General features: G+C 39.0%; 1 protein-coding gene across 1 annotated transcript; it reads right to left on the bottom strand.

Annotated features, from left to right (window-relative positions):
• Positions 1 to 45,990: 45,990 nt before the first annotated feature.
• Positions 45,991 to 66,365, bottom strand: hs3st3b1a (heparan sulfate (glucosamine) 3-O-sulfotransferase 3B1a). The gene is made up of 2 exons (XM_017705946.1): positions 65,780 to 66,365; positions 45,991 to 48,173 (listed from the first exon to the last, which is right to left on the bottom strand). Exons 1-2 carry the CDS (start codon positions 66,214 to 66,216, stop codon positions 47,555 to 47,557), a joined length of 1,056 nt encoding a protein of 351 aa, XP_017561435.1. The 5' UTR covers positions 66,217 to 66,365; the 3' UTR covers positions 45,991 to 47,554.
• Between the last annotated feature and the right edge of the window lie 4,714 nt (positions 66,366 to 71,079).

Below are 71,079 nucleotides of genomic sequence, written 5' to 3'. Positions count from 1 at the left end.
TCAAAGCTGTTTAGATTTAGCTAGTTTGGCCTTTTTAGTTTACTCCATTAGGTTCTAAATCACATCTTAAGAGTCCTATACCATACTGTAGTCTTGACTAAGGTTATTCAGTAAATGAAGCCACAGGTCTTAAACTTTAGCTAACTTCTCTGAAACTTAGCTAACCACCGTGTGGTGCATTACATGGTACTGCTGCCCCCATCAGGTGAAAGGAAAAACTACAATGTACAACTCTTAAACAAAAGCCACAGGCCATTTAAAATCTGTGGGCTAAGACAAACATGTCTTGGCTGATGGACTGCGTCTGGGGTAAGTGATCAGTCTTGTTAATTCGATTTTTCACCCAAATGTTCTAATGAACATGCAGGTGTAGGTTGTGTTTTGATGCTGGGTGTTTGTGAAACTAAGCAAATCTCTCAACAATTTGGTTTGATCACGATTCTTTAAGAAGTGATTTCAAATTTCAGCAGTATTTGATTACATTAAAATGCACAAAAAGTGGCTGGGTAAGTATTTACACAGTAGTGGAATAGATATAAAAAGTACATATAGATAAAACCAATGTAGTATGTTTTTTTTGTGAGGATTTCTACATTTGAAAACCTAAGTGCATACTATACTGAAGGCTGTTACAGCTGAATATAATCGATTATTACATTTCAGAGTTGAATTGCCACTTTTGAATTGATGCATTAGAATGCACAGATGCATTTTACACCACTATTATGAGGATATAGGAAGGTATAACGGATGGATCGAGAGGGTTACAAATTCAGTGTGCACTTTATAAGCAACCACGAGATGGCAGCAGACTCTTAAAACCTTGTCAGTAGGCCTGCTAATACCATCCGTCTCATCTGGATAATACATATTCTGCATATTTGTATGGTAAAAATAATAAAATACCAATTGGCTCATATTTGCTTATTCACTGCAAGACACAGTAGATAGGCATGCTTTTATTGCAGAGGAGATTTTCTGAATATGGTGAATATTGATGACAGTAAGCCTCTCAGAATTATTACATACAAAGTGTACAAAGTACAAAGTTAATGTGGCAAAATGAATGGATTAGAGGAGAATGACCACTAATCTAGTGGATTAGTGGAGAATGAATTATTCAGTTTGGATTAGGCCAACTCTGAAATCTGCCATATAGATATGTGAAGCAAAAGATTCAATCCCAAAGGTTTACATTTAGCCAGTGATACTAAGAAAAAATAACTTTTGCAGCAGAAGTTAAGTCCATAGCTATTTGGCTGTCATATGTTTATTTAACATATTTGAAATAAAGCAGTTGACTGTTGAGTGTTCAGTCCACTGTGCTGGACTGTCCCTCAAGACACCAGTAAATTGATGGGAATTGCTTGTATTATTCAGAATCAGAATCTTTTTTAATTTACCAAGTACAAGATGTACAATACATTTCTCTTGGTACAGCTGTCTCTAGGAAAATATGTAAAAAATGATAAAAAACAAAACCCCAAAGTTTTGAAGTGTACTGTTATAGAGTACAGCTATACAGTTGTTTGAACATCCACTGTTAAATTACCTGTTTTGTTGTGAAAATAAGTTAACAACAACAGTAGGGTAAAGTCACCGCTGTCTCTGTCTCTGCTGTGGGTTTCCCTGAGTGTAATTTACTATCTAAGAAACATTTGTAGCATTTGCTGTGCAGCTTAAGTGTCCTGGTGGGTGAGTTAAATTATGAAAGCTATAAAAAAAATAATGCTACATGGTTTTCCACAGGTGCCTTTAGCTGAAGTCCAGAGTGATTCAGCAATAACACCAGAAAACACATCATTTTTTAAATAAAGCATGTGGTCTTTACACGTTTAGGCCCAATCATATTTCACATTTTACCCCTACCCCTTGTTTTCAAGTGTCATCTTGGAACTTGGAGCTGGATACAAGTGGTAGTGGTTGAAATCCTCCTCTATGAAATGGGACTCTCAAATAAAGAAGAACCTTGCTTCATTAACAGGCAGTGTGCAGTGGAGGGTAAAATGTATCAAGTTTGCTCCTGGTCTTTAGTTAAATTTAGGGCATTGTAGACAAGAGCAAAAGAGGAGGGGATATGACAATTATTTATTATCGCCCACACCTAATTCTTCAGTAATTTGAAGCTGAAGTCAGATATTCGACAGCTTCATGTTTGGATTTTCCCATTCCACTGTAAACAGTACAGCAGTTCTGATGCCTGAGGTGCCAAAATGTAACTTCATTTAAGGTGGAACGAGAAATTTAATTAGATAGGGATTGAGACACCAGCATGCTACTAGTGACTTTATTATGGCTGATATGGTGCTGCTTGTATTGCTCGATGCACTGACCTAAACAAGCAGGAAATTCAGAATGAAATTAAGCATTTCGTTAAGCATTTATTATTTATTTATTTAAGGAGAGTGGACATTTTTATGTATATTACAATACATAATGCTGCTTGCAATGTTCTGATAGGGGCTGGTTTCCCAGCCTACTATTAAGCCTAGTTTTGGTCTACACAGTATTGTGAATGGAGATTATTTGTCTAAAGTAAAATATAGACCAGAACCAGGCTCAGTCCTTTTCCAGGAGCTGACCAAACAAGCTGCATCCCTAATACAGATGAAAGTGCAGTTGCCTAATGCTTGGCAGTGGGTGCTGTCACTTTTACCTCCATAAAATTTACCCCCAGGAGTTATGAGGAGTGCACAGATGCTGGCTGTAGTAAAATGAATCAGCATGTGGAATTGGAGCTTTATGTATGTTACAGAAAAAAATGTATTTTGCTTGTTTAAAGGCCATTTGTGACAAATTAAAAATAAAATGAATTTTTGAATTTATTATATCTTATTCATTTTTTCATATCAAAACAAATGAAAAATTACAATGAGACACCAAGTTGTTAAAGAAGTGGAATAGATTAAAAAGCATTGTAGGCATTAAAGGATTAAATTAGTGTACAACACGCTCATACAGAGTTAAGAGAGAAAGATTTACACCTATTTACAAATAAAGCAGGATTCGGCAGGTGTTTGACCCAATATGTTGAATACCCAACATATTGTACATTTGCCACCATCAACAGCTTTTGTCACAAAAGGTGCAACAAGTCAATAAACAGATCAAAATAGCATTACTCACGTATCTCAACTAAAGGAATTCCAACTTCCTCTATACACTTCAACACGTCCTAACCCAGAATGTGTATAATTACAGCTCCAACTCCAAGCCTGTACTTCTAACATATTGGAAATGTCAAGAAAACTCAGGGGGCCCATAATGGCCTCACAGCTCCATTTCAAATGTGGTTAACCTTAAGGGTTATTTATCACTGCTGGGGTCATGAGGGGACAGGCAGTATTTACTACAGGACATAGAGCCCCTCGTCTGGGGATGGGATGGGGCAGGGGTGGAGAGGATATTGTTCTGATCTTGTGTACTCAGCCCTCCACCTCTGCTTAATGGAACATCCACCATATGAGCTACTTTGGCTCCATTCATCTATGTGATTATTTAGGCAGCACTTGTAAGGAGAATATGTTTCAGGTTCAGAGCACCAAGTGTGGGTCTGCTGTTCCTGCCCACCTTGTACCATGCTTCAGCTGATGAAGACCCCAGAAACAAACATCTCCAGCTGGCCAGGGGACCCTCCCCTTGCCTTTCTCCTTTTAGATGGGCTGTCCTTTTCATCCCGGGTGTTCGTTTCCAAGGAACAAAGGCAGGGCCTTTAGATGGGAGTAAATGATAGAGAAAATGGGGAAGCTGGGGATATTCAGGCCCGATTTCATCACGGCCATAAATCTACTCGAAATCAAAGCTTAGCCCCCGCCCAGGCCCCTCCCCAGCCTCTTTGTATTGCTAATACACATTAGGGTGCGGCTGGCTGCTCACTTTGACTGCTTGAGTGAGGAGACCTGGCCCAGGCTGCAGATGCACAACCCGGAGACGCTTATGACCTTTGACTCTGACAGCTTAAAACTACTGCTAACTTGAGAGCGTAGACCTCTTGAGCACACAGGAATCCCCCTGCTTAACTTCCCACATTAAGGGAGCTTCTAGACACAGATACTGTGTGTTAGCACAGAAAAATGACTAAAGTTGTGTTCATGCAGGCTACATTTAATCTAACGCTTTGTTCACTTATGCTGTATTCTACAACTAAGCTGTGGTCACATAGACTGTGTCCTACAACTAGTCTGTGGTCACGTAGGTTGTATTCTACCTCTAGGCTGTGGTGACAGACTGTATTCTGCAACTAGACTGTGGTGACATAGACTGTATTCTACAACTAGGCAGTGTTCACATAGGCTGTAATCTACAATTAGGCTGTGGTCAGATGTGTTTTACAACTAAGGCGGTGCACACATAGTCTGTGTCCTACATGCTCATGTAGGCTGTGCGTTAACCCTATGGCTATGTTGATGTAGGCTATGTTCTACAACTAAGCCTGTGTTTATTTATTTATTTAAATTCACAATTCACTGTTCATTTGTCTGTTGTTGTTAGACTGTATTGGTAGCATGTTGGCATTGACTAAAGTGATGAGTGTGTTTACACCAAAGGCAGATTTGGATCATTTAAAAATGAGTTGGAATCATCAAGTCAGAAAGATTAGAACTGGGCCAAAAAAATCAGAATTGAGCAACTGTGGTGTGACTGTAGCCTTAGCGACAGACAGAGAGCAGAGGACGTGTGAAGAATGTCCTGATCTTGGAGTTTTTCCCTCCTCAGAAGCACATGTTTGAGTGCAAATGGTGACCCAGTAACACACTGCTCCCCGCTAGGATATGCATGCGTATGAGCTACTTTTGAAGCGTGGAGAAGAGGGTTTTTCAAGACCTCTAAATAACCCATCTAACATGCTCGGTTCCCTTTTCTTCTCCATGACCTCTTCCCCTCTTGGTTCAGCTCTCAAGTCAGCCAAGCTGGAGGAGCACAAAGGCATCCTCTACACTCAGCTAAAGTGGGTGATCATTGTGAAGTTGATGTTCTGGCATGCTTTAACTTTATGACTTTTTCAAAGCTGGCTTAAGCCGTGTGTTGCAGAACAGGCTGGAAGTTTAGCATCAGCTGCAACAAGTCATTCTGGCTGACGGAGTGAAGCGAACTGTTTTGGCATCTTTGGGGATTAGTCTAAAGCTCTAGAAATGCACTTGTTCTCAAACTAATTTTAAACTTTGTAGCACTGTGGCTGTCATCACAGGGTTACTGAGCAGGTACGTGTGAATCTCGCGCATGTTTTCTTCCCTGTCAACACTTAAACTGTCACACCTCTCTCTGCCTGTCTCTCTGTCAGGTGATTCTTCTGTACTTCTTCCTGCAGGGGAAAAACAAAAGTTTTGACATTTTATGTGATGCATCTAGGAGTGTAAAAGTGTGAATCCAAATCAGAAATTGATTGAAACAAATGTTCGAGTTTGACTTGCAGAAGAAAAGAGAAGCCATGATTTGGACTTTGTCTGCCCTTTGTCAAATGCAGGAGTGTAGCTACAATTTGAACACATCCAGTTCTATGTGCACTACATTTGTTCCTTTGAGGAGTCAGTAGCATAGTGTCGCATGTGTCAGGTTCTGTTTTTGCAAACTGGTATAGAGCTGGGGTGTCAAATAGGGTTCCTTACAGGCCACAGCTCTGCAGAAAATTAACGTTTTCCTTCTTCTGACACTTGATGCATCATTGAGAGTGGTTGGTATGAAATGCTCCATTTTAGAGAAACTTAAGCTCATCTAGTTTAACTCTGCAATATAGCATGATCTCAGGGCCAGACATGTTCTCCTAACAAGAATGCATGTCATATGCAAACAAAATAAAAACAAAAAAACAAAACATAAACATCTGGGGACAACTTACCAAACTTTTGTTGCTGGACTGTGCCACAAGGAAATGCTCCCTCTGAAACCTGCCCAAAAATTCCTCTAATCTGTCCGGAGTACAACACATGCAAAACGCTGTCGTAAGCCTTGCAGTAGATCATGTTTCTTTTTACCACATTTCTTTTTGTCCACACACATGTGAATGCTGATTGTGTAAAGTAATGTTGAATTTATGTGGTAATGACTGGCTTCTTCTTCACTGGATAATGCTGACAAGCGCACTATCACACTCCCCTATCCCCGGTTTGAGCTCTGCCTTCACAATGAATTGGATTGGTTTAGAAACTTCACAGTCAATTTGAACTTATCCTAATAAGGCTACAGACTTACCCATATGCAGCCCAAAATTTCTTATGGTTGTTTCCAGACTTTGTTGACACAAAATCACTTCTGGCCCATGGGACTAGATGCATGAGTTGCACTTCAATGTTCTGTGACATAAAGCTTCTTCTTTAGTAAGTGTGAGTGATTGTATTAATCCAGACTAAACAATCAAACCGAGGGATGACACTGAAATCAAAATTGAAAATTGTTACAACCCTGCACACCACTCAATGTGTGAGCTCTGTGATGAACTCCATAGCTGCCTCTAATCTTCAAGCTGTGGCCAGCGGAGACTTCGGTACTGTGTCATAACCCTGTGCATTTGGGCCAAATTACAGATCTCTGGTGCTCTTTCATTTTCCTTCACTCTGCTGTTAGAATGAGCCTGCATTGCAACCCCAGTGGCTCAGAAGAAATGTATTAGCAATGCTATTTACCACATATTTGGATGCGCAAGTGAGGATTCAGTTGAGGATGCCATAATAAGTTTAGCATTTCAAGCCCAAAGTTGCTCTCCGTCTTGGCCTCATTCTTTTACATGAGATATACTTACTTTAGCACACTCCCAGGTATGATTACGTATATGCATAATTATATGTGTCCTGGTACTGTTTGGACAAGCGCTGCAGAATGTGCAGTAATTAGACTGTCAGAAGGAAGGAAGGTAATGGTCAGGGTGATGGCTTCTCTGCTTTATGCTCAGGGAGTGGAGCAGAATGTTATTATGACCATCCTTCACAAGGTTAAACCAGTTCAATTTGCTCCCACTCGGACAGACGCCTGATTAAATAAAGGCGAGCTAAGAAAGGCCAGCTCAGGTTCAGCCAGAGCTTTCTGCTAGTTTAACCCTGCTGACCTCAGTTGGACCTTTCACAGTGTTAGTGCTGAGATGGCTTAGGTGTGTGTGTGTGTGTGTGTGTCTGTGGTTAAGTAGGTTTGTTTGTTTAGACCCTCTGGACCCTCTGTTTTAGTGACTAATGAACGATCAGGAGTCCGATAGATCTGACTGAACCTGAGATAAATGAAGAATAGCATTACACCCTGGGCAAACATTTTAGCTCCAAGACTGATGAGTGCTTTGAAGAGAGCAGCTCAGACATATCAGCTCACAGACCAGAGGTTTCAGGTAAAGCACACAGATATGAATGGAGGGATACTTCCTCTGAAGAACGCCAGTCTCAGCATGAGAGACATTCCCTCAGGAGAGCTCTGTTTTGCCCCACCATGTATTTTCAACTATACATGCACAGAATCTTAAGCAAAAATGCATGATTATTGGTTCAAATGCAGTCTTAAGTGTTGTTTCTTTTATTTGATTTGATTGATGTGTACAGTACTGTACAAAATAATAGACCACGCTTTATTTATTTATTATTAATCTTTTAAGCAATTAAATACAAGTTATTCATTTTCCATTATCAGGAAAAAGCAGAAACCATATTTAACAGACAATTACACACAAGCCTCAACAACTACAGAATATCATTTTTAGTTTGTCCACTCTTTGTCTTATATTACAGCTTTCTTTCTTTCCAGGAGACTTTCACTTCTTTTTTTTTTTCAACAAGTTTTTTCCCACAGGTCCAAAGTTCAGTCCTAGAAGTTGGTTGCACTTTCTGATTTTCATGATCCAAGTAGTCCCAAACACATTCAGTGGTGTTGAGGTCTGGGCTCCGGGGCAAAGTCCATTGTTCTGAGAACACTAGCAGATTTTTTGCTAGATTCGTGTGGATGAATGGACAGAAAACCTGCAGACTTTTTAGATTTTAGCTTCTGAAGGTGAACGTTTTAAGTACTGCGTATGTGATGGTGACAGTTTTGGTGGTCTACCAGATCATGCAGGTTGTTAAGAGCTACATTTCCTTTATCCTTTATTAATTTGTTCTCAAAACTCCTGTTTTGAAACTCCAGTTTTTTCTTTTATTTTCCTTATGCAAGGGGATCATCTTCTATCTAATCTCCTCAGGAATATCTCTTGAAGAATGAATAACTTGTACTCAGTGTTCGTTTTGACTGGAAAGTAAATAAATGTCTCTCAGTTGTGATGAAAATGGACTTGCCATTGTTAGCTTATTTTAAATGATTATAATTATGCTGTAGTATTTATAAGAGCACATAATCACCAGAGTCTCATTAGACCTGATCTACTCATAAAGTGGGGTTCATCCATGAGGGAGATTTCCAAAGGCAGACTTTGGAAAAACAATCCATGAGGGACAACTCTTAATGATCTGAAATGAGAACAGTTTCTTTTATTTTATGGTGTGACACTGTTTCGGATATTCTGGTGTTCACTAAATTGCTGTGTGTCTGCTTTGCGTGAGTGGCACCTCTGAAAGAAAGAGGAAAAGGAGTTTAAATCTCATGGCACAAATAAAATGTACTTTGCATTTAATGTTTCTTTGCTTTTGTTTGGACCTATTACATTACACTGTCTCACTAGCTTGTTTTAAATGATAATTATACACTTAAGTCTCACTCTCACATACTGTTACAAAGGGTCTTGATGATGTACTTTCCTGCTATTATGCGACTTATTGTACTTCCTTTTCTTTTAGCAGGGCAAGTAGATTTTGGTAATAGGACTGAGCACAACAATTGTATTTTTATTGTTAATTACAACAACAAAAATAATAAATATAAATATCCTACTTGTAAAATAAAAAATGTATGTAAGACAAAAAAATAATGCTCTTTTATTGGAATGAAATAATAGGGCCATCCCCCACCAGCACTATGTCCCCTTGGCTATTAGTGTCATCTCTTCTTAGACAGATTGAGCCTGTATCAGTCTTATCTTGCCATCGTCTGTGTGTGTTTCCCCTTGGATGAGCTGTTTCCTCAGCTATAAACACAAGAAAAAGCACACAGCCACCAGAGTCTGATTAGATCTGATCTAGCCATGCTTTTATTTCCCACAGACATCCCCCCATCCTGCCAGCCTGCAGGTTAATTGCCTTGCAGTCAGCTTCTAATCACTCATGGCTGGGAGTCGGAGGCCTGTAGCTGAAACCTGTTTTTGTCAACTGAGCAGGATCTTTGATGTAATTTCTTACAGTTTGTCCCACTATCCATTTAATGAATACACTCCATCTGCCATGTCTGTAGCATATAGCTGATTACCAGTGACAGTAATTTTGTCCTGTTTCCTTGTGCTGAGAAATTAATAGTAAACCACAAAGGCATTGCAGTAAGGACATGTCACTGCAAACACATTTTCACTGTTGTTGACTAAATAGCAATGTGCTTTACCAATAGCTTTGGCAGACCACTTCTAATATATATGAATGTAACATAAATAGAACAGTCTTTTAAAAGTCCATTCAAAATAGCGTAAATACATGATGTATGTGGTGATGGTGAGGCCATGCACCATGATTGGTCTTCCCACTCCTTTGTCTGTGAGCCTTCCAATGAAAGTAGGTTGTTTGGCTTCTAGAAAAAAATGCCATACACACACAAGCATGCACTGACTTTTGTATCTTGCAGTATCTGAGCTCAGGACTGTCTTTCTCTCTAACCTATTGGTAACTAGCAAAGATACTTTCTCTAGATAGACAAAGCACTTCTTGTAAGTCGCTCTGGATAAGAGCATCTGCTAAATGCTGTAAATGTAAATGTAAGCATGTCAGAGAATGTTCTCACATTAAACAATGTTTTGGCATCATAGGCAATGTTATTCAGCTGTTTAAGTCCTCGGTTCAGAGTGAAGCAATATTGACTTTTCTTTCTGTAAAAAAAACAAGTTTACCCACAAAGCTTTAATATTTAAAGAAATCAAAAGGAAAATCTCTCTCTCTCTCTTTCTCTCACCATTGCTGGTTTCACTGGACGTCGTTTGATGAAAATCGGAAACTGTGTATGCTCAGTGAAAACCACGTGATTTTCAGGTTTCAGGTTATTATTGTTATTATTATTGTTAAATTATTGTTATTGCCTTCCAGTGAAGCTTATTTTGCGAACTCATTTAGCTATAACAAAATTGGTTTGTTTTTTTTATCTTTAGAAACCAACGTGGTGTGGTGGGTAGCGCTGTCGCCTCACAGCGAGGAGGGCCTTGGTTCGATTCCCCGGCTGGGTGATCAGGGTCCTCTATGTGTAGAGTTTGCATGTTCTCCCCATGTCTGCGTGGGTTTCCTCCAGGTTCTCCGGTTTCCTCCCACAGTCCAAAGACATGCAGTCAGGCCAATTGGACATGCTACATTACCCCTGAGTGTGTGACTGACTGTCTGTGTCTGTCTGTCTGCCCTGCGATGGACTGGCGACCTGTCCAGGGTGTATCCTGCCTTCCGCCAGAAGACTGCTGGGATAGGCTCCAGCACCCCCCCCCGTGACCCTGATGGATAAGTGACTTAGAAAATGGATGGATGGATAGAACACAACTTGAGCAAATCAGACAAAAGTGATTAACTACACTTAAAATGTAACTAACCGTGATTACAGTGGTTGTTTGACCCCTTTAATGTACACTGATATGCAATATCCTTTTTGAGGTTTGTGAGGAAGTTGAAACAAACAAGCTGCACCACCAAAACAGTAGTGCTACATTTAAAAAAGACTTTTTTTATTTGAAGGTAGCAAAACTATTCAAGAGGAAACAGGAGAGAAAATCAACAATTGGCGCAGTTTCTGCAATTACTGTATAAAACTCTATTTTGAAGTCTTTCTATGATGAGACAATTGTTCTGTATTCTAGAGGCACTAATGATACACACATTATACCCTGTAATGTGATATACTTTTATCATGACAAATATCTCACCATACTGCCCACCACAACTAAAGGGGAATTCCAAATTCCAAAATATCCACATGCTTTAGTGGTTGAGATGACAACAGAGTCATTCAGAGTATTTTAAAGTGATGTGAACTGGTTCATTATGGAGAAACATACAGACTCAGAAATTTTATTTACCATCCACACCACCAGTGAACCTGCATGTGGGTATCTGAGTTTTTATATGTATTGTTGATGACTGTAAAATAGTGGTTAACCTGAAAAAAAAAAGTTTTTTGGTTCTATTTTGCTTTAGAACACCATTCACCAAGAACATATTGCAAAAAGTTGATAAAAATATGACCAAAACTTTATGACAAAACTACTGTAAAACAGGCAGGAGGATGAGTATTCCTAACCATTTTATGTAGTAACTTGCTGTGAGGGAGCTTTTAGAGGCATTAAACACTTCAGACATCTGGTTCCTGTCACTACCACTGTGAACAGTTCTGATTCAGTACGTTTCTCTATAATGAAGCAGTTTCACACCAAACCACTCTGAATGACTTTGTTTGCATCGTAACCTTTAAATCATGTGGGAATTTAGAAAAATCTGCAGAATTCCCCTTTAACTGGATTATTGAATTGAGAAGTTAATTTGTAAAAAATGATAAACAAAAAACAAGCTGGAGGAGTTATTCTTAACACACAGCACTCGGAACCCGAAATATACTTTGTGACAAACGTCATGATTGCATATTAATGACTGCTTTTGTTACGGCTATTAGCATTTTACCTGCTTGTTTTATGTTAAAGAGTGTTACGTTTTGCACTTAAAATAAGCCTTTATTCAATATGAGGCTTCATTTTGGAAGTTAGCTGTACTTTGTTGAGTTATTTTACTTAATCAAAACAAGCCAACTGCCTGTTTTTGTAAATAAACTCTTCATATGCAGAGATACATAAAAACTCTTAGTATGGTTAACATGGAAATGTACATGTTGTTAAAGACTACAGGTGGATTTTATGCTGTACTTTCCACCTGGAACAAGCCACAGTTACCTTGGTAAAACTCTAGTAAAACTGAAAAGGCAAACAAATGATGAAGTGGAGAGGAAAGAGAAGAGGCGGGGATTAAAGAGGGGTTAGAAGGTAAACAACATTAAAGTTCAAGCACAGTAGAGAGCATGATAAACCCGCCCAACCCCCACAACCCCAAAACATTGTAGCAGAAATGTTTTTTTGCATCATTTCTCAATTTAATTGCCTATCTATACCTGAATTCCCTCATGTGGACTCTGAGACAGACATGCAGTGCAAATCCCTCAGCGTTGTTATATAAGGAGCTAGCATGATGCAACTCCCCTGTTGTTAATGATGACACCGTCCTACTGTTTTATGTTTGTATGAGTGGCCTGTTTTGTAAGCTCTGGCCATGGTTTGATGGATTTACAGACACATATTTAGACGAATGTACACATTTAGTCATGTCTCCTATTCTTCTCTGTCAACTGGCTCAGGGTGAATCTCATTATGAAGAATTCTCGGGCGTCTAGACCAGAGCCCTGCAGCTGAAGTGGGGTTCATCCATGAAGGAGACTTTGGAAAAAAGGATCCACGAGGGAACAACTCTTAATGAGTTGAAATTAGAACAATTTCTTTCGTCTTTAAGTGTGACATGGTTTCCGATACTGTTGTGTTCAGTCAGTTGGTAAGGGAGACCCAGACACAGCCTAACATGTTTAGTTTTTCACTAAATATTTATATATTTTTTATTATTTTTAAGCATGATAAATCATTTTTAACCTACACAACTCTGCTACTAATGAGTGTGTAAACTTTGTTTCAAACACACACCATTACAGAATCATTCAACTGAAAATGGTATAAGTAGAAATGTCACAATTTACCCATCAGTGGGGTCAGCTGTAACAGTTGTGTAAGTTAAGCTTGACAAATGTAATATTGTTGTCACGATTGGCCCCTCCCAATCCTGTCCATGTGTTCCTGTTGTGTTTTGGTCTAGTCCACGTGCTTTTTGTTTTGATCCCCTGTCCGGCCCCTTGTTTTTATGACTCTGCCCCTGATTATTCCCTGATTAGTCCTGTTATCCCTTGTTAGCCTTCTTATATTTAGCCCTGTGTTGTCCCCTGTGTTGTTGCAGGTCTTTGTTTGTTGATGTATGTACTGTTTGAAGTTTTACGTTTTGGCATTTTTTGGATTCTGTGTTTCTGTTCGTCATGTCTGACTTTCGATCTCTCCGTGTTTCTCATCTGTCCCTGGACTGTCATGACCATGACCCTGGATTTGCCCTTAATAAAAGTTACTTATCTCCGTATAGGCGTCCGCCTCCTCACTCCGCATTACAATTGTATATTACATGACATATATGTAATGTGTTTGATGAATCTGGAAATAAAGGAATTAAAAATTAAGAAGTACTTCTGCTTCTACTGGTCTGCACCTGTACCTGGCAAATTTGGTGTTGACTGAAAACTATTTTCTTTTTGAATCCAAATACAGGGTAGAGCCATGGGTACTAACTTTGCAAATCTTTAAAGGGGGCATTTTGAAAAAAAGTTTATTTTATAAAGATCTTCCTTTCCAGGAATATATACTCTGGGGAAGACACATTGATGATACATTGATTACAGGAGTTTGTGGGTTATTTGAATTCTCTCATTGAGACAATCAAAATTTCATCTAATTTCATTAAGGAATAAATTCATTTTATGGTTTGTTATGTTCTTTAAGAAAGGAAACAAACTACTACTCTACTACTATTTATGGAAGTTAACATATGGAAATACTCTCTGTAAGTACATCCCGTCTTGCCCTTCCTCGTCTTTCCTTGTTTCTGTCTGTGTCTGCCTTTGTTTATCTGTCCTCGTGTGTCTTGTTGTTGTTTTCGTCTGTGTTTCCTCTATGGTCCCACCTCCTAGTCATTTGTCCCACCTGTCTTTAGTCTGTAGCCTCATCCTCTTATCAGTCCCAGGGGTTTATGGTTTGTTCCATGTGTATTTAAACCTTGGTCGTGTGCTTTGTGTTTTACTGGTGTTTTGTTCTTACAGGCCCTGTTTTTTTGTTATTTCTTGTTTGTTTACCAGTTTACTTTATGTCCCTTTGTCCTTTTTTCTGCCTAAATATTGTCATTAGTGTTCCTTATGTGTGTAGTCATTTTTGTAGATTAATTTCCTTTAGTGGTTTCAATAAATCAAAGGACTTCCACATGCATCCTGCCTCTTAGGCTCTCCCAATGTCACCCTCTCCTACACTGTCTTAAAAAAAGGCTTTCCTTTTAGTCAGTTGTGTCATGTGAACAGAATTTGTGATTGTGATGTAGAGTATAAAAAGCATGTGCATGAAATGATTTATCATTTTTAAGTCATGACATTATCCACAGTCGTGGTTGGATTGTGCTAAATGCAGATTGGATTCATTGAGATTTCAAGGCTTAAAAAGTCTTTTTTGTTACTTTTCCCCTGACATATGGCCTTGAAAGTAAACAGATTAAATCAGTTATTCAGCAGCATCGGCATATTTTAAAAGCAGATTCTAAATGTTTGCAAGGTTTTATCAAGCCTCCTCTTTTTTCTTTTAGGGTAGCATGTAATCTAAAAGACAGATTGGCATATGCTGACTGTCATCTTAAGAAAAAACCCAACATTTCCAGCTGCTCCATGTTGTTTTCCTTGCCTTCAGCGTGCTGCATGCGATGATCTGGTGAAAACCAGTTCTTTTTACACGTCCAAAAAGAAAAAGGTAAAAGATATTTCCTTAATAGTCATATTTCATACAATTCTAAGAATGATGTTTTCTTTATTGTGTCACTGCTCAGTTGGACAGATATATCAAACCACTTGAAACCAGATGATCAGAATACAACAGCTGTATCAGCAGGAAAGACCTCAACTCACCAGTGGCTAGACGCTTTATAGAGTCTTATCTCAATGCTCAAGATTTTAGATGTATTGGTATAGAAAAAGCTAGACAATGGTGGTTCGATAATCCTGAGAAAGTGATATGACATGCCCTGAGTATTTTAGGGTGTATGTGTGTGCACTGATTTTGAATGACATTGAGGATGGCATGTCCAATGTAAAAAAAAAAAAGATTTAAGCAGCTATAATGTCTTGCTTATTGCTGAGTGCAGGCCCCCATGTTCAATAAAATTGTTGTATTTTTTGGAGATCCAATGTACCATTAAGCATGTACAAAGAGGGTGAGGTGGAAACATCTCTTTTTATTATACAAATGCAACCATATTGATGACATTCATGGTGAATATCATTGCCATAAAAAGGTGTGTCTCAGCACTTGCAGATAACACTGCTGTGGAAATGGCCAAAAGCAGCTGTTCCCAGACTTTGTCCTGTAATATCCCTGTCCTGCATCTTTTTGTGTTTTTCTTGCTCCAGTCCACCTGACTTAACTCATTAAATACAGTAGTGTGCAAAAGTCAGACATCACCCTGTCTTTACCTAATGTCCAGTCAAAATGCACAAGCTATTCATTTGTCAGGAGATATTTCAGAGGAGATTAGATATAAAAAAATCTATTTGCATAAGGGAACTCAAAGGTATATATATGAAAAAACAATTAAAAAACATTTAAAAGATATCAAGAGCATTAAACCTGTCACGATCAGATAAGGAGTGCTTAAAGCTTTCATCTCTGAGAGATAGAAGGAAATCAAGATCCACTCTTGCTTTAGATCTGGAAAAATCCACGGCTGTTTCTGTCGATCTTTCCACTGTGAGAAGACAACGATATGAATCTGAAAGGATGTGCAGAGCTAGGCCTACATAAAAAAACCTGTGTTTCATTTTACCATGCATTAGGCTGTGGGCAGTGCTCCCCTTCACAGCTCTCTTTGAGTTGCTCCTTCAAACGAAAGAAGAAGGGGTATAAAAAGAGTTTGCGTCCTGTGGCATAAATGAAACTCGCTGTGCATTTAGTATCTTGGGAGGAGAAGATGGTCTTTGAATCACAGAGAAAAGCCTGCTTATTTTTCTTGGAAAGCCTTGAACACTGAGTGCTCCTTTCAGGGATGGGCTGCAGCTATGAATAATGAAGAACAGTTCAAAGCCTCTTTCGTTACTGAGCCCATCACTTCTTACACTGCATGCACGATAAAGCAATCGCTAATATGCTCATTTAACTCCGGAGCTGCTAACTTTCTTCAGCTTGTTCAAACTAGCTTTCATCAGTCGTAAGATCAGTGCAACAGCCCAGGTCTGAACAAGACTTTCGCGCTATTATGTTTTGCCAGGCCAAAGTTGCTACCTGAGTTGCGGTTTACCACAGAGAAAAAAACATTTTCTGACACTTATTCATCATTCTTACAAGAAAACAGGCTTCGCCTAACTGTGCAGAAAGAGGGAAGGTAAAAAAGAGCCTCGCCCCCTCGCTGAAGAAGCTACAACGCTGTCACGCAGCACAGGACTTGCTTGCATTGCCCACGGCTAGCCCAGGTATCATGACAGCAGTGAGATTCTGATAAGCTCCACTTTCTATGTTTGTTTGCCCACAGTGTTGCACAACAGCAATTCACAAGGTTTCTTGGCAGCTTAATTCAAACATTGTCAGCTGTTTAGAAGCAGACAAGAACTTTCTCACTGTTGCAAAATGGTTTTTGTTCATAGCATGAAACAACGTGCTAATGTTCCCATGGAAGTGATAATTTGAAGATTTATTTGTAAAAGTAAGTCTTTCTCAATCTAAAAATGAATAGATGTACAGTGAATAGTATGCACAGTTGCACTGGAGGTATACATTACCAAGCAAAAGTCAGAGACCATTCATCATTTGCTTGATTTCCAGCCAAAACAGCCATTAAACAGAAGTTATTCAGTTTTAGGAGATTAGATATAAGATAATCCACATGCATAAGGAATGAGAAGCTTAAAGGAAACTAAGTGAAAAAACAGGAGTTAAAAAATTGTAAAGTTACAACTGGTAAGACCTGGTAGACCACCAAAGGTGTGACCATACTTTAAGCTTTAATCTAACAACCCGCACTCTTTCCAGCTTCAGATGTGAAAATCAACTGCATATGATGAGTTCATTTGCAAAAATACTCGTAAAACCTCAGTTTTAACATCATAAGTCATGTTTTTGATTATACATTCCAGGTAATACCAATCAAACTGCAGATGGGTTGTTTTGATTAAGTAAAAATAACTCAACAAAACTTGAATTTAGTTTTTTGGCAAAAGCAGATAGCTCCAATGGTCATTCATGTTTCAGAGTTAAACAGAGCCATGTAATGGATACAGGTTTCTTTTAAGTGCAATATTCAGCATTCTTTAACAAAAAACAAGTAGGTAAAGTGCTGAAAATTACAAAACAACAAAAATAATATTAAACATCTACAAGGCCTTACCTTCAAAAATTCTAAGGCTGAATCTCAAATGGATCACTGTTCTCCATACACACTTCAAACTAATTTTGACTTCTACACCCAAATTTTGCACTTCATGTTCATTATGGAATTGCACACACATGGCTGAATCCAAAGTGGTTCTTTATTAAACACACTGTGTAGGGAGAAGGGAGCCATTTGAGATTCTGCCTGAAATAGTTTGTGGCAACGTTGCATCACCTGACCTGAATACTGCTAACAGCTTTTGTGATAAAACATGTTTAGGGTTCAGAATGCGCTGTGTGATAAGAATAATTCACAACAGTCAGCTAGTTTTTAAGGTTGGCGTTTATCATTTTTTGCAAATGGACAATTCATATGGAAAATTAAACATGTTGAGTTCAAATAACAGTTAAAAAGTTTCCAATAATTTATAATTACAGTACTATATGGACTTTTGCGGTACCTCGGCCAGCTGTTCATTTCTTGCTGTTTGGTAACTGTTTCTTTTCCATTTTTTGAGAAAGAAAGAGTTCTAGAAGCAGTTCAAAGGCCATATCTACTATGAAGAAGCTGGCATCAATGTCACCATCAGACTATGTGCTAATGAGCCATTTGACCTATGACCCTGTCACAGTGGCCTCTGAGTGGCTGGCATAGCTGAGCATGAGGCTCGAAACAGAGCTGCACTGAGGAATGGATTCTTCTCTTTCATCCTGATGTCAGAGAGATATTTAACACTTTTGACAACAGTTTAACCTTCTTGCCTGGATACGCTTGCTACTATGTGGTGGTATTCCACCAGTGTTCCAGTATTCCAGTATTCCTCTTGTACTGATATCTACTGAATTCGCTGTGCTATGTGTCAACGTATATGTTTGTGTGTATATATATATATATATATATATATATATATATATATATATATATACACACACACACAAACATATATATATATGTGTGTGTGTGTATAGTTGTATGTATATATATATATATAAAATTCAGAGTGGTTTGAATGCCCCATTCTAGAGAAATTATCCAAGTCAGAACAGTTCACAGTGGTGGTAATAGGAACCAGACATCTGAAGAACCTAATGCCTCTAAAACCACTCATTATGTTTTTCTAACTTACCTCTATTTTACTATTGTCAGCATACAAATGAAAACTCAGAAGACATAAGTTCACTGGATATTCTGAACTGTAAGAAAATCCTATCACTACCACTGTAAAGAAAATTTCTCTGTGATGCACAGTTTCACACCAAAACACTCTGAATGACTTTGTTTACACCTAATTGTATTGTTTTTTGCCGCCATTTCACAGAACCAATAAATCACCAGAGCCTGTACATTACAGTGATTTTACCTTTAGCCTGCTTTCACAAAGGTATTTTGGTATCAATCAAAACTGTTTGATGGACTGTGCTCTGACATAACCGTACATCAGCCAATGGGAGATGATGTCAAGCAAGATAGAGGAAAAACTAATCGGTGCAGTCATCTCCCAGCTAGAGCTCTACCATTCACTAAAGATCTATAACTGCCCAACGCAGTGGACCTCGTCTTTAGATTTACACAACAGCAAGCAGCAGTTTTTGTTTATGAGCATAAATGTTCGAATGAGTTTTCTTTATTCATGATGAACCTCCAGCCACAAACACACCTACATCAAAATACATATAAATTCTGTTTCTTTTAAGGATATGATAGGAAACAATAGGAAAGTGTCTTAGTGAAAGTGACCTTCTCGACACAGCCAGACAAAACCAAGAGCCGGAGCAGAAGTGGCTCTTTGGTACCAGGGGAAAATGGCTGACTGGAATCCTTCACCATCACTCCTCCCCAAAGACAAGCTTTATCTTCCTTGTGAACTTGGCTTTATTCACGATTTACAGTCATGGCCCCCTTCAAGTTTGCAGCCATAACTGATGGATGTTGGCAGCCTTGACCTTTGCTTTGGCGGGTGCTCAAAAAGGAAGCTTCCAGAGCTTCCTCTTCAGGCCATCCTCAGCTTGACCAAACTGCTGCTCACTCACAAGAATGAAGAGAGTGATTCACTACTGCCTCCATTTCTCCCAGCTGTAGACCTACTATCCAACACCATGCATGCAGTAATAAGAAGTTATCTTTAAAGGAAAAGACCACAGACACTAACCACTGTGTTGGGGTCATTTTCCAGCATCATTAGTCTGGATTTGTTTGCTTTGTGGAATGAATCAAACTGCCCGTCTGAGAGATCAAGGCGCTGTGTTCACACTCCATCGCTTTTCTCCCTATCAGCCTGCATGCTTCACCTGCAGGGTCAAAGTCTGTTTCCTTCTGTCCCAGGTTCACAGTTCATGTGTGCTGACTGTTTTTGAAGATAAGAGTCTTAAAGCAGACAAACAAACCCCTAAGTCTTGGTATGGACTGCACTGAATGAAAAAACCCACCTCCACCTCTTTGTAGTATGGAACATGTTTTTTTTTTTTTTTTTTTTTTTTGCATGTACTATGGTTATGCATTTGATGATGTGGGTGGAGCTGTGGGTGGTCTTACCTAATCTGTCCTGCCTAATTTCTTTCTCTGTAACAGTTTGCTCCTGCTGCATACAAAGTGCTCTTCCATGCCCTTAGGGCAAGAGGCAATGACATAACTAGAATAATATAGACCCCAGTGCAAAAATGTGAATCAGTAATTGAAAAAATGTATTTCTTTGTTTACTCACTGTTGCTGTGTCGTAGTGGAGTTGGTGCTCTAATGGTTAAAGTTTATTATTAATTTATCATGGCTACTGATTCATGGGTTGGTGGGGCTAATTGTTACAGGCCAACTCCTTGTCTGCAGTAGTTATGCTGTTACAGCACTTGGAAGGAGTCTTGTTCTCCACATAATGTGATCTGAAGTGAACACCAAATGCACTAAAGTTAAAGAAACTGTTTGGCCAAAAATTTAAAACCAAATAAGATTTACACATTTTTTCTCTTACCCCAGATACAAACAGTCAAGACACGTTTGATGGCCAAATTTAACACGGGTGTCACGGCTGGCTCCACCCACTACTCCATGTGCCCCTTTGTTTTGATCTTCCATGTGCATTTGTTTTGGTTTTCTAGTCCTGCCCCCTTGCTTCATGACTCCACCCCTGATTGTTTCCACCTGTGTTGTTCCACCTGTGTGATTGTTTGCATCTGTCCCTCGTTACCCTTAGGGCTTAAATACATGTGTTTTCCCCTGTCTGGTTGCTGGTCTTTGTTATCTGCTGTGGTGTTTGTACTGTTCTGGTTGTACTGTTTGTATGTTGGATTCTGGTTTGTCTGTCATGTCTGCCCCTCGATCAATCCGTGTTGGCTCTATGACCCTGGACCATCTTGACTATGACCCTGGATTTGCCCATAATAAATCTCGCTTATCTCCACATATGCGTCCACCTCCTCGCTCCCCGTTACAACTGGAGCTATGAAGCTAATGTTGCTAGCAAATTCTAAAAGTCAATAGTCACCCAAATTCTTTATGTAAATTTACCACAAACTATGAAAAAGAACGAAAATACACAGTGTATCTGAACACTGGGGGCACACATTTTATACTGTACATGTTGTGCCGAACTATGACTCCCCTTTGCCCACATACGTGTCTTAATATTTTATAACTGTTCATCGATATTCGGACCAAATATATATGTTTATGAATAGAAACAACAGAAATGTACACCACAAATGTAGTCTAGCATCCACATGCCTGCGTGAAAGGTGTAGATGCAAAGGGAAGTCAGATTCTGTCATAATGTGGCACAGCAGGTTAAAATGGCTGTCCATATTCAGCTAAATGGTGAAGCTATCTTCATTTTTACAGCTCACTGTAAGTCACACTGTGCCTTTAGCAAAGTGTGCACAGCATAAATTAAGACATGGATATGATTTGAGCAGGGTGAGAGAAGTTGTAAGCAGGTATTATTGGGAAAAAATATTGGGTGACTACTGACTTCTAGTGTCTGTTAGCAATGTTAGCCTTGTTGCTCGTTGCAGCACTAGACTAGCAAAGCAAAATACGGACACCATGTCTTGGCTGATCAACTACATCTGGTGTAAATAGAAAATTGCGCAAATTTGATTTGTTGCTGAACCATTCCATTAATATCATAGTCAGAAATGTCTCTCACACTCTCACACTCACACACAACTCTCTTCTTAGCTGCTAGTTTACTGAGAGTCCCACAGAACATTTCAAGCACTTGCTCCCCATTTTGACAGTTTAACTGTTTTTCAGTGAGCAGATGGACTGACAACTTTGTCAGCTCCAGTGACTACTTGCAAAAGGTTCCGGTCTTGGAAGCAGCTAATTGAAGAAATTAGCATCAGCAGTGGGGTTCCAAAATAGCAGTGAAATCTTTTAATTAACTCATTTGAATAACTCTTTGGCCCCAAATGGCATCACATCAGAAGCTCTTCAGTATCAGCAGTGATACAAGGATGCTACTCAAGGGCACATCTCGATGTTACCCTCTGTCCCTCATTTTCCTTGGGTACGGCTCGTCCCATAAATCATATTAGATCATAAAATGGTGGCCTTGATTCTCACAAATACACGCCCGCAGTACACTCAGAACATATGTAAGCTGATGACCCTATAAAAATCTGAGCTTACCCCTTAAGCAGCACTTTTTCACAAACACACAAACAAGAGAATCATGAAGCAACACTATAAATCTTCCTGTAAAACTGTAGCTTTATGCTGAAAGCACAAATAAGCATATCCAGGCATGCTCTAAACCACTGACAAAAGATCTGTTAAAATCTTTTTTTTTAAATGATTAGTGTGTGTGCTCCAGGTCAGACCGTTCTAATGGTTCAGACCCCCAGCAGCTGCTGCCCACAGCCTGTACTGTGGTCTGAGGTTGCTAGAAATGGAAAGGACTACAAGCACTGCTAGTACAATATTTCAATAAAATTATCCCAGTAACATTTTATTGCAAGTTATTTTCAGGTTCAGCTTCTAAATAGCTGCATTCTTTTTCAACTTTTCTTTATTTTGTCATATATGAATAACAACAGCACTTTATTAAATCTAAAAGTGTAGGTTATATGTTCTACTGCAAGTACCTGTTAGCTAGCTAATCAACATAACATTAGGTAGCATTCATGATAAGGTAGTGTGTTAGCTCAGGTAGCTGAAATAATCTTTGAACCCATCTTAGCCTTGGATCTTCTGTCTCTGAGGTGAATATTAACATAAAGAAGCTCAAAGTTACTACTATGAACGCATTTAAACTAATTTTGATATTCGAGTATCCATAAGTTAATAAAATGGCTACTTCTTTATCTTCAGACAAGCTAACAAGCTAAAAGAACTATCAAGCGTCACATTGAATACTGCTAAGAACTCACTGTCTTCTACACAAGGTATGTTCTTCTCAGAGGACAATGTGCTAAGATGTATTTCTCTGAAAAAAGATATTTTCATTATTTCGGTACCTAGCTAACATCAGCTAGAATAGCTAGCCTAATTAGCGATACAGCCATAGCGCTCATGTTCAGACAGTTGTGTTTCAAAGTGTCAAAGTATTTGCAAACATGAGGAAAACAGTCACACTTCACAGAATTGTTAGGATGTATATCTTCTTGGTCTTCCTATGATTAAATGTGACAAATACCTGAATAATATTTTCAGTATTCAAATACTGTTACCTCAGATGGTTAACTTAGAGTGCTTAAGTACCCACACACATCCCAAGTTAACTACTCAAGGAGGTTTCCACTTTTTCAAGGAGTTTTTCAAGCAGGCTAGGTAACTGCCTTCATTATCTTTTTCAGATGAACTCTTAAAGTGACCTATCAGTTCAGTAGTTGTAGTCTGCTCCTACTTTTTTCAGTACTCTGAGAACTGAGAGGAGTTGAAGCTTTTGTCTTGATTTTTTTTGCTGCATTGCAGATGCTCCTGTTGCAGTTTAACACATCCTGTTCAAAAAAGGCTTCCTGATCACTTACTGATGCTGCACAGTCTACAGACTTTTCTCTCTCTACCACTTGGCATCCAGTCTCACAAGCTGTCATTTTGTGGTTGGAGAAACTTGACCCTGTCCCCTTCATCCAGCTCTAAGCTCAGACCCCACATAGCCTTTGCACTGCGCTCCAGGGCCATGCTCGTATTTCTACTGTGTGTCGAGATCCCAGGGAGCCCACGTGTTCCAAGCTCAGCAAGAGATGTGAACTCACAGAGAAGAGTTATGAACGTGCTCCAAGCCTTAAGCATCTCGTATGTTATTAAACGTGACAAATGGATGGTTGTCATGGGGTCGACTCCATAAACTAGCCACTTACAAAATGCCTACTCTTACAAAACGCTGCACCAAAACATCTCATCTGTCTTGATATTGACGCTTTGCAGCTCGAACCACTTGAGTTGCGTAAGATATTTTACAATTTTTGGAAGGTTCTGGTTGCTCAGTAAACTCTGGGTTAAAGCAACAGTTTAATGAAAAATCAGTGCACTCAATATTTCTCTTACTACTGCTACTATTGTTTTTAGCCATGTGATCTGTTTGTCCATTTTGTAGATGCCATGCAAGGTCAGAAACTACATAAACAAGATGACTTTTTGACTTAACGTGGTGTAATGAGGCATTCAGTTTAAGTAATGCTAAATGGTGACTATAAAGCTTCCACTGCATGTTACATTAGCCTCTTAGCTCCAGTCCTAAAAACTAAAATAGGCCCCATCATCAGGAGAGCACGAGTTTAATGCAGGCTTCTGTTAGCTGACATAACAGAACTGGTGGTTAACATTCTCCTCCAAGCGTGTTCAGCTGTCCAGTGGCATTACGTTAGCATCAGTTCGAAAACATACGGAGTCGCTTTGCAAGACTTGAAGGAAGTCTACGTTAGCTTTTGCCCTCCCAGCGCTGGTAGTGTCATGTGACTGGGCAGTCCTAGTTAGTGGATGGAATTGGATATGATGTAAAAAAGTATATATATATATTCAAATATGCTTGTCGTAAGGGGAAATTTGTGTTACTTTATAACCAAACCATCACTTTAAACCTGTAGTTTCACTGGGAGTGTATCTTTAACAGTTAGCGGTATCAGGACTGAATGTGATACAGAAAGAGATGATCTGTGTGGTTTTTTCAGTGAGTATTATAAATAATACAACTTTTATAAAAAATGGCTGAACCTCTTATGCACATGTGCTTCTGGATCTTAAGAAGCTTTTTGAAAGACTAATCACAGTCAACCGGATTCTTATAATGTAGGTCAGCTCGTTGGTTTATTTTAGGTTGTTGATTAACAGTAGGGGCTGAGCTGAGAGACAGTGTATTAAATGAAGCAAATGACTTCTCACTCAATCCAACTGGTATCTCTGCCTGTTAATAGTCATCTTGAGAAGAAGGACATCTTTTTACACACTTTTTCTTCCTTTTTTCATTCGTGGCCATGTCCACAAGTATGGTTACAAAGTGAGAACATTTCTGATATCAGTAAACAGTGGTTGTCAAAGTGCAATAGAAACATCACTGAGTTTATACTGTGTTTGCTTACTTACATCAGGTTTCAGGCCCTGTACTTCACCTTTGTAATAGCAGTTATATATAGATCCTGCTGGTGTCTTACTTTATGTCAGCTTTCAGTGCTAATAGCTCCTTCATGTGGAGAACCTACAACCTGCTAACTGTGAATGTGAGAGTGAATCACAAAGCAAGTTGGTGAAAACTTTCATCTGCATACAATGTGGCTTCGATCTCCTCTAAGCCTGTCCACCATGCTGTTAATGTTCATTAGCTGCAAAAGAAAAGAAATAAATAAAAAAACAGATTTCAGCCTGCAAACCTCCATACCTCAGCTCCTCAGGCCAATTTCAGGCTTCTCTCTTTGTTCCTCTCAGTCTTGTCTGGGCTTAATCACTGAATTAGTCTGTCAACAATGAAAATCGAAGTCACGTTTTAATCCTTACATTTTGGCTCTGGTTATCAGGCATTTGTTGCATCTGGTGGAGATGCTGTAAACAAAAGCAGTGCATTTCTCAAGGCACAGATGCTGGTTTCTATAAAGCAGTTAGACAAGCTTCAGGGCCACTCCACTCTAAGAACAGATGCTTAATGAGTTCCTGAGATGTAATATAACAGACAAGATCCTATTCGTAGTAAAAAAAATGTGCTGCAACATGTGTTTGAACTGGATGTCAACTTTAAGAGCAAAGAAATTTTACTATAGTGATGCACCAGGAACATCAGTCAGAATTCATCAAATAAGTTCTCCAGTGCCTACAGGAGATGTGTGAATGTATAGGTCTCTTACAGGAATCAGATTAAAGAACATGTCTGAACCTTAAAGAGGACTGAAGAGAACCTTGAAAAACAAAGTTGGGAACTATAGTGCTTAAATGTCTGTTTTTCACCAAAAAGTGTCATATATTTTAAATGAGCAATTAACTAACCACACATATTTAGAGAGAGGGAGCATTACAGAAGCATCCCTCAGTGTGATGATATGGTACCAGTCAAAAGCTTATCATTGTTGTAAGAAATGTGACCTGGACTTTATAAGTCATATGAAATAGAAGAAAGTAAGAGTTAAGAAGAAAATAGTAAAGAATATAATATAAAATTCTTAAAATATGATCGAATATTCTTATTTTTCAAACATGTTGATGTTTGCATGCAGTTACAGCTAACTGGTTTTATTACAGCTGAATTATGGTTACACAGTTTGCTCTTGGCCAGAGTGAAGTGGGCCAGAATTCACTGGAACCCTGTTTTGGAAGTAAATGTCAAGACATAAAGGCATCCCGCTCAGATTTCGAAAATCTTTGAACTATTTTTGTTGGAGAATATGCATATATTGTAATTTCTCTTCTAATATGATATGTTCTGTTTGAGGTAAATTGCCAACAAAAAAAGGAAATCAGTTTGCACGACATCACTGTTCATGTCACATATATGCTGCTTACATTTTCAGCCCCTTCAACTTAAAACATTTTCTCTTCAGGAAAACATGCTCCCTAGACAGACAAATACCACTACCCTATCACACAGTCTGATGGTTAATCGGATGCCAGGAGACTGCTGCCTACTGGAATGCATAGTACCAACTGTGATGTTTGGTATAGGACGGATAATGGTCCAGGGCTGATTTTCAAGGCTTAGCCCTTTCAAGGCTTAGCCCTTTAATTCCCAGTGAAGGGTAATGTTAATGCTACATCATACCAAGACATTTTAGACAATTATATGCTTTTAACTTTGTGGCAGCAGTTTGGCAAAGGCCCTTTCTTATTCGAGCATGACTGTACCACTGTGCACACAGGGTCCAAAAAGACATGGTTTAATGATTTTAGTGTGGAGGAACTCCAGGGCCTGCACAGAACCCAGACCATGACCCCACTGAACACCTCTGGGATGAACTGGAGCGTTGATTGTAAAGCCAGCCTTCACTGTCCAACAATGGCCACAAATGTTTTTCGACTGAATGGGCACAATTCCCACAGACACATTCCAAAATCTTGTGAAAAGCCTTCTCAGAAGAGTGGAGGCTATTATAGCTGTAAAGCTTCATATTAATGATTAATGATTTTTGGAATGGATGTCCAACAAGCCTAAAGAGGTGTGATGGTGAGGTATCTACATGCGTTTGCTCATGTAGTGCTGCCAGTATTTTACTGTAAATGCAAGTTTTTACAGTAGTAATATTTACACAATACCACTCTTATATAATTACTGTAAATAACTGGGAATTTTGTGATGAGGGATTTATGGAATTTTTCTACACTGAACACACCAATTCATGACTGCAAACATATGTTAATTCACCTTCTAGACCCTGCTGTATTCTGTACTTTTCTATATGTCTGTTAGGATGCAATTTACCAGAGAGTGAGAGAAAAGAGTTTCCAAAAAATGGCTCATTCATACTTCTTTGGTTAACAAACAAAAGGACAGATGTGCCCAGAAGTTCATTGTCTTTGCACGTGTTCTCTGTTCTATTGCCTTCCAAGATGCACTGAATGTTCCTGTGGGCCTTTGATATTTGATAGCAAGCAGTTCAGAGACAGCACAAGTCTGCTGTGCCTGAAACCAAATAACTGGGCGGATCTGAGGCTCTTCAAAGTCCAGTCCTTTGGCGGATGTCTCTTTGTCCCCAGGCTATGGGTGCAAAGATTAATGTAGCTGGTACAGTAATGAGCACAGCATTAAACAGAGCATGCTCAAATTAGCCTGCCGTGTATGCTTTAATGCACCCAGTGTGTTCAGCTCAAGTCTTCCGGGCCAGAGGTCATTAGTGGGTCACTAGCAAGGCATAGCACCAACTGCCCTTGCCCACTGCCTATCAGTGTGCTCAGACTGCTTTAAATGGTTAGGAGGATGAGACGTGGGGCAGGGGGTGTACAGTTTTAAAGCACTCTGAAATAAACAGTGCATGTGTGCTGGGAGAAATTTGTTAGTAGGACTACAGCAGCCACCCACGAGCCATTGTACGCTGCCTCAATACAGGCTTGACTCTGAGAAGAAGCATTGTGAATAGCTTGTGGTGTACTCTATAGAAGCCAGGCCTGCTGTGAGTGAGTGGGGTGGACTATATCAGATGCTCATTTGAAACAGCAGTCTGCTGTCTTCCTGAAGAGCTTTGAATGTTTCATTGGCTCTATTTTTAGCAGCACGTTCAAACTGGACTATCGTACATTAGAAATATATTAATCTGGATTACATCAGTAATATCACTTATAAATGCATTATAAATAGATGAAATTGGCATAAAAGCATTAGACTTTTATGAACATATAGTATAAATCTTCAACAATATTTAGAAATCTGCTGTTGAAGAGTAATTCAAGTGCAAAATGTAAGTAACTGTAATTAAAGGCAAAATTCTAAGTCAGATTGGTTATATGCAAAATGGTTGAAAGTGGAGACAGATTTCTTTATATTTGTGGTGTGATGGACTACAGGGGTTGCAGCGTCAACACATATAGTATATAGAGATTTGATTTGCTATCCCAAACAACCAATGAAAGTTTTTATATACAGTGTGAATAATGGAAAAAGGGAGTGATTTTAATTGTCCTTGGGGACTATACTTTGCCTTACAGCACACTGCATGTACCTCTCTGCCATGCATGATTTTAAGCCAAAACTATCATAAAACAATGTCCCCCGACATTGGCCTAACACTCATAACTATATCATGTAGTAGAATTCTATGAGGGAGCTTTTAGAGCCATTCAACTCCTCAGATATCTGGTTCCCATCTCCACTGAAGTGAACAATTGTGACTAATTAGTTTCTTTACAATCGAATACTTCACATCAAACTTTTTTGTGACTTTGTTTGCATCATAATGATATGCAGAAATGTTGAAAAATACTTTGGCCATTTCACACATAAATAATTCCATTTAGTTTCTTTTTAGATACTTTTTACAGACATTTCAAAGTTTTTTTCCATGATTTAATCTCATGATATAAGTAATTTTTCAAATGTTTAATTGTATTTAGACATCTGCAACTTTCAACAGTTTCAATAATTTCCACTTTAATGCTTTGTCTCCTTTGTTACTATAAGGATCTTAAATCTTTCAATTTTCATTAATTTTATAAGTTTTATTTGTATGTTTAATGTATTGTTGAAACAGTGTTGTGTTGTTTTTCAGGGCTTTCAATGTGAAAATTACATTGATGACTTAAGCTAATGAGACATGCAGGAATGGAGCAGAAGGCCAATGAGAAGATAACACTGGACCTTGGTGGATTTACTCACCTTTCCCTGTGCTGGTACGACAGAAATTATTCATACTTGTAACTCTATTGTTGCTCTGTTAGTAAGGGATGCTTTTTAATTCAGATTCAGATTCCTTTATTGATCCCAGGGGGAAATTGCAGTACTATTTAATGGCGTACTGAATGATTTAGTAAGTCTTAAACTAGTCATGACATACCAGAGTGTTCTTTATATGGGCTACTGCCTCCTTAACCTCACTGGTCCCAGGACACGGTTCCCTTCTGGACCTGCTGTTCAGATTAAAATTGTTTTATCACCTTTATGTAATTGACAGGAATATATGTCATAGGAAACGCTCACCAGCAAGCTCGTAAAATGTAAAGCATCTGGCATAAGACCAAACTTATTGTAGGACATGAAATTCTCTGTATAATTTTAAAGTGATTTCTGTCAGGTTGGACAAGCTGTATAGAACAAAGGCAAACATCCTAGTAAATCTAATGAGAAATTGCAGTGGACAGGTTAGTTTTCGTGAAAATACCTACATTTTAAGCGCATTCATAAGTTTTGTCTTATGTATTTTAGTAATAATACTGATCACTTAACACAGAATCAAACTAAATTTCTCTTTTTTTAATTAAACAGCCTCTCCCACACACATAAATACACATATATAACTATTGGCAGTCAGAGAGAGAGAGAGAGAGAGAGAGAGAGAGAGAGATAAAGGGAGAAGAGGAAGGAGAGAGGTTGTGTTCTGCTATGAGCTGATAGAACAAGAAGTCTCTCAAGGAGTAAATGTGTCTTTGCTAATGTGTCTTCATGCATGAATTATACAGGAACTCAGTGCTGGTCCCTTTAACAATGATTAGATTATTACACCACGGCACTTTTTAAATCCTGATGAGTGATAATAACTTGTTAATGACTTGTTTTTCACCTTTGGCAATATCTGTTTTGATTTGTTTGTGTGCAGCTAACATGTGACAACATTTTACTTAAATTAGTACGCCACCACCCACAGTCTCAGCATATCACTTAGTAATTGCAATGAAAAAAGGGAAAACCAAACATAAGCATGACAGAATTATGGATGTTTGTTGTCCATAAAGCATGGGCAGAACCAAACTAGAAAAAAATCTGCATTTCAGCCTTATATTGCTGTAAACCTCCAAAAATGTTGAAAAACATATTTTATATGGATAAACATATGGCTATGGCGATATCATTTCCAACCTGCCTAGTTTCAATTGGCTACAATAACACAGTCCAGCTTGGAAGTGCAGCTTTAAAACTGGAAACTCACTGAAAAGACTATGCAGCAACACTCAAAAAGTATTGTAGTGGTGTCATTAGTTTGAATGAGCTTTCTTTTTACACAGAGAGTGAAGGCTGGCATATGTTTCCTCCAAGATGTTATGCTGCTTTTCAAACTGCTAATGCAACATCATTGCTTGGCAAAACGAGCTTGGAGAAGAATTCTGTTAACAGGGACCCATGTTGGTTAGCATCATGCTGTCTTGCATGCCTGGTCATGGATGGCTGTTGCCGGAGTCGGAATGGGGTTTGTTTTCAAAAGACTTTGTCTGAAACACGACATAGTCATGACAGTCAATAAGCTACAAATTATACTAGCTGAATAAGTTAAGGTCAGCATTTCTCACTGCCCACCTGCTTGGATATGTCCTCATCTTCCTCATCTTCCTCAAGTAGCTTTTTTCGTCTTCATCAGCCTTGGTTTTTGGAATACACCGCTTCAGATTCACCAGATTTACGACGGCATGTTGAATTTCGTTTTCTAATCTCTTAAGGCTGATGTTGGTGTCTTATTCTAATTGGTATTCCACCTTAAATAGTGCAGCAGTTACACACAACTGTCTGAATGTAACTGCTGCACCATTGAAGGTGTAATGAGAAAGATTCAGCTTCATCTAATCTTTACTGCTGTTGCACTTTACAAGTCTCAGTTGATCATTTTTAACTCTGGTTTAACTCTGAAATTACTACAGATGGCTACAACTACCTGAATGTAACCAGCCCAAAATGCATTGCGGATTCCATTGAGTCTACTGGTTACCTACTCCAGCATGGACTTTTGCATCATCAGGGATCTAAATCGCAATTTTCCAACCACTAGAACCTCCGCTTAGACTGGTATGCCACTCAGGGAAAAAGCTTGTCTAAGCTCGTATCACTTGCTAGAAATGAACGCATGTGTAATGAGAGCATGGATATGTCAGTTAAACCCATTTTATTTTATTAGTTGCTGACAGGTCAGCACTACCAAAGCACATTTCAAAACTCTACCACCAGTAAGGAGATTATTAAGGGACAAAAGTAAAGCAAATCCTGCCTGCATCAGAATCCTCATATGTGAGATGTATAAAAGCAAACGTATAATCCTTATTTCTACTTTGCAGTGCTGTTGAGAAAGTAAAAAAAAATGGAAAAGACAGTGACAGACAGAATGACTGGATTGTGTGTGCATGTGAAGCCCATGTGCAGTCAGTCAATGGCCGGATAACAGATAACAGGACGAGAGAACAGTGTGGCGTGTTGAAGCCAGGCGGCTTAGCCACTGAATGGAAACTGTGCTGGAGGGCTCATTGGCCAATCTGACAGTGCAAGTGGATATGAGACTTCAAAGGGACCATAGTGGAGGGGCAAGTTCTGAAATAATTACAGGATCATTCTGAGGGCCTTAGATGTGGCCTGATGCTGGGCAGGCTTGGCTTGGGGTGGCGGGATGCAGAAGCAGACTCTTTCTCGTTACAGCTCACCGCTGAGCCTGAGAGGTTTCTTCAGGACAGAGAGTGGAATTTGAATCAGGCTGTGGAATTTAAATTGGCTATATAAGTATGATTCATTGTGTTTGTGTGAGAGACTGTAGAATATAGTGCGCTGTGCATGCCATTCTTTAAAGCACTCAGTGCTTCACTTTTAGTGCAACTATAGACTCTGAAAGTTCACCTAGAATCTAAATTGACGTTTTTTTTTACCATGTTAGTTTATGTCAATGGTTGTGTTAAGCTCAATTCATTATATTGTATTATTTAAAAGACAAAATTCTTTGTTAGCTACTATCAAAATGCCTGCCTCTAAAATGTCTTCTGATTTTATAATCACTTGACCAGTTACCAGCTGGCAAGAGAAAAAAATAACAATATTAAAAATGACCAATGTTTGTCCTCCTTTCCCATGTGGTTCTTCCTGTGTGGAAAAAGGGTATTTAAGTGTATTTTTCAAGAATGTATTTAAAATGAAAAGTACATTGTTTACACTTTAAATATATAGTAAATATTATTTTGAAACAATGTATAGCAACCTATAATTGTAATTAAGCTATGCTCAAGTTAAATTAAGAGAATTTAGTTAAGCTTTTGAGTGCTTTAAGTATGTAATTTGTAAACATATAATACGTATATATACTTAAATATAGTATTAGTAATAACTAGATACACAGCTTTTTATATTATATAAGTATATATTGTATAAATCATATAAGTAATGTTGAAATAGATCTTCTATGCTTACAAGTGTTTTGCTCTTCTAACTTGGAACAACCATGTTGCAATGAAATGAGATGAAATGAAACCAACTGTTAAGACACAAATTCCACTACATTTAAAATACATCTTCTAATGCCAGTTCTTGAGTGTACCAATACCCATATTTGATTGCTAGTAAGTTTCAGTTAAACCACAAAAAATACTTTGAAGGTCTATATACATCTAAACAATACATGATAAATTTGAAATACAAAGTAATAAATAAGTAATAATAAACAATAAAGCTAACTATAATTAAATACACTTTTGTTGAAATATGCTTTAATATGCTAAGTACATTTATTAAATAGCATTTTATAGTAAATGTACTTTTTAAAGAATACAGAAAAGCATATTTTAGGTATATTTCCAGAAAAGATTTTTCTACTTTTACTATTCACAGTGTACTACTAAGTATATAATTGATGTACATAGGTATGCTTCTTTTGCTTGGCTTGGATTTATGATTTTATGAAAAGCCTTTCATTTGTTTAGAATATTTACATTATTTCACACTCACACAGAAGTCATTCTTTTATCACAACACTACCAATGGACCTGGTCAGTATAGCATAAATATAACATCACAATACTATCCATAAGAAGTGTTCACGATACACATACATGTTACATTATTCATATTTTCTGACATCAGATAAGTTGGAACACACAAAGTAGTGCAACACTTAAAATAAAGAGTATTTTAAAATTTAGGTATTCAACATTTTACATGGTATGCTACAGTACATCCAAGTAAACATCACTATGCTCTCTTTTTGACCAAATAAGCAGTTGGAAAGTGTATTGGTAATGTCCATGACTTACTCAGAAACACATACTGTCACATATTTTGATGCAATTTATCACAATAATGATAAAATGTGATATTGCCCAACTCTAACTACAAAGCACCCTTTTTGGCTCCCTAAAGATCCAATACTGAAAAATCACTGCCCATTTCCTCAGAGCTGTATGGAAGCCATTTTTCTCGACCATAATTATTTATTTTGATTTCTATCATAAAAAGGAGGTGATAAATGGGTGGAGATGCTCAGCACCTGAAATACACCTTACCACCTTTTCACGTTTGCAGTTTTTGATAGCTGCCAGCACAGCTTTTGCTACTTTGCAGTCTCCTGGTGGCTTGAGTGCATAAGCCTGTCAGAAGAGTTCACCATGAAAGAGCAGAGTGAGAGAAACAGAGCCATGAGGGGAAGAGTGTGTTTCCCTGGTGACCCAGTGATTGACAAGCAGGAGCAGAAAACCATGGAAGCACTTGGAATCTGGTGGGGCAGGCCCTGTGAGGAATTAGGACCACCATCTTCACAGCCATAAACCAGGAAGAAAAGGGACTTTAGTGATGATTGAAATTAGGAATGTGCTTTTGGAAACTCTTCGCTGGCCTAGAACTCTCGGGGGATGTTGTTACAGGATATCCAAAATAAGTGTGAAGATCTCAGTGGGAAGAACAGTATAGTACACGCTCTACAGGGGAGGTCTCAGCGCCTTCACACATAGAGAAGTATTTTAACCCTCGCTGTCCTGAGGTGTTTGAAAGGCAGATGGTGGCAACTACTCCAAGCTAAAAATTTACCATTTCAGACCACACTCAGCTTTACCTACAGAAATAGCACCAGTCCTTTACACTGTAAAAACTGCAGCAAAGTAGTATCATTTTAAAGGAACCTACAGTAAGATCCCATATTCTTAACATATGTGTTGTCAGAAATCTTTTTTTTCTTTGTAGTCATGGTCATAATCTCCTGGCAATAAGGCTAATGCACCAGATGGGAGCCATTCTTTTGGAGTTCTGTTGTCAGCATACTAAACCTCCATTTTCATTACAGTGAAGCTGCTTTGGAGGCATGACCCTAAATATCAGGCAAGTTAAGCTATCCAGTGACTTAGGCTAGTTCTGAGCCCTGATGTCTTTAAAAGCTAGAAGTTTCATCCAATGTATATGTCAGTTTTAGCATGTAGCTTGACTGTGGACGTGAAACATGATGAAACACGTGCTACAGTTCAACAACCTGATTGCCTGCCAGCCAATGAAATTCACTTCTTGTTTGCATTGATATTGAGAAAATTTGAAAATTCTCAACGAGATGAAAAGGCTTAGCTCTGCTGTATTGTCTACTGTAATCTATTTAGATAGATAGATAGATAGATAGATAGATAGATAGATAGATAGATAGATAGATAGATAGATAGATAGATAGATAGATAGATAGATAGAAGATTATTGATCCTGGAGGGAAATTGCAGTGTTTCAGTAGCAAGACATATAATAACACATGAACTTACATAAACTATGCAAAAAAATACAAAATAGAAATAAATCTAGATATAAGTTAAAGCACAAGAGAAACAAAATAAAGTATAAAAGTATATCTATTTACATATGTACATGGCATTTAATCATTCTCCTTTATCTTACTTTATCTCTTTTCTCCCTTAGAGCATATGCACTATATGGTCAAAGCAGTAGACACCTGACCATCATGAGCTTGTATTTTAAACACACTGGCATTCAGTTCAAAGAGCATTTGACTGGCACTGATGATGAGTGTTCACTGGGGTTGAGGTCAGAACTCTCTGCAGGCCATCAGAATTCCTCCACACCAAACTCGTCAAATCTTTTTGCACCTTGCTTTGTGCACAGTGACACAGTCATGCTGGAACCGGAAAAGGCCTTCTCCAGACTGTTGCCATGAATTCCTGATCCTGATATTCAAGACACATGAAGTGACCAGCTGTAAGTGGGGCCACTGATGGGATTTTCAAGTGGTTTACAAAGGTGACATTTTTCTGTTTTTAACGCTACAAGGTCAACCAGTGCTAAAAAGAACCAACTGTTGCCTTGATTTTATTTCAAGCATGGACTCTTAATGCTAAACTCTCTAAACACTGACTTCCTCTTCACAACTGAGGCTAGGGACTCACACTGTCAACAAAAAGAAAATGAAGAGTCGTCAGGCAGGGACCGTCTGGAAGCGGAAACAGCATGAGAGAATGGATATGGGATAAACAGAGGCTTGTGGAAGAGCTGTCTGGGGAAATATGCTGCTCTGGCATTGCTTTAATTTCCGTTTAATCTCAGGAGCGTGTGTTTAATGATCCAATTAATTGCAAAATCAAATTCAATCCCTCAAAGCCCCCAAATTATCTATGTGTAAAGTGTTGCCGCAGCTCAAGGCGGACATAAACATTATAACATTATCAGTCCTGCTTGCCGAGTGCTTCACTTTATTGAGAACCCCTAATATTAAACTCCTTCAACCACTCTGGCCTTAATCTGCAGAGGAAATGGAAATCATAAATGATAATGTATAGTACTCATATATAAGGGCACATTCCATTGGGTCAAGGATGAGCAGGAGTTAGACTGTAGAGAAAGACAAGGATGGAGGAATGGAGAAACATATGGAGATCATTTTATGTCCGTGAGAGACAAGAGAGGCTGAGGACGGCACCTCGGGTGATTAGAGAGTCCGGTCTGGTTTCCTAACTTAGAGACTTCCTGAAGATGAGGCCACACTATGCTAAGGGTATAGACACCAGGACACATGCAAGGACAGACGGTAGACAGGTCTTTCTAATCCCCTGTGTGGTTGTCTAGCTCCATCCTTCGGGTTACAAGGGTGATTTTGGTCCACATAGAATGCGGGGTGTCTCTCAGTCATAGGGAAAGGAGGGTGAGAACATTTTCAGGCTATATTTGGATTTGGATCAAAACAGCTCTAAGATGCCATTGAAAATGAAATACAATAGTTCTTTCTGCTCTAACAAGTCCTTAAACACTAGACCTTTCTCAAGGTCTTCTTTTCTTCAAAGGCTCTTTTGCTGCCTTCAGGTTAATAAACTGGATAGAAAGAGCGGATTTCAAGCTCATTATAGACCATCAGTTTCCAACTCTCAAACTCAAATTATGCATTTAACTACAGAGCATAAACAATCATTTGAGCACATCTTATTCTATTATTATTATTATTATTATTATTATTATTATTATTATTATTATTATCAGCAGTAGTAGCAGAATAAATGCATATTGTTTAATAAATATTTTAGTACATATTAAATCAAGCAATCCCAGGCTGTTTATTACTGTGCCTTTAAGACTGATATATGTAAGTAAACTCTTAATGGATCCATTTGATAACTGCATTCATTCCTTAATTCTGATAGGCTGTCTCTATGGTTTCATAAGAGAAACTACAAAGGCAGATTTAACTTTAACAGATTGAAATTAGTGCAATAAGTTAACTCTAGCTAATTTACAACTATGGCTGCTCAGTGTGATGTGAGCCTAAGTTAAATTTAAATAGCTAATGTTGGGTAGTCAGCCACAGTGTCTATCTAGATCTAAGTCATCTAAATATTTATGTGCAGAAAAAAAAGAAAACGGCCTGTATGAAGTTCTTTTGTAGGCCAGATGTGGTCTGCGGGCCAGTACTTTAAGACCACTGTTACAAAGAAAGCAGAATGAGGCCGAAATTAGGGAGAGTTGTGGAGAGGGCCGCCATTCCCTTTGAACTTATGCCATCTGATACTAACATGAGGATGCCATCTGATACCAGCGTATTGTAATACTACTTTTTTGTTAAATCTCTTTGGAATTAGCACATGCAGCGAAAAGCAACACTTTTAATGCAGCCTTGAAGCTGTGCTAATAAAGACAACAGCAAATGAGTCACATCAAGCAATGCATGTGAGCAATGCAGTTTATTAAAGATTACAAACACGGCTGAAGTGTAAACCGGTGAAGCTACAATTATTGCCAGCAATGATCAAAGCACTGTCGAATTTGACACTAATCATTTATCACTCATATTGGACTGAAATTGAAATGAGTGGAAAAATTTAATCAGTATCATGTGTTACGATCATCCCTTACATTTGTACCACTTTTATCCAAACTTCCCCCAAATCATGATGTAATTTACCCTCTAGCTAGGTGTCCCCTGATTGCACAGTGCACAGTACACTTTCTTGGAGGCATGTGAACCACCACTGCATCCTTTTAGAACTGCTGTTAACACAATATCAATATACAGCTTAACTCGCTTAGAGGAGAACACTAAGTGCTAGTTTTGTTATGTCAGCTGATAGCCTCCACTGTTGGCCAACACCATGATGAATTATGGGGTTTGATGGACATGAAGTGCATTGCATAACTCACTATTTTTAATATGCAATTATGTCATTATACAGATAGTATAGCACAACAAAATTAATAACTTGACCTCTATGAGTTAAATTGAACCATAAGAAGTTTCTTTGGCATATAGAGAATAGACAAATGTCTTATCAAGCAGTGTTAATAAAGACAACAGCCAATGACATATTGAAAAAAAATCACAATTTACTGAGCAGTTTATTAGAGAGTACAAGCACGACTACAGTTTAAGAAATGCAAAGTTCCTTCAGTGCTTTGCGTCTGCAGAAAACCTCTGGATTCACTAGAATCACTACATTTAGGCTACTCTAGGCTCTTTGTATCATGGGATAATTCAGACAGAATGCTTCACGCACTAATCTGAGCAGCCTCTCCTCTGCTCTGGATTAGCGCTGAATTATGAAAATCTGTTTTATATGTGTGAATAACACAGGATCTATAAATGGCTTATTCAATCAACGAGGCCTTCAAATGCTTTGAAATAGGGAAATCTCAGCCACTCTCAGACTCAGATTAAGGGCTGTGGTGACTACCATGTGTAAAGTCCACTAATCTTATTTAGCAAAGTCTTTGGCTGGCTACCCTCTTAGTATTAAGAAAATCAGTTGCTTTACCCTGTGCACAGGGACTTAAGCATTTACGAGAAGAGAACAAGGGATTTGCTCTCTGGACAATGTCTTACCCTTAATTGAGTTACACAGAATATCCACAAGACATGCCCTTGGCCTGTAGTGTCAAATAATGATATCAACACGTAATAAATGATTTGTAAGTTTAGAGCAAAATTAGTAAAGGTTTTCATGTATTAAGAATTTTTGTCGAGACATTGCATTTACAAATTCTTTGTATATATATATATATATATATATACTGCTCAAAAAAATAAAGGGAACACTTAAACAACACAATATAACTCTTCTGTGACATCAAACTGTCCACTTAGGAAGCAACACTGATTGACAATCAATTTCACTGCTGTTGTGCAAATGGAATAGACAACAGGTGGAAATTATTGGCGATTAGCAAGACACACTCAATAAAGGAGTGGTTCTGCAGGTGGGGACCACAGACCACTTCTCAGCACTTTTCTGCTTTCTGGCTGATGTTTTGGTCACTTTTGAATGTTGGTGGTGCTTTCACACTCGTGGTAGCATGAGACAGACTCTACAACCCACACAAGTGGCTCAGGTAGTGCAGCTCATCCAGGACGGCACATCAATGCGAGCTGTGGCAAGAAGGTTTGCTGTGTCTGTCAGCGTTCACAGATGAAAGCAGGTTCACACTGAGCACATGTGACAGACGTGACGGAGTCTGGAGACACTGTGGAGAGCGATCTGCTGCCTGCAACATCCTTCAGCATGACCGGTTTGGCAGTGGGTCAGTAATGGGGTGGGGTGGCATTTCTTTGGAGGGCCGCACAGCCCTCCATGTGCTAGCCAGAGGTAGCCTGACTGCCATTAGGTACCGAGATGAGATCCTCAGACCCCTGGTGAGACCATATGCTGGTACGGTTGGCCCTGGGTTCCTCCTAATGCAGGACAATGCTAGACCTCATGTGGCTGGAGTGTGTCAGCAGTTCCTGCAAGATGAAAGCATTGAAGCTATGGACTGGCCCGCCCGTTCCCCAGACCTGAATTCAATTGAGCACATCTGGGACATCATGTCTCGCTCCATCCACCAACGTCACGTTGCACTACAGACTGTCCAGGAGTTGGCGGATGCTTTAGTCCAGGTCTGGGAGAGATCCCTCAGGAGACCATCCGCCACCTCCTCAGGAGCATGCCCAGGCGTTGTAAGGAGGTCATACAGGCACATGGAGGCCACACACACACAATACTGAGCCTCATTTTGACTTGTTTTAAGGACATCACATCAAAGTTGGATCAGCCTGTAGTGTGTTTTTCCACTTTAATTTTGTGTGTGACTCCAAATCCAGGCTTCCATTGGTTAATAAATTTGATTTCCATTGATGATTTTTGTGTGATTTTGTTGTCAGCACATTTTACTCTGTACATTATTCAATGAGAGTATTTCATTCATTCAGATCTAGGATGTGTTATTTGAGTGTTCCCTTTATTTTTTCGAGCAGTATATATATATATATATATATATATATATATATATATATATATATATATATATATATATATATATATATATATATATATATATATATATAATGTTTTCATATTAAACCCATTCACTATCTATTTTAGAGAAAGTAGCTTGGCCTACACTGCTTGAAGAATAATTGAATGTATTTATCTTAAGAAACAATATCAGAGAGCCATTCCAAGCCTCAGTCATGTCAGACCCCTATTGAGGTTTGAAGAGGAAGAGAGTTATGAAAAGGAATCCATCATAAATTCAACTTGAAGATAAGGCATTTTTATTCATGGAATGACAGTCATTTTGAAGTGCTTGCAGAAACACTCTTTCTCAAGCAAGACTTAAAACACTTCTGCAAAGTGTTATAAGTGCAAAAATATTAATCAGGACAAATAAGCACAGGTATTGCATAAGCAAAGAAAATGATCAGCAAACCTAAAAGTGTGATGCAGCTTGAAATAATTGGTTCACATGGTTCCAATGGTTCACACTGGGTTATACATCATTTCAAACACATAGTATACATTAAAATCACTTGGAGTGTTGTTTAAACTTAGTTTGGATAGCTGATGATCTGATAACGTGTCATTGATGCTACAAGGAAGGTTTTATTGGGTTGTTGGGTGTTTTAAGTCAGGTTTGGTTCGGGTTCAGCGAGATTTATGTCAGGCAAGTTCAGTTGAGTTCACATGTCAGATGCAGTTGGGTTGAGATAGAATTTTGTCAGACTGTATTTGAGTTCAGACAACGTTTTGTAGGGCTATAGTCAGGTTGAGGGAAAGCTTTATAGGTCTACAGTTGGGTTTGAACAGAATTTTGTCAGCCTATAGTTGGGTCAGCCAGAATTTTAAAGCCCCTGAGGATTCAGATGCTATTAAAAATGCAACAATTCTTCCTACTCTATCAAGTCTTGCCTCCAGAAGCTCTTGTGTTGCCTCAGACCCCTTTGGGTTAAAAAAACTATTTTCTCCATGCATGGCTGAGATGCAATGTAATGCAGTGATGAGACACGGAGCCCTACTTTTGATTTCACTATGCTATTGGACTCCCAGACACTTCCTGACTGACCTGTCATCCCCAGCAGCCTGCCCACATGCCTAACCAGGCCTGCCAGTACACACACTATAACTCAGGTTATCTATCAGTCTCACAGGCCCCCACTTACACAGCCTAGAACCCTAGCACCACTCAGATTAACAAATACTCTTCCTCTTGGATTAAGGACCAATCCCAGCAGAAACACAAAGGGATTACACTTGATGCATTGTCCTTAAAAATAAACTAATTGTGGAATTGGCTAAACGCACAGTCCAGTTTGTTCACAGTAGGGTTTGTGTAAATATTATGACTGCAACAGTCCACAGACAAGCATGACATATACATCCCTTTAAACACTAGAAACAGGTTGGTCTCTTGCAAACATGAAATACTCCAGCCCTCATGCTAAAGATGTTTTCTGTATGTCCCTTAATGTGCCAAGCATTCAAGGTTTTTTTAATGACAGGATCGGGACATTTGGACTTTCATCAAGATGGTTTTCCATAAATTCTTTAAATAGTCTTTACATGCTTATCTCCTTACATGTTCCACACTGCCTTCTGTCTTTGCCCATTTAAATTGACTTTGAATGTGCTCAGCTCAAGTGCTACCTGTTCTGGATCCTTCTACCTGAGCAGCTGGCCCATAATCTTTGCAGATCAGTGATCTTGGCCTATTAGAGATTGCTGCACTAAAGAGGCTTAGAGGAGTGTGCACGTCTCTAAGTCACAAACTCCTTTACCAGCGTTAGGAATAGCCAGTCTGCCTTCGTTAAGAACAACATGGGACTGTGGCTTCATACCACAATGAACAGCACAATCCAATAAAGTAGAAAGCCACAAGAGACATTATGCATTACTGATCATACCACAGTTAAGGGGTATTTGTTGGTCACAGCACAAAATGAAGCAAAATCACTGTTACAAGTGATCATAAGTGGCTTTTGTGTTTTAACAAATTGGCAGTTTATAAAAGTTTATGATATTCCAAAGACTGGTCCTTTGTGTAATCTTGAGCAGCTTGTCTCAAAATATTGAAGTGATGTGGAGCTTCCTATCTCTATCAGTTGAGTAAGTTTTTGTTCATTTGCTAGTTTGTTTTAAAGGAGTTTCTGTTTAAACATTTTGTTATTCTTGCCCTAATTATATGTTTAATTTTACATATATTATAAAATTAATATTTGCTATTCCAATCATTGCCCTGCGACAGACTGGCGACCTGTCCAGGGTGTATCCTGCCTTCCACCCGATGACCTCTAGGATAGGCTCCAGCATTCCCCCTTGAGCATATATCCCAAAAACATGTTTGGTTACTGCTTCCTATGTACTCTTGAAGAGTGGCATAAGTGTACCTGCTGTAATGTGATGTTCAGCTCACAAGTTCACATGAACGCTCATGCAGTTGCTACCAGAAGCTAGCTATATACAACCCCAATTCCAATGTAGTTGGGATGTTGTGTAAAACATAAATAAAAACAGAATACGAAGATTTGCAAATCCTTTTCAACCTATATTCAATTGAATACACTGTTGGCCCTGTCATCGGGAGACTGATCTTCTACACTGGCATAGCCAAGAGAATATAGTAGCCTCGCTCTCTCTGGGTGAGCATAGTGATCGTCCCTCTTCACTCAGCATGACGCAAGCCAATGCAGGTTTCTATTAGTTGACATAACCAAATTGGCAGTTAGTATTCTCCTCCAGGTGTCTTGAGCTAGTAAGTGGTAGTTCAAAAAGATGCAGTGGCGCAGTGGCACTTAAAGAAAGCACACACTAGAGATAAGTATTTAACAGTTATATAGAGATAAGTATTTAACAGTTTGAAAGTGGCTTAGCTAATCAGATTTTAGAACTGAAACTACAGAACTGGTTTATAAAACTCAACCATTAACCAAAATACAAGGTATGCTGGGGACATAAAGGCCCCCAAATGAACTGCACTTATAGCACATTGTTCCTAATCCCTATTTGCCCAACACAATGTTTTTCTGGCTTCCTTGGCATGCCGTAGGCCCAAACTTGGTGTAGAACGCATTTGCGTTGCGAATTGCCATGTGTCTACTCTCTGCTTTTCTCAACCTTCAAACAACAGCAGCTTTGCACACAACAGCCTGCAGGTATCTACGCAAACAACAATTCCCCAGCTGGGAGCACAGCAATTATAGCATAATTCTCCTATCCCCCTCCCAAAACACACACACATGCACACACACTTCACCATCCCCCTAATTGCTGAGAAGGTGCTTCCTGAGCAGGTTCTGGCTGCCAGCCTGCTACCAGAATGGAACTTCTTTTATTACCTGCTAAGAGGTAAAAGAGGGTGATTTGTGAAGAGTTAAGTAAAGGTTGCCCTTTAATGGAAGGGGATCATTTTTTCAAGGTGAAATCTTGATCTCCAGTGTGATAAGAAGCAAAAAGGCTTCTAGAGCAAGTCATCAGAGTATCTGATTCTTTCTTTAGGCCTAAAGCGAGAAATTATCTAGTCTTGTAGGATCACAGTTGCTAAAGTAACAAGTGGACATGTATTCACTTGATAGGTTGCAAGGTATGCAATGAATATGCCTGAAAAAAGTACATCTAGCACAAGTGGTTTCAATCCTCTAATTTAGCCCTGGTATTAATATGGACAAAAACATAGACAGAAATCAGGCTGAACGGCTTTTGACTCCAAAGCCGGATGGTATTTTACTTGGAACAACAACCAAAAATGGAATCTGTCATAACTGTTTTTTTCATTCCATGTAATCCACAAAGTTATTATTTATGTCCTACCTCCAAACCTCCAAATGTTTTGTGATCAGTATTGTGTATTGCATGATTTCATTCATTGTGTCATTGTATAGTGGATTTAGATTTATATGGCACATATAGTACTTATGTGCTTAGGCAATAGATTAATTTGGTAAAGACAATTTATAGGTGTAGCTCTATAAGGCAACTATGTTTCCCTGTGTGCAGGATTTTATTTGAGAAACCATTTAGCCAGTTAGCTTTAAGCAGAGAATTAGCCAACTCTCTAACATTGTATTTGCACTTGTTTTAACCAGAACAACCTCCAGCAAATTATTATTATTATTATTACTAATTTACAGACATATGGACCAATGTATGGATTCACAAGCAATACAATTCCACAGTGCTAACTGGTAGCTTCAATCATTTGTTGGTTACATTAGCCTCGCAGCTCCGGGGCAGAAGTTAAGACACAGTCTTTGGAAATCAGACATATTTTGGCTGATCAATTACATTTAAGATGGGGGTGGGGGGATCTTGCATTCTGCATCCTAAATGCATTCCTTTTTCAAAATTACTGAAAATACACTGGCTTTATCAGCTATATGTACAACCCCAGTTCCAGTGAAGTTGGGAAGTTGTGTAAAACATAAATAAAAACAGAATACAATGATTTGCAAATCCTTTTCAACCTATATTCAATTGAATACACTACAAAGACAAGATATTTAATGTTCAAACAGATAAACTTTATTTTTTTTGCAAATATTCACTCATTTGGAAATTGATGCCTGCAACACATTCCAAAGAAGTTGGGACAGGGGCAAAAAAAGATTGGGAAAGTTGAGGAATGCTCAAAAAACACCTGTTTGGAACATTCCACAGGTGAACAGGTTAATTGGAAACATCCCTGAAAGGCTCAGTCGTTCACAAGCAAGGATGGAGAGAGGTTCACCACTTTGTGAACAACTGCGTGAGCAAACAGTCCAACAGTTTAAGAACAATGTTTCTCAACGTGCAATTGCAAGGAATTTAGGGATTTCATCATCTACAGTCCATAATATCATCAAAAGATTCAGAGAATCTGGAGAAATCTCTGCAAGTAAGCGGCAAGGCAGAAAACCAACATTGAATGCCTGTGACATTCGGCACTGCATTAAAAACCCACATAATTCTGTAATGGATATTACCACATGGGCTCAGGAACACTTCAGAAAACCACCGTCAGTGAACACAGTTCGTCGCTCCAACTACAAGTGCAAGTTAAAACTCTGCCATGCAAAGTGAAAGCCATATATCAACAACACCCAGAAACACCGCCGGCTTCTCTGGACCCGAGCTCATCTGAGATGGACTGACACAAAGTGGAAAAGTGTCCTGTGGTCTGACGAGTCCACATTTCAAATTGTTTTTGGAAATCATGGACGTCGTGTCCTCCGGGCCAAAGAGGAAAAGGACTGTCCGGATTGTTATCAGCGCAAAGTTCAAAAGCCAGCATCTCTGATGGTCTGGGGGTGTGTTAGTGCCCATGGCATGGGTAACTTGCACATCTGTGAAGGCACCATTAATGCTGAAAGGTACATACAGGTTTTGGAACAACATATGCTGCCATCCAAGCAACGTCTTTTTCAGGGACGTCCTGCTTATTTCAGCAAGACAATGTCAAGCCACATTCTGCACGTGTTAAAACAGAGTGGCTTCATAGTAAAAGAGTGCGGGTACTAGACTGACCTGCCTGCAGTCCAGACCTGTCTCCTATTGAAAATGTGCGGCGCATTATGAAGCGCAAAATACAACAAAGGAGACCCCAGACTGTTGAGCAACTGAGGTTGTACGTCAAGCAAGAATGGGAAAGAATTCCACCTACAAAGCTTCAACAATTAATGTCCTCATTTCCCAAACACTTATTGAGTGTTGTTAAAAGGACATGACCCTGTCCCAACTTCTTTGGAACGTGTTGCAGGCATCCAATTTAAAAGGAGTGAATATTTGCAAAAAATAATAAAGTTTATCTGTTTGAACATTAAATATCTTGTCTTTGTAGTGTATTCAATTGAATATAGGTTGAAAAGGATTTGCAAATCATCGTATTCTGTTTTTATTTATGTTTTACACAACATCCCAACTTCATTGGAATTGGGGTTGTATATAGGAGGCAGTTCAGCAGGGTTAGCTGTACCATAGCAGTTACAGAATCGTACCACTGCTAATTATCTGGTTGACTTAATCGAACATATGGAGGGACCCTGCTGTAGTGAGATACAGAACTCTGCAGCAAGGTCCTGCGCTCAGAGGAGCTAATTCTCCGCTGCAGAATAATGAACATTATGTAATGAACTCAAATGCTAGAGCGCAGGGCGGCAATCTGTTTTCAGCTAAGCTGAGTGTCCTGTCAGTTTATGGCATAAGAAGAAATGCACTGTGATGACAAAGATATTTTGGCAAAATAGATTTATTTTATCACTGCAGAGGAATACTGTAGCATTCAGCGTCATGTCCCCTTGACAGAATAATTTTTTTAAAGTTGAATAGCAATATAGTATGTACTCCATGTGTCAGCTTATCCTGAAAAACCAAAAGAAGCATTCTGAGTCAAAAAAGAAACAAAAGCCACATTTGAATATCCTCATAGGGCTGAATAAAACTCAACCGTATGCAAGTGAGTGAAAAATATCCAGAGAAACCAATTTTCCCTTTAAACAATGCCTGAAAATATAACTTACGTCCAGCATAGACTGAACAAATCCCTTTGATATTGCAGCAGTGGTTGTCCATTAAATCTGCACACTGAAATGACAGTGTGTTAATGAAACAAGGGCAATGTTTCTTTAATGCGACTTCCTTCTTCTCCAAGAGAACTGATGCCATGCACGTGGATTACCAAAACAAGAGCAGATCTGTGTATTCCTCTGCTTAATGAGTTTTTCATTATATTTATTTATTTATTCATTTATTTAGCTGGACCCATATTTGAGGTCATTCAGATGCTTTTGCTTTATTTGTGCAACTGCTCTGCCAGAGAATTCAGGAGTGTTCATCCTCCCTTTCCCGTTCTTCATCAAAGTACCAAGGACACGGCATTGTAACCTCGCCTCCCGAGCATGAATGCGCAATTATAGCATGGAGAGGTTTGTTATCTGAATTTTCTGGTCAAAGGGGTTTGACATGTTGGCAGCATTAGATCTAACTTGAACTTTGTACAGTTCCCATGCTTCTGGGAGCTATGTTTCCTCATAGAGTGTTTTAGAGATGGAAAAAATGAGGAAAAAAGTTTGAGAGCCAACAGTTCAACCATAAGAGCGTTAGGCAGTCGTGTAATACAAGTAAAATCACTGTGAAATCCTTCAAGGTTTCAATCAATACAATGATGTACACTGATTTTACAGCTCAGGTCAGACCAGAGTCATCCCATCTTTCCACCATAATTGACATTACACAGCAATTAGCGTATTGATCTACCTGAACTAGTAGTGAATCAGCTGGGACCCTGTATTGACCCATCATAAAAGACCCATTCAACCTCTGAGATTAATCCAATGATGAGAAAAGATTACAGCACAATGGTCTCCTAGAGAAATTAGATTAAGTGTGGGTGGCATTACTCCTCTGAGAATTAAACATTTGAATGGTACAGATTCTGAAAGAGCTGCTAGCTGGATGGATGGAACCATATTATCTTTTGCTCTGAGCAAGACTGTCTTGCTATTTACCCGTAACTAACTTCATTGTGCTTTTGTTCTCCTTTTTCTGAGACATTTCACCTCATTTGAATTCCTCTTAGTTATTCATTACAATGTGTTCAAATTTGGTAATACAAATACTCAAGCCTATTAAATATGCTCACCTATTTACATAAAAACTGGAATGTAAAAAGTTGTGGCTTACAATATGTACAACAAATGGACAGGCATCAGAGTGAATTAACTACAATAAATTATCATAAAATAGACTTCTGTACTTTTTTTACACAAATAAAATCTTAAAAAAAAGTGTGTTTGTCAATCCCAGCCAAAATCCTGTCCAGTCATGTAGTAAAATTTTTTGTTGAATGGCTTGTAGAAGTCTCGCAGTTGTTGGACCACGTCTGGGTGGATATTTGGATGGGTGCGCCCTTTGGTTTTGCCCAGGCAGTGGGGTTTACTGCTGCTTTCTGGCTTTTTTAAGCAGGGGAAGCCCTTGGCTGGGTTAAAGTGGAAATATTTCTCAGTGACCACCCTCCTCAGGCCCAGAAAGTCCTGGACACGAGCCATTTCGCCTGCCGGGTCACTGATTAGCCGCTCTCCGCTAACAAACAGCATCTGGTTGATGGGGAAGTACCTTAGCCAGCGATCCAGATGCCGGGCATACATGCCTATCTGCAGCGCGCTCCAAGTGGAGTCAATAAGCCCTGCTGTAGTGTTCTTGAAGGTAAGACTCTCAAAGGAAGGGATGTCAGGCTTCTTTGAGCGCGTCTGAGTATAGTCCGAGATAGCCCGCGTGACTGGGTCCCGCACCACCACGATCAGTTTGGTGTCCTTTGACATAGCGTAGATGCGGCCAGGTACCTCCTTGGTCACGAAGTAGCTGGGCGTCTTCTCCATCGTGATTTGTCCCTCCAGAGACTTGGGCATCAAATCTCTGCAAGACAAAAGAAGCATTTACATTTAAATTTACTCAATCAGGGGAAGCTCTTTTGTGCGCAGATACAAAGTATACTCTTGAAAATAAAGGCACTCTTTAGAGAGATTAATTGGAAAACCTCATTTCACCTTTCCGTGAAGGGCTCTTAAAGTCCCATTTTTGTGAATGAGAAGTATGAGTGTGAAGAATCCTTTTAAAGTTTAAAGAACCTCCACATAAATTAAAAGTTCTCCCCAAAAATGATACGGCCAGAGAATACAGCTCAAAGAAGAGGGGTGATGGTGCACTGGTTGGCACTGTCTGATGGACCCCAAATTCCCCCAAAATCTATTCCTCCAATTAAGCTTGCACATGTACACTCACCGGCCACTTTATTAGGTACACCTGTTCAATTGCTTGTTAACACAAATAGCTAATCAGCCAATCACATGGCCGCAACTCAATGCATTTAGGCATATAGAGGTGGTCAAGACAACTTGCTGAAGTGCAGACAGAGCATCAGAATGGAGAAGAAAGGGGATTTAAGGGACTTTGAACGTTTGAACGAATTGACTAGAGAAAATTGCTCTAAAGGACCAAATCATTATCATAGCTTGATCTAATTAAATAAATAAATGAATAAATGCTTTATTTCCAGACATCCAGTCAATCTAAAAATGGTCTTAAATCAACAAACAAAACATGAAATAAATAATATGTAAAATAAGAAAATTATAAATGATTTTCAACAGAATTTCATTCCCTTCTAATATTACTGCCTTATAATGCTTACTATCTGTTTTTATACTGTTTCTACCATAGTCTAGAAGCAACAGGAGGAAGTAGTTGAATTAAATGATGAATATTGCACCTTAAAGGTTAGCACAAATAAATCAACCAGTAATACTGACCGAACCAGATAAGCATGTAAAAATCATATATTGTAAATAAATAAGGAAACAAATAAATTGGAATGACTCCAACAAGGATTGTCTGTCTATAAAGAACCTCTTATTCCTGTTAGCCTAACAAAAGCCCCATCAAGCTGCACTCTGTCTCAGCGGGGGGAGGCAGTAGATTAGCTCTGTCCAGACACTCGGCCACTCAGGCTATCTTTTGGAAAGGTCAGTCTTTAAGATCTATAACTAACTGCCACCCAGCTAAATCAGAGGCTGTAAAGAGAAGTGCCAGTGCAGGTGCTTACACTAAACTGTGGGTTGATATTTAGCAGAAGCACAGAATTACGGCACACAAAGTCATCGGCCTCGCATGGAACCCAAAGTACTGATGACATGCCTCATCACTGGGGTTATATTTAGCCACCCGAGAAAGACAGACATCCCCTTACACTCGCTTTAATCCCTCTCACAGCCCTCTTGTAATCCTCCTCAATGACATCACCTCTATCTCTCCACTCATACAGGGAATATGAGCTCGTTTAGCCTATGCAGTTACACTATCTACAATACAGTGTCCTGTTTAAATAAGAACTAAAGTTTAGTTTCATTAAAACATCAGTGAGATTCAATGAGCTTCACTGACCAATATTTAGAGCAGCAGCACCTACTTTTCTTACATAAAGGCCGAATTAAGATGTTTGAGTGAAATGCAAATGTTTGCAGACATTCTATAGGGGCAGTTTTTTTTTTTTTTGAACATTGACTGTTCTCTGGGGCAGTCGTGGGCTGGAGGATAGGGATCTGGCCCTGTGACCGGAAGGTTGTCAGTTCGATCCCCAGGGCCAACAACCCATGACTGAGGTGTCCTTGAGCAAGACACCTAACACCCAACTACTTCCCAGGCGCCGTGGCTAGGGCTGCCCACCGCTCTGGGCAAGTGTGCTCACCGCCCCCTAGTGTGTGTGTTCACTAGTGTGTATGTGGTGTTTCACTTCACAGATGGGTTAAATGTGGAGGTGGAATTTCCCCGGTTGTGGGATCAAAAAAAGTATCACTTATCTTATAAACATTCGGACTTCTGAAGTTATGTCACACATTCTAACATGAACATTTTAGCTAGGAATCCACCGATCTGAAATTTTCTCTCCCAATAGAAAATCTGATACCCAAATATGCAGTATTGTTTGGTATTGAGTACAGACCCAATAGCAGTGCTTTGTTAAGGCTAGTTTCTTCATAGCCTACATAATAAATATACCATAGCAAAGACATACATTCTTCTTTGAGGTTCCTTAAACTTTAAAAACTTTTACATGTTTCACATTTGCACATTTAACATGTCTTAGCACACATCACTGAAAGATTTTTTAAGGAACCAATAGTGGTTCTTTTTATGTAATTGCTCCAAATAACTCTATTAATTGTTTATGCCAGCATTCTTTTAGGTTTGCATGTTTTTTAGAAATATTTTATTCTAGAAGGTGATTCTATAAAATGATTATACTGTCAAATGGATAGTTATGGTCCAAAAATACAAAATATATGCACACTTATGACCACCTCACAACTAAACTCTGCACTCTCTATAGATCACAGAGTTGTTGCATTGATGACGTTTTTTATTTAAACTGAGGGGCTTACAACTTTTTTTCTTAACTTGAACTAGGCTCACCTAGTTAACAGGCTGAAAGACAGCTAACAGCCTAAATAACTCTATCATTTATATCACAGGCTTCAATTAAAGCACCTACAAAAACTGCAATATAAAGATTAATAACGCCACTTGAATGGATTACATACTTCAAATGTCCGTGTTTGAGTCAGAAGACGCCTAACATGCTCCCTAAATAGTGTGCTAGCTATGGAGGTTTTAAAATGTTGGCTTCTACAGTGAAGGAGAGCACTATTTGTCAAGTACAGATGTGACTAAACACCAAATGACTATTTTTAATGACTTACTTTTTAGCTGTATTATGTTGAGGTGCAGGAACCAGTATTTAAATTTGTATGTAGTGCACTAAGTAGGGAGCAGGGCACATTTGAGATTTGGCCCCAGCATGAGAAGAGGGGTGCTGTTGGATTAGTGCTATATAAGACTTACTGTGGTATTTAGTGACCAAAAGGCACTTACAAAACAAAGATTTCTGCATTAAACACTGCAATGTTACGATATGTCCATTAATATATGACAAAAAAGTTCACATAAAGACCACAGGATGCTTGTCAATGATACCATATTCTAAGAAAACTAATTTTTTTGGTTGAATACTTGTTTATTTCAATTAATATTGATAATAAATTACTATAAAAGTATTGTAAAGTATTATAAAATATGTATTTTATCATTTTTTAGTTGGCTGCCATTTAAGCAAGCAATAAGCCTCTTGTGGCTGACTGGTTTATTGTGCCTTAACACAAGGCTAAGAAACTTCAAATGTATGCGTAGTTAAATCACAAAGATGTAAGCAATCATTTAGAGTGGTCTGATGTGAAATACCCCACTCAAGAGAAACTTACTGAGCTATATTTTTTCACAGTGGTGGTGACAGGAACCAGATGTCTGAAGTGCCTTTAAAAACTCCCACACAGAAAGATATTACAATGGACTGATTATAACTACACTGCCTGATGCCTGAGACACTATTGTCAATCAATTTGATATGAAGTTTTGACCTAAAATATATATATTTAATAAATTCTTGGTGGAAAAGTACATGCAGGTCAATTTTTTTCATAGAGATTTTTTTCTCCAGATTTACCAGATATAATAAAACGAGGACACATGTAGATTCACTAAGTGTTTTGGACTGTGGACTTTTGTGTTGTTGTTTTTTTTTCTCTACAATGCAAAGCATTCTGAATGTTCACATCTCAATGACTTATGCAGACATTTTGAAAAATATTTTTTATAAGGTCAGTATCATTGCAGATATACTGGTATAGTGGATCAGTGCATCACTAATCTTAGCTTGCCAGCAACAATCCAATGCTCAAAGTTATGTGGGCCTGACAGACAAAAATACAGGGAGAAGAACTTCACAAAAGGGAATCCTGCACATCTCAGACCTGTGTAGCAATGATTCCCTTGCTGGCTCAGTCAGCAGGGTCAGTCTGGTCTATTTAATTGCCAAATTAGCTCTTTAACTTTAGCCTCTGCTAGAGAGAGGCTGAAGTAGGCCAAGTGGGATTTAGGCACAGCTAGATGCTTTCCAGCTTTAGAGAGATACACAAGGCTAATGTGGAGGCAGAGAGCGCTGGCAGACACACATTCACACACACACACACACACACACACACACACACACACACCTACGTACAATCTCAGCTGCTCTAACCAGCAGCAGAATACACAGAGCATTACAGACACACCTTTGAATAGCACATAAATAGAAGCTGTTTTTAGTAATGCCAATTGAATTATACACTGCATGAAAATGCTGTTTAAACAAGATGTCAGTTAAGCTAAGCTAAGTCAGTCTAAAATCACCAAGTGGTTTATCTGAATGCAATGTTTACATTTTACCTTTGAGTTCTGACAGTGACGGATCGTTCCAAATAAAATTAGCCTTGGGGTTCCGAAGGCAGGAGAAACAAAAGCTCGAAACAGTCAGAGCAGTTACAAATGACATGTTTATAGGTGTTAGTTGGCAGAGCCGTTAGTAATCTCTATTGCAAAACAAACTTTAAGAGATTATATCTTAGCATTTAGTGGGAGGGAAGGAGACAAGAAATGAAGGATGAGAAAGAACAGAAAGGAGAGGAGAAACTTCATTGTGATATAAGGAGTCCAGGAAACACATCAGACTATGTCCTCTTTACTCGAATACTACAAGCACTGCATTAAAAACCGACATCATTCTGTAACGGATATTCCCACATGGGCTCAGGAACACTTCAGAAAACCACTGTCAGTAAACACAGTCCGTCACTTCATCTACAAGTACAAGTTAAAACTCTGCCATGCAAAGTGAAAGCCATAAATCAACAACACCCAGAAACGCCGCCGGCTTCTCTGGGCCTGAGCTCATCTGAGAACCCTGTGGTCTGACGAGTTTACAATTCAAACTGTTTTTGGAAATCATGGACGTCGTGTCCTCCGGGCCAAAGAGGAAAGGGACTGTCCGGATTGTTATCAGCGCAAAGTTCAAAAGCCAGCATCTCTGATGGTATGGGGGTGTGTTAGTGTCCATGGCGTGAGTAACTTGCACATCTGTGAAGGCACCATTAATGCTGAAAGGTACATACAGGTTTTGGAACAACATATGCTGCCATCCAAGCAAAGTATTTCAGCAAGACAATGCCAAGCCACAATCTGCACGTTTTACAACAACGTGGCTTCGTAGTAAAAGAGTGCGGGTACTAGACTGGCCTGCCTGCAATCCAGACCTGTCTCCCATTGAAAATGTGTGGCACATTATGAAGCGCTTTTCATGGCTTTACATTGTCTGTAAATTTCATGATGACTATATCAATACAACATAGCTATGGTCACGGTAATTGGTGGGTTGATGTAACATATTTTATTCATGTGGAAAACATCATGACCCCTGGTTCACCCTGACCCCCGTGTAAAGAATTCTAAGTCGGTAATTCGCTGCAATTCCACTTTTTTGCTTCTTAATGAAAGAATTATTCAGAAATAAAAATATTTTTATTTCTACATTATAATACATTATGAATGTATTCAGTGTTCATATATATTTTTTTTGTACTCATCTTTAAAATTATAGGTAGGCATTAATATAAAAACATGTAATTACCATTCTATCCAACAGATTTTAAGGTAAACATTGGCCTAAAATGTCTGTTGCACATCTGTCATTATATTGCATCATATCATATCACATATCAGATATGTATCATATTGAGAAGTTGCTGACAACATGCAGCCCTATTTATGAGTGAATTTTGAGTCAATAGATTTTCCGTTTTCTAATTAAGGAGAAATGTGTCGAAATTATTGTCTGTAGTCATCAACAATATGCTACAGATACAGCAGATGGAGATGAAGTTGAAAACACTGGATTATGCTATTAAAACAGTTTGGTGCATGTACTTATGTAATGCTGTATACCAACTCTCTCACTCGCTCTCTCTAGACCATTGTTATTATCACACAGGGTGAAAAAAAGCACAAAGCTAATGAGAGAGGGCCGTGTGGGAGAGAAGGCAGCATATCAGTATCTCTGCAATTATCCTTTCCATCTCTTGGATACCCAACCAGAGCGCTGTGGGCTTTTTCTGGCATGACTCAAGGGACCCTGAAACTTACTACCGATCAAACTCTCCTCTTAGCCCCCAAGCAAAACAAACCTGGAACCATGAATTATTCAGATGCAGATGTAAACAGTCGCACCTTACACTAAAGACAAAGCAAGGCGCTCTCGGGCAAATGTAGTAACTTCTCACAATTTGTCCTCCTTAGTCAGCGAAGCAGCCTGGAAGCTGTACCTCACTCCACTAGCAGGTCAATCAATTGATCAATCGATCAGTCTATCTATCTATCTATCTATCTATCTATCTATCTATCTATCTATCTATCTATCTATCTATCTATCTATCTATCTATCTATCTATCTATCTATCTATCTATCTATCTATCTCATCATGGTGCAAAAGTCAGCAACCACACTTTCATTAAAAAAATATTAACACTTATAGAGAAAACATGACTCCTCACAACCCTGCAAGACTTGGTAGAGCACAAAAATGCCAACATCAGACAAACAGTACTTAAAGAAGATCAAGCTCAACTCTTGCTTCAGATCTGAAAAAAAAAACCCACAGGTGTTTCTGTCCCTCCATCTACTGTCAGAAGACAACTTAACATTATGAGTCTGGAAGGATGTGAAGCTATCCAGAAGCTATTACTGAAAAAAGGAAATTTTTAGAATGCTGAACATGGACATCTGAGATATGGAGGAAAATTTTGTGGACTGAGAAGTTTAATTTTGAAATGGGATTGTTTGGATTGTGAGGAACAGAAAATACAAGAAACTTCTAAGACTGAACTTTGGAGATATGGAAAAATATCTTTGAAGATTTCTTTGAAAAACTGGAAGCAGGTCTCCTGAAATGAATGGAGGCTGTGATAAAGGTACACGGTGGACATGCTACATACTGGGAAATGTGATATCATATTCAGTTGTGGAGGCTTCTGTGTAATTTCCTGCTAAATGTGTGTTTCTTGCTTTTTCGCTGACACTGGAAAATGAATAACTTGTATTTAATAGCTGTTTTGACTGGGAATCAAATAAAAGGGTGGTCACTTTTGTAGGGTATTGTTTGTGTTTGTATGCCTATATCATCGCTGTCCATAGAAAAACAAGTATCTCCAAAACAGTAACTTTACAGCAGAAGGCAAAAGCCTCTTACCCTTAAATGTAAGGTAATGTAAAGAGATTGTATTCCAAGTCATTGTGGAGCATTACTACTGGCCCATTCATCATAACATTTTCAGACAATGTAAAGAACAGCTGGTGTGTTCAGATGATATAGAAAAATAAAGATCTAGAAAAATTGAGATACACGGTTTTCTTTGAGACAGCAACAATATACTGTGTGTCTTTATATGTTGTAGATGAGTGCAGCTGAAACTGATCACGGTGCTGTGATCAATAATTATATCTGAAAATGTCTAACAAATACTTGTGGCAGGCCAGTTAATGATAAATTACCCTTTAATTAATTGATCATAAAAAGCCAGACGAGGACTATGTTGACATTTTAGTTGCCTGTTGTAAAATGTATCACGTGCACCACTGCTCCATAAAACAGTGTGTCTGGAGGTGAAGCTCATGACGTCTAGTGAAGCACAACTTACTGATCGTTTCAACTTCTGAAGCTACACTTTCCGTGTAGTACTTGCTGTCACACAGAGCCAAAGCAGAGAGTTTTAGGTGTGCAGTTGCTGTGTTGTGTCTGGGGGGGAAGTGAGGTATGTCTGCAGATGTAAATCCTGCAGAGTGAGCGTTTGAAGAGCTGTCTCTGCAACCCGTGTTTACGTTACCTGGTATCAGCTAGCACGTTCAAAGGCAGGAGTTGGTACCTTTAGAGACGCTGAATGTTTGGCTGTGTGAAGTTCTCTCAGGATGCTCTAATGAGACGGTAAGAGGGTGACAGAGGTGACAAAGCACTAATTTAGGTCTTTTCTGGAGTGTTAGCGTCTGCTGAATCAACAGAAGTGGAGTGCTAGTTTAAAGTAGGTTCTCTGTCTCAGAGTATCATCACTCCATTGTTTTGTTAAATGATTATGCACTAAATGTATGCAAGCCTTAAAAGTCCTTTTTTTAGGAGACATTTTATGCTGATGTTATGCTTGGAGATGTGTCTATCTGAGGCATTTGTTAATTTGTTGTGGGTTGGTTAGGCAGGCTAAATGTCTACTGTGGAGTAGAACTATCTGGCTAGAAGTGGCTAATCCCAGTGGTTCTCTCCTGCTGCATGTTCAATAAAAGAGCATTTGGCACCATGTTTCATCATGACTTCTTTTTCACTAGTGCTACACTATTTTGACAAAATACATTTTTTTGACAATGTTGCTGTTGGACCAAAACCAAAAATGTAACTTTATAGGAGGAGAAGAAAAAGCTCCAAAAGAGTCTCTATGTTAGTGAATGTTACAGAAATTTGTAAAGGGCAGCTGGTATGGCAAAAAATGAAAAACTTCAAAAATAGATACAAGGAGATTGCGACGGTATATCATTTAAATGGAATCATTTTGATCTTTTGAGATTTTATAGTTATGAAGAATAAAAAGCTTGTGAAGGATCCTTTTGGAAGCAGTCAGCATTTATGAACTGCATTATGAATAAGAGAGAGATAAACAGACATCAGAGCTGACTGTGTTGCACTTATGGAAGCTAACTGGTGAGGTATGTTTTTAAGAAATTGGATCTTCCTGTAAGTTATGGGTGTACAGTTGGTTCAGTGAATATATAAAGAGTTCAATAAAGGTTTTTTTAGTTACACTATTCCTTGACATAAAAAGAAATGTCAACTGTATAGACTGGAAAAAAACTTTAAAAATCTTATAATAACTTTTTAAAAATGTTGAAATGTTTGCTTTTCAAAATTCCAACTGGTGAATTTGTCATGACATGTTCATACAATATAAAGGGCAGCTCACATGTTTGAACAGTGATAACAGAAATGAAAAAACACAGTTAAGTTTTTCTTATGACACGGATAATATATGATGTGTCTTTCCGGTCTTTCCTAACACGTTGCTCAGGTAAAACAACTCTCTAACTGACTAGAGATACAACTTAACAGCGCAGTTCATGTAAGATGTGCATACATGTTTGTTTGTGTACTGCACTGGGAAGAATTCCTGTGAGAACCACTCTCTTTTTAAAACCATGCAATAGGGCACGAGAGGTGATGGTATGCAGCCACTTCAAATGATCTGACAGTTTCTGCGTGACACGTTCCAGATCTGAATCAAAAACAAGCTCAGGCGCTGCGGGCTGCTTTCATGACTATATGTCATCTTATCATCTGCACAGCTGATAATCTTATTTTCCATCTGCTGAACCCCCATATATTCTACCTCCCACCCCCCAGAAAGAAACAGAAAAAAAAACGCTTTGCTACTTCCAGTGTGACTGGCTCCTAGCCACCTGGATTTGTAGTAGAGGGAGGAAAGAACCATATTACACACATAATGAACGGAAAGTGCTCATTTGACCTTGGGTTGCTTCATATTTAGGGCTGGATATCAAAATTCAGTACTTTTTCAGTACTGTTCAAATCACTTCAATACTAATTTCATGTCATTAAATGCAACATTTCAGTACATAAACATTCAGTCTAAGCATCCACAACCCAATAAGCATGCTTGTTCCAAAATCTAGAATGCTGATTGGCTGTCTGTATTACATATGCATGTTAATGACGTCAGCACTTCTTGATTACTCAGCAGCCCACTGCAGTCATCAAATTTACCACTTCCAGCACCTCACACTCATTTCTGGTTTAAGCCACACCCACATTTAGTTTGTAATTTAAAAGAAGATATTAGGGCTCTCGTCTAAGCACTGGCCCTATCATCAGAAGCTCATGAGTTTGATCCCCAGCGATACCACAGCCATCCATGACTGGGCCACTGACCAATACAGGTGTTGGTTAGCTTGTGTAACCGTATTAATAGGTAGCATTCTCCTACTAGCATGTTGAGCTGTCCAATGGTTAGCAGCAGTTTTGAAACCGTTTGGTGTCTTGGGTCACATGACTAGAAAAAAGAATGTGCTAGCTTTCATCTGCTCAGCTTTTTATCATGATGAGATTGGGTCACCTAGCTAATGGGTGGAATTGAACATGACTATATCATTGAGGAGTCGCTATTTCTGAATGATACCCATCCATAGTTATATTACCATTAGGAAACAGCTTACATCAATGTCACCTTCCTGACAATAACATAATGCTTCTGTGGATTTAACAGCCAAAATATTCAACATGAACAAATTTCAAATTTGCAAGTTAATCCTTAAATGGCTATTTTCTTCTGAAACTGAAACAATAAAGACAAATCTTCATCCTTCAGATATAAAAAAACAGCCTTCTCATCTAGGACTAATCTGTACATTAAAGTTTACCAAGATATTTTCAATACAAAAAGCAAAAGTCCCTAAGTAACTCATTATTATGTCACAAAGCTCTGTACTGTGCGTATGATACAAAGGCACAATTCTTTCTCAAAGCATAAGAACTCTTTTCTTCTGCAGAAGTTTTTCCATCCATCCTAAATGGAACTTTACTCAGTCCAGAAAACACAGTGTCAGTAAGACCGATCAGGACTTATATAATTCAACTCAAGGGAAGAACAACTTTTTCCCCTAAATGTGCGTTCGACCGCAGAAAAGTTTACAAGCCTGCTGGTGTCTAGATCTTCTCCTAGGTTGAATCATTTCAGGGCTTTTTTAAAAAAATTTTTTTAAATTAAGTTCACGCTGTGTTCGTCAAAAAGCACTTTCGCCCTCCTGAGCACATTTGCATACAAAGTGAAGAAAGAAACAACACAATTCAGTCTAATTGCGCGCTCTCTCTCACTGGGGTTAATGCACACCTCAGGGGCTCCAACGCCTCCTTTTCACAGCCCGGCCTGCCTCTACTGAGCTCTCAATAGAGTCGCTCTCAATTTACTCCAGGCATCTGCCGCCCTCACACACACACACACACACACACATATACACATGGTTGCTGGCAATTGAGTTCTCACTCAGTGCCAGGGAATGTGGTAATGAACTAAAGAATATTACTGCTCTATAGAAAAGGCAATTGTTTTATGTTATGACTCTTTCTCAGAGTCAGATTTTCTTGGGTGCTTACAGTTCTAATGGTGGACCAACTCGTTGAAACGCTGAGCATCGAGATATCAACAGCCAGAAACAAAACAGTCATGCAGTGTATTGCTGGCTCTTTTAACCCCTTAAAGCACCTAAGGCCCTGTATAGGGACCCACGCATTAATTCCTCACTTGCATAACCACATAACTTACAGTACTATGCAAAAGTCAGTCATCCTTCATAATCCCCTATCAAAAGAGCAGAAACCAGAAAACAGAATATTGTATGCAAGTCTCAAAAACTTATCATTTTTCTGTCTGTATGTATGCATTTACTGTGTCCAGCTTTTATTACAACTTTCCATTCTTTTTAAGAAACTTGCTTTCAGTTTTTAGAGAAATCTGCAAGGGTATTTTTCCATACCACCAAAGTTCAGTCTTAGACGTTCTGGTTTCTGGGGTGGTCAGTCCATTGTACTGAAAACACCATCAGCCTCTTTGTTTACAGATTTTCTTCCTTGTTTAAGGTCCAAAGCAAGAGTGGAGTTTTTTTCTCCTCTCTCTCAAAGATGAAAGCCTTAAGTACTGTCTGTCTGATGTTCTAATGTTCTAATTAAGTTGGTTAATTTGGACTGTGAATTAAATAAACAAAGGGTGATCGCTTTTGTACCACACAGCGCATATACTGAAAAACAATACTAATGTTCAGTGGGATACAGTCAGGCATCTGAATGAATGGTCTAACTATTGCTGAAAATCCTGCTGTGCCCAGCACCTCCACTAGAGACCACATGGCCACCCCCACCATGTTGGGCCAACAGTGCAGGCAAAGCTGAATATCTCCACAGGGGGTCCTGGCCTCCTGACTGCATGCTCCTCTCTCCAGGCTTCTGCTTCAGAATTAGTCAAAGGGGCTCCCTGAATAAAAGCAGCCATCTGACTCTTTCCTCCAAATAACAGCGCTGCCCCCCCACCACCCGCTCAAATGTGGCGAAAAGAGCAGCCAGTGGGACAACACACAGCATTCCAACACAGAAAAGGCTTAAAGCGATGGTCCAGCCAAAAATCGAATTTACATCATTTCTGCTAACCCACAAATGTGGTTGGTCAGCCAAGACATGTTTGAAGTCCAAAGTTTGCTTCTTTAGTTTTTCCATCGCAACTACAATTAATGAAAGTCTATAGCCTTCACTTTATTGTTGTGTAAACTGCATCATAAGCCTGTATCAAGTTGCTATTTAAATTACAAATAGACTTGCAGGTGTGTTTTTTTACCACTGCATATTATGTCATCTATAAAAATGGACAAAAAACAGACAAAATTCATACTTCAATATGGCTGTTATTAAAGGTATTAGCTACACTATGTACTTTTCTTCACTTTATTGAGGTGTTAGGGAAGTGGTTGTGATTGTGTGTGTGTTTAAAACCGGCTAAAGTCACACACTGTATTCCTGGTAGGAATATGTCAAGACGGAATGTCTAAAATGACCAACCGCTTTGTGTCCGACTGTCACTGCATCAGTTACTCTTTTCTGTGTGAGCAGAGCCTCCTTCACTGTGTTTGTTCATAAGCATGACAGTGTACACTCAGAATATATCACAGCTGGTATCAGAATTTTGGTATGGCTGCATTTTTATGAGTACAAGTAAATGAGCCCGAGATCTGCCCAATACCTGATACCAGTATTGGTATCGATGCATCCTTACAGCTGGGTGTGTTACACTGTCAGAAACCACATCAGCAAGCGGTACTTCTAGTTATAAGCTTCCATTTGATGGCAGCTTCATTAGCTTTGCTTAGATAGAACCCAAGGGGGCTCAATCCCATGCCCTTTGCCCTCAGACCTTACAAATACCCTTTTGGAAAGCATGTATAATAAAACTGTCTTTTCTTCCAGATTTATTTCAGCTAGGCAAGGCTCCAGCTTGCACCAGGAACAGAGAAAGTGGGTAAGCTTGGGTTGGACGCTCCCTAAGATGAGGTACCGGCTGCTTTAACCTGCTTTAACTTTAACCTGTCCCTACATTGTCACACAGAGAAAATACTGGTAATCTTTTTAAGAAAGCAGTGCACTGCATGTTTCAGTTATTTTGAACTACATGCTGATTTTTGGAGAGCCATGGAAGGCAAACATCTCTCTGCTGAACTCCAAACACAAATAAGAGCACAGAATGTCTTCCTGTCTTTTTCCACCCTAAATAAACAATATACACTGCTAAATGCTGTCACTGTGCCACCATTTGGGTGGCTTCAGGAAAAAAACAGCATAACCAATCAGAACGGATCAGTTACACATATCAGGCGCTTGAAGGCACATTAACATTTAATTCTAAAGGATAAAAAGAAGATGGAACTAGATCATGTAAATACAAATTATGACCATTTACGGGATATGAAATCAGGTGTTGTAAGTGTACCTCAAGGGAAAAAAACAAATACGTGCTTGGCGCCACAGACTGACAATGAAACTGGCGGAGTTAGCTCTGCTCTGAACAGTCATTAGGGAGCGCTTATTGTGCGAGTAGCCGCTGGAGGTCAGGCAGCAGTGCATAGCCCTGACTAGGCAGAGATGTTTTAATTAGTCAGCCGTATTGGCTCAGGGGAAAGGGCATTCATTAGACAAGACTGCATGCTACTGCCCTCAACTTTTCCACTGGATTGGTTTTAGTCCTCACCAGTGGGACACAGTCACCTGTTACTCAAGCTGTTTGTCTTCTTGGGCCAGCATGGTATTGCCAAGAGCACATAGAGTATCACAAAGATTTAACACTGCACAGGATATTCACACTATTACCAGCCTTCAGACCACTGTAGCATCAGTAAGTAACACTGAAAAAAGCGTTGAATTTGAATATGCATAATTACCACATTAATAAAAGATATTACATCAACACAATTACTGCCAAAGATAAGTGCACTGAAAAACAATGTACATGCTAATGATATACATATGAATAGGGGACTATATATACATCTCCTGTAAAGTTACCATTTTGCCTGCCATTAGAGTGTGAGTGTGTGTCATAAGCCCATTCCCCTCCCCGCCCATTTTACTATGATAGGATGCACTGAGTCTCAATCCCAGATGCTTTGGCACTTGGAAACAGGGTATTTGATATCTTTTACATACAAAACTATAAGGATTTTGCTGAGTACATGCACTTTTTTTTCATTCAGACAGAAAAATTAAATCTGTTTTTCCAACAAAATTCTAATCAGCATTAGCAAATAGCTGCCTGCACTAGCCAATGTAATAAAAGTGAGCCTGAGCAAGATACATCCATGTGAGGTTCACATTCGCTTCCCTTTACATTAAACGTCATAACAGCTGTGATCAGTCATTTGGCATTTAAGACCATGTTATGTGATGAAACCATACTCTCTGCCAATAGGCAGAAGCCTGGCTTGCAATACTAGGATACCCAGACTATTACTATTAGGCTCTCAGAAAGGTGTATCAATGATACAGTTTTAAAGTTAAAGTTAAAGTACGGATACAGTATCGAAATCGTTATAGCTTTACATCTGAATCCAATAAAGTCAATGCATCCTTTTTTTAAGAGTACAAAGATTCATATTTTTCTGTTGCCTTTTTCAAATGACTCAGACAGATAAATACAGGTGCTTTGCTTTGCTGAATATTCCACATCTCCCTTTGCTTAGTTACTGAAAGAGGCTGAACAACAAAGTGCTGTTAGCTGTACGTTTCTCTGAATGTCACTGCGACTGAGGTGCTACATTTTCAGTACCTTTAGTCAAGGAACATAATTATACCATATGCCACTGCAGTTATATTTATGTAAGGTGTATTGACTCTATACATCCTCTCTCGACTCTAGGCATTTTACTTTCTTAGGTTTTTCTTAGGTTCTTGTTAGGTTATGAAAAGGTACAAATATTCCCTTTTCTCCTGGAGTAGTATATCCAGTATAGCTGTCAGTAATATCAGTGCACCTTACGTTCCTACAGAGTTGAGCAGTTTCCAACATTACTTTAAAAAAACATAGGGTTCTTAATTGTTCTTGACTAAGGCATTTTGAAGACATTTGCAAAAATGGTTCCTTATAAACCAACCACTTAAAAGTTCTTAAGGGAACCAAAATGGCTCTTCTATGGCATGGCCCCAAAGAACCTTTGGTACCATTATTTTTAAGATTGAAATTTCTTTACTTGACATGTACTAGTGATGTAAAGTAGGTCTGATTGTCACAATTCAACCACTTCTACTGGTAAACATCACAAGCAATGTTGCCTAAAGGCTCACGTAGTTCCCTTTAGAGAACATCTGCTTTGTCATAAGACATGTTTGGTGGAGAACTAGCATGACTGGATGAGCAAAAATTCCAAGGCGAATATCATCAAGTCTAAGGCCAGACTTTTCAAGTGTGAAAAAGAAAAACCTTCATACCAGCTCTCTTATTTCAACAAACATGCACTCAAGAACTGAAGGTAAGGGTCAGACTACCTGGCACCAATCAATAGTGTTGTGCAAGGGAAACTGACCATGAGCCGTATTACATAATCAATACGTTTGCATAGGCTATGCTTGCTTTGAGATCACAAAGGTTCAGTTTAGGTCTAGCTCACCAAATGCTTTTCTCTATAGGAAGAAACATTCTGAGAAAAGTTCTTGCTACACACTAAGCTGCATTCATGTCTGATTTTGTTGGAAAATGCCTTATTCTTTCTCAGGCTGAGTTCACTCACTTTTCTCTCTTTTCCTCTGTTTCTTATTTCAGTTTCTTAACATTTAAAGCATAATGAGGACATCTATACAACAAATGGCAATGCTTAAAGTGAAGACAATGGGCCTGTAACCCTTTAGGCCACCACAAAAGCATGAAGAACAACGATGGTAGCTAACACAGGCGATGTGTTAAAGGGAAATTTAGACCATTTTTCATGCATGTGTGGTGGGCTAAAAGTTTGCAGGGTCAATTAAATCACTAGCTGAGTAAAAAATATAATTCTGAATGGTTTGATTTGAAATGGTCCATTGTAGAGAAATTTACCAGCTCAAGATTTCTTCACAGTGGTGCTGACAGGAGCCAGGGGTCACATTGTCTACAATGCAAATACAGCCATATCCAAAAAGGCCAGTTAACCTACACAAGTCTCCTGAGTGTTTTTTACATTTAATGTTGAGATTAATAAAATAATGTTAAATCTAAAAAAACAAAAACCCTTTAGGGACTATTTTGCCTTACATCAGCCTACATGTACCTCTCCACAATGAGTGTATACAAAAAGAATGTGTTTTAAATCCTATCTCACAAATCCTGTAAAACAATGTCTTAAGCATTGTACAGTCTATTTGTTACTATTTCATGTAATTTTTGTGAGGAAGCCTTTAAAGGCATCAAATACTTCCGGTTCCTCTCGCCACCTCTGTGAACAACTCAGACCCAGTAAGTTTCTTTAGAAAAGAGCAATTCACAACATACCACTCTGAATTACTGTGTTTACGTCTTAACCTCTTAATTATCCAGAAACCTAGAAAATTCCCATTTGAAAGCGAGTCATACGCACCTCGATATACTGTGTAAAACCATGAATGATCTCAAGCTCTGAGTCATAAAGCCACACTAACAGAACAAAACAAACTATGATCTTCTTCCTATGTGTATCTTTTTTTCTTCACATAATCATCAACTGATAGACTAATGGGTAAAAAGTACAAGTAGACCTAAATTCTACAGCTTGTCTTTTTATATAAATCATGGTTACTCGTATTGCCAACAGTATTGTAAAGTATTCTTACTGCGTTAGTATTGTTGTTTTAAGCAAAACATAGCAGGCTTTGCTTTTATTATTGATCATTTTGTAAAGCCGCATTGATGTTATAACAGTATTATTACATCAGTCATTGTTTATGAAGATGAATAATAATGATGAATCTAATTAATGATCAAAAACAGGCTCTATCTATTCGTATAGCACTGTGGTCTAATAGTTGTCTGTTATTTAATCTGTTTGCATTAATCAGGTCTGGATACTGAGAGGTCAGCACAAAGACCCATATGTCCAGTCTGATTACAGTCTTAAGAGTTCAGAAAGTTCTTGACGGTGCAAAAACCAAATCCGAAGTGGCACGACACCTTCTCATGTTGTAATGTGCCAGCTGCGAGCAGAAATATGCAGACTAGTGAAATGCTGCACTCTTGTTGAACCTAACAAACTGAAAGTTTTATTACTAGATCTGTTAATCTCAAAATGATTCTTGGATTAAACTGAAGCAAATCAAACGAACAGATTTTAAGTCACCCTCTGTTCTTTTCCTTTTTTCTGCTGCTTTTGATCACCACAATGAAAACAGCTCTTCAATGCAGTCAAACAGCGTCAGCTTACAGGCAGTTCAACGCTAAAGGCAATCAATGGCACCAGCCCACTAACAGGTGGTTATTATAGAGCGCACTCGCAGCTGCCCACTCACCTGTACCACTCGAGCCCCTTCTCGTAGTTGCGGTCGAAGAAGTGCGGCTCTGCGCCCACGGCGCGGATGTCCGGATGCAGGCGCAGAAACTCGAGGAGCGCGCGCGTGCCGCCCTTTTTCACGCCGATGATGATGGCTTGGGGCAACTTCTTGGTCTCGGAGCCGTTGAGGGTCCTGCCCTCCTCCCACTCGTCCACTCTGCTGAGGCTGCTGTCCAGGTCCCCTCCGTCGCCGTTCAGTAGCTCAGTGGGGAGCGCGTGCGGGCTGGTGGGCTCTCCGGGGTCCGCGGCCAGGCTGGGCACGCTGGAGCAGTAGCCGATGCAGCAGTAGAGCGTGTACGCCCACAACGACAACATGATGCACAGCACCAGAACTTTGTGTCTCACCGGCGGCAGCGAAGCGGCGTGTGACGCGTGGCACAGCAGGCTATATTCCATAGGACTGCCGAAGCTGCTGCAGCTGCACAGTCCGCGCACGCATGGCGGCAAAGTTGCACGCTGCCCTGACCCCGCACCAAAACTCACCCTCGCACCACCAGAGACAAGACAGTGGACTGATGGAGCGAGATGCTGAGCGCATTGCGTTAAAGCCGGAGAGCAAGAGATGTGGAAGTGAGAGAGATGAGAGGAGCCAGGAGTTTCACCCACAAGCCCCGCCCCCTGCACACCGATTGGCTAGTAGTATACTCGCCCAGTAGGCAGTAGTGTAAAGAGTACTGAAAATCCCTACTTAAGTACAAGTACTGTTGCTGTAGGGATCATTTACTCAAGTACAAGTAAAAGTATTACTCAAGTAAGAGTAACTGAGTACTTAACTACTGAGTTACTTAAGTAACTCGTACTTCTGCTGTCACAGCCTGACCATGTTTCTGAGCTGACTCGGCTACATCACTAGAAATAATCTCTACAGAAAAACAGTAAAGCCAGTTGTGAGAGCTGAGGCTGATCACAGTCCGCTCTGCTGCTGAATATTTACACACCTTACTGTGTAAGGAGCAAGGTTTATGTTACAGTGCACGCATTTCATGGTTAGATGATTGTATACGATGTCCCAGCTAATCTGCTGCCAGCCATGTATTTTAGAATCCTTTAAAGTCTCTACAGAGGATCTTACTGTTTCATTAAGTTTGCTTAAGAGAAAAAAAACGAGTCAAAATTATGAACGGATGAATTAATTAATTAATAATATAATTTTAGCGAGAGTCCTGCTGTCCATCAGCTCCCTGGACTCTAGCTTACGATAATAGGTGTGAACCTACAGACCGTAAACACATTCACAGCATTCAAACTGTGTATTTTCACTGATATCAGTTCGGAACATTTACATCATTAAATTCAGAAGCAATAGCAATTCACCCAGATTTACCTGGATCGGCTAGCTCGGCTAATGCTGCCTGCAAAGTGGCCATGCTTTGAGGCTCTCAGGAGACAGTGCAAGCAGTAGCAGAGACATTTCTTGTAAAGTTGTTGTTAGCTTAATGAGGTGCTAAAAGTGTTGCTTGTGCTTTGCTGTGTTGGGCTATAGGGTAGTAGTTTCAGTGTTACCCATAATGCAACTGTATGCTTAGAAGTGGCCAGCCTGCTTCCTGTGTCAGGTAGCAATAGCACTTGTAGCACAACGTTTTTGGTGTTTTATTCTGTAGTGATGCCACACTGGTGTCAGAAATGACCCCTAGCAGCTTGGAGAGGAATGGCACGGATCACCACATGCAGCTCGCTGCCCTGGTTGTCCTTCAAACCATCAATATCGAGGCAAGGCGTTACACCGCACAAGGGGAGGAGAACCCAGTCTCTCCACTTTGGTGCACTAAATGAGTCGATGTGGCCCCAAGAAATGACTGCCCTATGACATTTGTGGATAGGCTGTGGCATGCCCCCACATGTGCCAGTGACTCTGCTTAAACTCTGTGAATTCATCAGATGACTGACCTTCAAAGGGGGGCGCTATGTGGCATCATGCTTTACTATGTTGGGTTGTGGGGTTTTAGTGTCAGTGTTCATGCCTACCATAAAGTGAATATGGTTAGAAGTGACCTGCCTGCTTCCTAGCCCTTTCAGCTAGCGCTGAGCAGTGGTTCTCCCTTCCTATTCGTTGAACAAAAAAAAGTATTCACCTTTAAAGCTCAATGTTTCCCCCGCTGTCTTCTATGCTGATGCTCATGGGTGTAAATCATTACTGATTAGCCAGCCTTTCGTTCACGGTCCAACTCTCCATCTTCCAGCCAATGCTCAACCACAAGACAGGGTTATATCAGCATCGCATAGGCTGAATCTCAAATTGCTTCCTACCCCTTAGGGAGTGCACAATGTAGGTCATAAAATAATGGCTTCTACATCCAAAACATGCATTATATGTTGAATAAAAAACTATTTACATTTATATTAGATGCACAACTCCCTGGCTAACATTTAGAGCACTATTTGTGTGCAAAAGCCATATTTTTCTGACCTTTGCTGTGCACTATGTAGGGAGTAGGGAGTCATTTGAGAATCAGCCATGCATATTTACAGAAATTTAACTGTAATCCTTTGCCCTTCATGCAACAAAATGCATGGAATGATAGCTACTTATCCTCTCAACCACTATGTAACATCATATTCAGAGCTGATAGTCTGACAGCCCAGCTCTGAGAGTGCAGTTCTGGCTCCTGGGTGACACAACAATCTACACTGCAAAAAATAACATGTGAAATCATTTAAAACTAGTCCATATATCTAATATATCTCATTTTGAGATTGTTCTTAAGAATAAAATACGATTATTGAACTTATTACTATACAGTTTTCTTCATTTTATTAAGTGAAATTATCATACAATATTGGAAGATAATTTAGCCTGTTTTGAGAAATAATGCTTGAAAAAAAAATGAAGCTAGCTCTAGTAGTGTAGCTTCAATTTCCCCCTCTCCCACTTTTTTGTTTCTGCTGTGCTTTGAAGCAGAACCCATAAAATCACTCTGAAGACTGAGATGAAGGTAATGTGGACTATCGCCTAACAGCTTTGTTCATACCAGTCTGTCTTTATGCAGTTGTGTCATCATATAACAACATGGAACAGTCCATTATAACCATTACCGTGGGGTGGGTGAGGCTGTACTGATGCTACTAAAAGTAATTGCTACAATGACAAATAGCTATTTTTATAATGCATATTTTTTTGGTTGGTTATTTAACATCAACATGTAGTATACATAATTTATTTTTTTCACTGGGGGCCCATGGGAGCCTTAGGCAGCTGCCTACATTTGCCTAGTGCAAAAACTGCCCCTGCTTGTAGATATGTGCATAAACCCATGTATAACCCAGCAGTATACCATAAAGCATTAGTCAAACAGAACAGGCTACATCTGTGCATCATGGGTTGAGAGAGTTGGGGTGGGGGCTGATTTACAGATTAAGGCAGTGCAGATTTTAAAGGGAGCAAAACCTAATATCTCCAAAATGGTAACTGTGCAGGAGAAGATTATTTTCCCAAATATTTTGGACGATTTCTGTCCTACTTGCCTTGTATTGCACTTTCAGCAGTCTAGACATAAACACTCCTTATAACTATACCATATATCTGCAGAGCTAAACTGCTGGATATTAAATAATGGGATATATGTAAATGCTTTGGTTTTCAAAACGTTGCATAAACAATGAATTCAAAAAAGGATTAATGTTCATATTGTTGCTGTCAAACCTCATACCTCCATCATTAAGCAGAACCAGCTGCCATTTACATTGTATGAAAATATCAATATGATGATGATGGACCAATAGAACTGGTCCAAAATTACATTAAAAGTTATAAAATGCTGGTTCAGACTCTGACATTATATGAATTGTATGGACTGAGGAGTGAATATGTTTTAAAACTTTAACCATGTTCACATAGTGCGTCACACTCAAATAGCGAGAACATGTGTTTTTATGTGTTTATGTTCCTTCTATGTATTTATGTTCCGTCTGTTCACATGACAAATCTATAGACGGAACCATGGGATTTTTTTTAATTGACAGTAATTTCAGGAAAAGAAAAAAAATCTATTTGAGGTTGACAATTCGAATAATAGCAATAGTAAATAGCAAATAGCATAATGGTACAGTGGTACCATTAGCATAATGTAATATTATTGTAGAATTAACTGGTATGATAATGTCCTACTAATGTTCTATGGAATAGTATAATAAGATACAATTATAGTATAATAGCATTGCAGAATTGGCTAATAGTAGTACAGTGAAGGATTGACTAGTATATAATGTAGTAGTACAGGCAAATAGGGAGAAACTAGTTGAAAAAAAATACAGTAGAAGGGTCTGGCATAAGCTTTCAGCTTGAAGCAGCAATTTCTGTTAGACTAATCAATCAAAGCACATCATTACATTACCACACTTGCAATTTCCCTGAGACAATTTCAATTTAATTTGCTTCACAGAATCTGATAACAGTGTGATAATAATCTATAAACTGATTTAATTAAACATAAAAACCTAATTTCTAGGCCAATTTTCTTTCTAAAAAGCCTGACATGGTAGTTTATTTTCAATAATTCTGCTCTTCATCTGTGGAAATGCATCAAAGATCTCAGACACTCTTCTCATGAATATCGAACAGTCTTGATATTTCAGTTATATGTGCACTTTGAATCTACAGTAATAAAATATACTCCATCAACACAGTTATCGACAAAAGTTACACTGAAAGGCAATAATTATGTTGTTTCAATATATTCGAATCAAGTAAATAAAAAAAATATTGTAGAAGACCAAGAGACTTAGACCAAGGCCTTTAGTGTTTCATTCCAGACTTCTTGTGGTGCATCCAGTGTCACTGTCATATTCTTTAAAGAACTGAAAATGCGATTCCCAGACAAAGTGTACATGCATGATTTAATGTACAGAAAGCACCATCTTTTTCTTGCCATATAAATGCATTGCCCTCTGTGCTTCAGGCAAGAAACCCTGTAAAATGGAGCGCAGGTCATGCATGCAACACATGTGCATCTCCTCAACCTGTGCATCTGACCTCAGTGTATGGCGGTAGGGTAGTTGATACAAAAGAAAATATCTGGCTGAAGTCCGCTCTGGCTTGGAATTAGAGGGAAGGACATTTAGTGTTACAGTTTGGCATAAAAGGGTTTCAAAAGCATAGAAAGAGATGATGTCTGCACACAGGCATACAGTAAAGTCCATATGCAGAAGTAAAGTAGCTTACACCCATAGTCAAGCAAACGTAATAAGAAGTAGAAGATTGTTCTTAAAACAAAATGAACGAAGTAGAACTAGTAAGCAACAAGGACCTAAAAACTTTCATTC

This window comes from Pygocentrus nattereri, chromosome 14 (assembly GCF_015220715.1).
Source record: "Pygocentrus nattereri isolate fPygNat1 chromosome 14, fPygNat1.pri, whole genome shotgun sequence".
Taxonomy (NCBI): Eukaryota; Metazoa; Chordata; class Actinopteri; order Characiformes; family Serrasalmidae; genus Pygocentrus; species Pygocentrus nattereri.
This window is presented reverse-complemented; position numbering and strand designations above follow the sequence as displayed.

Excerpts from the sequence above, each read along its gene's own strand:
- hs3st3b1a (XM_017705946.1), bottom strand. The coding sequence starts at position 66,216 with ATGGAATATAGCCTGCTGTGCCACGCGTCACACGCCGCTTCGCTGCCG. Across the intron at positions 48,174-65,779 it reads AAGGGGCTCGAGTGGTACAG|AGATTTGATGCCCAAGTCTC; the intron begins GTGAGTGGGCAG and ends TTTGTCTTGCAG.